Here is a 72,089-nt window from a genome sequence, read left to right on the forward strand (position 1 = left end):
ACTTCGTCTTGTAGGTCCTTGATCATGGACCAGCCTGAAGGCTGACTAGAGTTGGTTCTCAAATGGAATCCCAACTGTTTAGGTGACAAGATAAAGCTATTATTCTCTTGACCCTTTAGAATTAGAATAGCTCGCAGTGTTTGATTCCTACTTTTCTTGAAGGTTCTTCTTTTTGTCTTACTCTGTAATTTTCCCAAGGATTACTAGGGTGACACCAAAAGTGCAGGGCAGACTCTGTGCTACTCCTGGTTTTGGCCAAACAGGGCACCTCTCTCTCACACTGTAGAGAAAAGTGTGTCTGCGGCCGGGAGCAGTGGTTCACGCCTGTAATCCCAGCACTTTGGGAGGCCAAGGTGGGTGGATCACGAGGTCAGGAGTTCAAGACCAGCCTGACCAACATGGTGAAACCCCGTCTCTACAAAAAATGCAAAAAAGGTAGCCAGGTGTGGTGGCAGGTGCCTGTAATCCCAGCTACTCAGGGGGCTGAGGCAGGGGAATTGCTTGAACCAGGGATATGGAGGTTGCAGTGAGCCGAGATTGTGCCACTGCACTCCAGCCTGGGTGACAGAGTGAGACTCCATCATAAAAAAAAAAAAAAAATTGTGTCTGCTTCCCATGAGGTCAAACGGGGGATGCTGATACTTGTTCTACCTACCTCACAGTATTATTGTGACAACCAATGAGGCAGTCCATGAGAGAGCACTAAAGAAGAGCAAATAGCATAAAAAGTATTATCCATTGATGCCTCTCAGCTCCAACACCAGACACTTTACCCAAATCAAAGAATTATAACCTTGCAAATTTGCTCTGCATGGTTCAGCATGGTCCTTTCTCAGAAATACCAGGACCAGATGGATGAGGTGGCCTCCATCCAGCCACTGTCATGGCCGATGATCCTGACAGGTCCTTTGACTTTTCAGTATTTACTCTGAAAGAACTTATGCAAGAAATCATAAATGAGACACTATAATAAAGCATTTGCTTAACTCTCTCCAATGTATAAAACTTTTATATTTACAAACTCACAAGATAATGCATCTTAAAAACAGATTAAAACTTTTTTTAAAAGATAAAGAAGGGGAAATAGAGCAGAGAGAAAAAGCATATCTGTGGCAAGCACTCTTCAAAACAATTTAAAGTCTCAGGGACTAAATTCTTTCCCTACATTATCAGGAACCCCTGGGAAGACAGAATTGATGTGGCCACCTCAATCCATCCCATGTGGGTACTTACATCTGGAGTGAAATAGTGAACAGCTTTTAAAGAGATGAATCCTCATTTCAGGAATGAATATTAAATTTCACATTTCATAAAAGTCTTGAGCCAGATCTACTACATGAAAAGTGACTCTCAGTTATTGTCATCTGCAATGAAAGAGGGGACCCTCCACTTGTTTCTTATTTGCATTGCCTGGATCATATTGGCAAAAAAAAAAAAGCCATTTTCGCCTCATTTTCACCTCAGCTGTCCCTTGTATACTAAAGACACTATAAGGATATTTTAAACTCTGGCAGGGCAAAGAGGTCTCTGAATCTCTCATCTCTCAATATTTATCTAAATCTAACTTTGGTCATCAAGAAATGTATAGAATATGGTCTCCTGAGCTTCTTAAAACTTGTCTACCTAGTAAATGTGGTAAAATAAGACTAACCCTGTTGAATAAAGTGACTTTATGGTGGGGTATGCCTTTTTGTCTATATTTCCTCCCATCCTCAGAATGAATATGGGTTTGCTCAGGAAAACAAAGACCATTCTAGTTAGGTCAAGCAGGAAGGGATTTCATGGAGGGGCCTGGGTGCTTATCACACTATTGGAAGTCTAAAGGAGCAACAATCTAGGGGCCACCATGACATTCAGGTTTGCTGTTAGAGTTAAGAGTTGATGTTGCCTAGAGTGGATGAAACTAGAGACAATTGCTACAGAGTTCACAGACCCTCTGTAGACATGACATAAACAAGATGTCGAGGCTGAGGCTGCTGAATAACTCCTGTCTGGCGAGAGCATGACCATAACTTCCAGAGAAAGAGACAAAACAAGGCTTCTGTCACGCTTCCACTTTCCAAATATCAAGTGAGTTTATCTCATTGATAGGATTAAAGATGTATGCAAAGCACCTGTAGCAAGGGAGAAGGGGAAATGTCGTTTTCAAGCTTCTGGGCTGTGAAGCATAAGAAAAAGCAGAAGGCAATATATTGCCAAAGATAAACCAGACATAACCTTCATCTTAAATATTTCTGGTCTGGTGGCCAGGCGCGGTGGCTCACGCCTGTAATCTCAGCACTTTGGGAGGCCGAGGTGGGAGGATCACGAGGTCAGGAGATCGACACCACGGTGAAACCCTGTCTCTACTAAAAATACAAAAAATTAGCTGGGCGTGGTGGCGGGCACCTGTAGTCCCAGCTACTTGGGAGGCTGAGGCAGGAGAGTGGTGTGAACCTGGAAGGCGGAGCTTGCAGTGAGCCAAGATGGTGCCACTGCACTCCAGCCTGGAAGACAGAGGGAGACTCTGTCTCAAAAAAAAAAAATTCTGGTCTGGTATCTTTCCTTCACCAACCACCCACCTTCCTGTCTCTCTCAGCCACTGTAGGCTTCAGGTTGGTCTTGCCCATTGTTGCTTGTTGTCCAATGCGTTTCCTAGATAAAAGGCAGTGGCCACGTAGTCTTCAGAATAATTTCCCATTCACTTCCGTTTTCTCTCCTTTGGACCTCAACCTTCCCAATCCCTTCTACCTCTACTTTCCCCAAATTTAGAAAAAATGCAGGCCAGGTGTGGTGGCTTACGCTTGTAATCCTAGCAACTTGGGAGGTCAAGGCAGTTGGATCACCTGAGGTCAGGAGTTCGAGACCAGCCTGGCCAACATGGTGAAACCCTGTCTCAACTAAATATACAAAAATTAGCTAGGAAACCCTGTCTCTACTAAAAATACAAAAATTAGCTGGGCGTGGTTGTGGGCACCTGTAATCCCAGGCTGAGGCAGGGGAATCGCTTGAACCCAGGAGGCGGAGGTTGCAGTGAGCCGAGATTGTGCCATTGCACTCCACCCTGGGCAACAGAGTGAGATTCCATCTCAAAAAAATAAAGAAAAAATGCAGGCCAGCCTCGGTGGCTCACGCCTGTAATCCCAGCACTTTGGGAGGCTGAGGTGGGTGGATCACCTGAGGTCAGGAGTTCAAGACCAGCCTGGCAAACATGGCGAAACTCCGTCTCTACTAAAAATACAAAAATTAGTTGGGGATGGTGGCACAGGCCTGTAATCCCAGCTACTTGGGAGGCTGAGGCACCCAGGAGGCGGAGGCTGCAGTGAGCCAAGATCATGCCACTGCACTCCAGCCTAGGTGACAGAGAAAGACTGTCTCTAAAAAAAAGAAAGAAAAAGAAAAGAAAAAAATGCATAAGTAAACATCCTATCAAAGAATGGAAATGCCAATACCTATGAAATTGATTAGATTTAACAAGGAAGATGTTACCATCATGATGAAAGCTGTTGAAAAGCATAGTAGCTAGGTCTAGTTTAAAAGTGCATTAATTCAACGCAACATGTACATTTTCATGCAACAAAAGACCCACAGTGGCATTCTGACATGCTTCCCTCCCCTTGGATCCAATTTGTATGAAAAGTAAAACCATACTAAGAGACCATGAGGATGTCATGGGTGCGGGGGCTGTGACTAGATAGAGTGAGGAAATTTTATAAGGAACTTCTGGCAAAAGAGAGGAAATAAGCTGTGCTATGGTGTGACCTTTAGTGAAATTTTATGTCACATTTGAGCAATAAAAGGAAATGAGTCAACCGACTCCCTTCTCCCGTCTAGGCTGGGAGCCATGTGCTGAGGACCAATACTCCAGTCCCACTCGCTCCCTCTCCCGCCACTGCTAGGCTGGGTCGCAGCCCAGGGGGGTGAGAATGCGGTTCTGTGAGTGTGCCAGGGACTCAACTATTGTCTCAGGGCTCCAAATCCCGTCCGCGCTCTGCCCTCTGAGGGTGGGGTTGAACTGTGAGACACATCCTTGCTGTGCCTCCAGCTTCCTGTCAGGCTGTGCCAGTGGAAGGTGCTAGAAGGAACTGGTAAGGAGGGGAGCAAGTAGGGACTTGATTTTCCTGTCCATTCCCCATTCTTGAGTGTTCACACTCCCTCCCAGCCGTGTCAGTCCCTCACCATAGCAGCAGCTGAATCCAGTTTGCAGTGTTCCTAACACTCACAGAACCAACCTCATCACACACACCCGGAGACCAGCAGCAGCTGAGCAGCTCTGCGGGCCCCTGAGCTTTTAGGTCCTGGTGTCTCCAGCCTCAGGGGTGGCAGCCGCTCCCTGCTGTTACCTCCTCCCTGGCATCCACCATTATCCTTTTGTTTTTTTAGTTCCCCAGCTTCAACCGAATGCATGGTTTACAATTCTTTATTATTACATTGTCTCTCTTCAGATAACTGGTGTGGCTTCTGTTCCCTGGCTGAACGCTGGCTGATACCATAAACAAAATGGAGTTTTTGGAATAGTGGAGGCTTTGCATGAGTATTTGCTGAATGAATGAGTGAGTGAAGGAGTGAGTGAGCCAGTGCTCCCACTGCTGTCTGTAGCTGTCCATGCCCTTTGCACCTCGCAGGAGGAAACCAAGGCGCAGCTTAGAGCCCTCAGCCTCAGACTCAGCCTCCCTCGCCTTGTTGCCGCGACTTTCATCCAGCTTTGGGGCTCCCTCCTGTGGGCTCTGCTGGTCTCAGACAGGGCAGCAGACACAGTCTGGGCACCCCAGGGTAAACATAGCCCCGGCCAGATGCGCCCTTGTGTCTGCACGAGGCCACTTGGAGCTAACGGGGAGGGCCAGTCGAGCTCTGCGTGTAAAACACAGCGTTTCTGTTGTTTCTGCCAGGCCTTCACATACAGCTCCCAAACTCCGGCAAATCTCAAACGTAAATACCCTGCTCTAGGAAAGAAAGTAGCCAGGGGGAGAAGCCTGGTTGACTATTACCCAATTGAAGTCCCACAGTAGGAAGTAAATGAACCTGATTAAAGAAAATGGAGTACATTTCTGGCTTGGCAGAGAAAAAAATATATAAATAAATTTTTATATGGGCCTGAAATTTTCCCTTGTTACTTACTTAGGAGCTGGAATCCTAAAACGAGAGTGCCACCTGCTGACCATCGTCAGACTCCGACCCGAACATCTCGGGTATTTCAAGGCAGGTGCCCTGAGTGGCACAATGGGGCCCAAAGCATTCTATGTGAACACCTCACAAAGGATTCTAGGCGTGACTGCCGTGGCCATGTAGTTTCCACAAGGTGTTTGGCCCTGCCCAGAGTATGTGGACTTGTTACCTGTCCAGCACCAGGCACTCCTCTGTAAAAGTGCCTCTGTGAGGCCGGGCCCGGTGGCTCACGCCTGTAATCCCAGCACTTTGGGAGGCCCAGGCGGGCAGATCACCTGAGATCAGGAGTGGGAGACCAGCCTGGCCAACATGGTGAAACACTGACTCTACTAAAAATACAAAAATTAGCCGGCATCGTGGGGTGCGCCTGTAATCCCAGCTACCCAGGAGGCTGAGGCAGGAGAATCACTGGAATCCGGGAGGCAGAGGCTGCAGTGAGCCAAGATCGCACCACTGCACTCCAGCCAGGGCGACAGAGCAAGACTCTGAAAGAAAAAAAAAAAAAAGGCCAGGCACGATGGCTCACGCCTATAATCCCAGCACTTTGGGAGGCCGAGACGTGTGGATCACGAGGTCAGGAGATCGAGACCATCCTGTCTAAAATGGTGAAACCCCGTCTCTACTAAAAATACAAAAAATTAGCCAGCGTCGTGGCAGGTGCCTGTAATCCCAGCTACCCAGGAGGCTGAGGCAGGAGAATCGCTGGAACCCAGGAGGCAGAGGCTGCAGTGAGCCGAGATCGCACCACTGCACTCCAGCCAGGGCAACAGAGCAAGACTCCGGAAAAAAAAGAAAAAAAAAGTGCCTCCGTGGAACATCTGGAGTATCCCTGCTTTCTGACAAAACTCTTGGCAGATGAAACTGAAACGGCACAGTTCATGTGTGGAAATAAGTGATTATGGCTTTGGATTAGATACAATAAGTAGATGAAAGAACCTGTGCCAGGGAACCATAGTGTGGTAGAGCCAGAAGGAAGCCTTCGAATATTCTTTGTGAGAAAGCCATAGTGAGCCTTATTTTTCAAAATAATTTCAACCTTTATTTTATACGCAAGGGGTACAAGTGCAGGTTTGTTACCTGGGTATATTGTGTGATGCTGAGGTTTGGAGTATGAATGATCCCATTACCCAGGGACTGAGCACAGTGCCCATTAGGTAGTTTCTCAGTCATTACCCCCTTCTGTCCCTCCCCACTCTTGCAGTCCCCAGTGTTGACTGTTCCCTTCTTTATGTCCATGAGTACTCAATGTTTGGCTCCCACTTATTATTTTTCTTTTTTTTTTGAGACTGAGTGTCACTCTGTCACCCAAGCTGGAGTGCAATGGACCCATAGCTCACTGCAACCTCTACCTCCCGATTTTAAGCGATTATCCTGCCTCAGCCTCCTGAGTAGCTGGGACTACAGGCGCCCACCACCACGCCCAGTTAATGTATGTATTTTTAGTAGAGATGGGGTTTCACTGTGTTGGCCAGGCTGATCTCGAACTCCTGACCTCAAGTGATCCACCTGCCTCAGCCTCCCAAAATGCTGGGATTGCAGGCGTGAGCCACCGCGCCTGGCCTTGGCTCCCACTTATAAGTGAGAACATGTGGTATTTGCTTCCCTGTTTCTGCATTAATTTGCTTAGGATAATGGCCTCCAGCTGCATCCATGTTGCTACAAAGGACATGATTTTGTTCTCTTTATGGCTATATAGTATTCCACAGTGTATATGTACACATTCCACATTTTTTTAAATCCTATCCATTGTGAATGACCATCTGGCTTGATTCCATGTCTTTGATATTGTGGATAGTGACCATGAATCTTATGAATGAGGGCAGTGGTTGACAGTTTGTAGTTGCCATTTTAGGGTATTGGAAAGGATGGTCCCATGTAAGAGCTTTGAAACTACTGGTGATGATGAGGATGATGATGATGGTGATAATAAATAGTGCTTGTTAGCCCCCTCCCTGAGGGGAGGTGAGACACATTTCCCAGTCAGTTTCCGAAACCCCCAATAAAAAATGTAGTATTTCTAGACAAAATTAAATGAGGACTAAAATGCAAATATGCCACAGAACAGAAAAAAACATAGACTCATTTGTGTAACTCCAAAGAGCAAAGGGTTTGCAATTAAATGACTTCCTGAAACAAGTTTTGGAGTGGTGCATGTGTGTGAGGACTGTCTGGCCTGGGTGAGCTAGAGATGAAAACCTGAAAAGGAATCGGGGGTGGGGATTTATTCCAAAGGCCAAAGGAAACACAAAAGGCTGGAGCGGCGCTTGACAGAGTCCTCCTGGCCATGACGTGATCACCATGGCTGATCTCAGATACATGCCGTGGGACGCTGGAACATGACTTCGCTTTCCTGCCAACTCAGCTCTTCTGCTGCCTGGCCTGGGAGAGTGTGAGGAGGGGTCTGTGAAAGCCACAGTCTTGCTTACAAACCAATAATACATAGACTCTCCAGGGTAACATAATACCATGGTCTCCAAAGTATAGGATCATTGTCTGTTAAGTTTTCTTTTCAACTTTTTACTGCTTTATATTTATTTCATGTGGAACTTATTCAGTATTGACATTGTTTGGACATTTTTCTTCTCCAGATCTCATGTTGAAATGTTATCTCTAATGTTGGAGGTGGGTCTTGTTGGAGGTGTTTGGCTCATGGGGGGCAGATCCCCAGTGAATGGCTGGTTGCCATCCCCGTGGTGATGAGTGAGTTCTCACTCTATTAGCTCGCGTGACAGCTGGTTGTTAAAGGGATACTGGAACCTCCCTCCCCTCTCTCTGTCTTGCTCCCTCTCTCACTATGTGACACGCCCACTCCCGTCTTCTGCCATGAGTAAAAGCTTCCTGAGGCCTCACCAGAAGCAGAAGCTGGTACCACATTTCTTGTACAGTCTGCAGAAAGAACTGTGAGCCAAATAAACCTCTTTTCTTTATAAATTACCCATCCTTGGGTATTCCTTTATAGCAACACAAAATGGATGAATGCAACAACTTTGTGGTAGGTATGTGATTTACCTGCTGTCCTACCACCAATTAAATTATATATATATATATATATATACCACCAATTAAATATATATATATACATATAGCCCACATGTACTCATGCCATCTCTCTCTATCTACCATAAAATTCATGAGTCTCTATTGATTGACACATAAGCAGAATCAAGTGATATTCACAGCAAGACACCACAGGAGCTTAAGGTGCTTCTGAATAATCAATGATTGGATTACATTCAGTGAAATTTTAGTGTCAAGTCTATTTTCTTGTGTTCTAATATTCTAAAATTGAACATCCACATTGCCAAATGTGACATTTGGTGGCTCACTGTCAGCAAGGATATCAATTGACCAGCATTCCTCTTCAAGTGTGCTTACAGTTCATTGCAAGAGGGGGCAAATCAAATCAAATTAGTTCCTTTGTGGATATAACATTTTCACTTCAACAATAATTGAAGGCTTTCTGGGCAAGAGAAATGTATCTTAAGGTAAAATCTCAAAAAATATTTAAGAATATCAAAGCATGTCAGTCATAATAGATATTTTTGTAACAATGATAACATTTTGACTTAGCAAAATTATATGGAGAGCCTACGGTACCTGACTTTGTGCTCCTCATCAGCAAACTGGGGGAGAAAGAGTGGCTAAGATGTGGTCTTTCCTTCTCTGGGTACATTGTCAAAAACTGCCTCCTTCTGCAATCTCTCCATCCCATATTACTAACTATACCATTCACCCGGATTTATTTCTCCCCATAGCAGTAAATACGATCTGAAGTAATATATGATTGTTTATAAAGCAAAATAATGTAACACACCACTATTATGCATTTCTTCCTTATTGGTTTTCTTTCTCTCCTGGGAGAACACAAGGTCCATGAGAGAAGAGACTTTGTGTCATTTTGTGCTGAGTCCTCAGTGATGGGAAATAAGGTAAGTGTTCAATAATTATTCGTTGATGCCGGAATGATGATTGAACAAATCTATGTCAATACATATTTTAGTTTTTTTATACTGGGTAACTTTTTTATTTCGTATAAACCCAGATGTTTCTGATTTATGCAAAACAATTATTAAAATTTAGTAGGTACTTTAATTGTTGTGCATAACACATTTATAAAAATGAAACATTTTGTAAGCCGTATATATCTTCCTAATTCATTCATTTCCTACCAAATTATGTGTCTCACATTATTAAACACATCCCTTGGGCAACCATCTTTTCCTTTGTAGTCATTGCAGTCATTTCACATTAAGATATATAAACTGCAGAAATATCATTAATTTGAAACAGGTCAGGTCCCGGACATTTATGGTAAGTGATCTACTGTGCAACCATTTACCGAGTGAATACTGTAAGCCAGGCAAGGGCCAGCACTTTGCATATGTTCAATTTTAACTGCATAAAAACTCTAAAAATAAATAATATCTGCATTTTGCAGATAAGAAAATGGAGACTTAGACCAGCTTAGTAATACACCTAAAATTTACCCTTGAATCAATGTTAGATCCTGGGTCAAACTTTTCTGAGTCCCATATCTAAGCTTTTCTATGAATATGATCATCCACATGGACACTTTTTTTATATAAAACAATAACAATAAAAAGTGTTGAAGTCTTTTCTCACATAAAAATAGAACACTGTTGTTTGTATAGACCATTAACATCGGCTTACTCATAAAAATGACATTTTCTGCCCTTGATTAGATATTTAAATAATTCATGACTGAGGCCTTCTTTAATTGGTAATTCAGGCAGGACAGGGCAGAGTAGATCACTATGAGTTCAGGGGTGCTGTGAACTCAGAAGTGTTATGAGTGCAGAGGTGCTATGACATGAGCAGTACAAAGAGATCAGGAATGCTGAATTTAGGGGTATCTTGAGCTCAGGGGTGCTATGTATTCAGGAGTGTTATGAGTTTAGGGGTACAATGAGTTTAGAAGTACCAGCTGAAGGGTGCTATGAGTCTAGGGGTGCTATGATTTTGGACAACTACGAGCTCCGTGATGTTATGAACTTAGGGATACTATGAGTTCAGGGGCACAATGAGTTCAAGGTGTTATGAGCTCATGTGAGGGCCACATTATAGCTTGTATGAACCCTAGGTATTTTTGCCTTTGTGTGACTTTCTCCATAGCAAGTATTAAAAATGATATTGTACAACTGTGTTGGTATAAAGATTAACAAAAAACAAGCTAGATTCACTCTTATATATTCATTATTATCCTATTCATTTCTCTTCCGATATTAAAATAAATTATAATTTAAACATTTTCATGGGCACTTAAAAGTATTGTGGGACCTGGGCCCTGTGCCTGCTGTCGGCCCCGATGCCTGGGGCTAGGCAGTGTGCCCGACACACGTGTATGCTCTCCACTTTCTCAATTTCAACTGCTAGAAAGTTACGCATTCAAATCATATGCCCATTAAGGTAAAATAGCATTAGAAGAATTGACCTTAGGTTAGTATTTTATATGCCATTTAAATTGACAAGAGCAGACATCCGTGTCTGTGTTCTGTGATGAAGGCAGGGATGCTGGGGAACACAGGCTGATCTTGGGGAGGGTCCTGCTGATCCAGCTCTTTGGGGAGACACTGCAGACCCCTCCCCTTCCCACAGTGGTACCTGGGACTTGCCTCGGCGATATCCTGCATTATCTGTCTGCACATCTGGCGCTTCCGCCATCTTCTGTGGTCGTTATGTTGTCTGTTTTCTCTACATATAACAACATACGTTCTTATAAAAAACAGCATATTTTGGCCCACTTCCTTTCATTCTTTTTCCTAGCATCCATGCACACATGCGTGCACATGCGCACGTATTAACATCAGAACCGTGCTGTGCATATGGGTTAAGTTATGCACATTTCCCCTTGTCCTTAACATGTACAGCTTTTATGGCTCTTCCCTAAGTCCGTGTTCTCAGTTTTCTGTTAACACACTAGATTTTACCTGCTTAAATATTTTCCAAAGATTTGGAAGTCATGTCCTATTTTAAGTCTAACAATAAGTTACTTTTTTTTATTTGATATGGAGTCTCGCTCTGTTGCCCAGGCTGGAGTGCAGTGGCACAATCTCAGCTCACTGCAAACTCCGCCTCCCGGGTTCAAGTGATTCTCCTGTCTCAGCCTCCCTAGTAGCTGGGATTAGAGGCATGCACCACCATGCCCGGCTAATTTTTGTATTTTTAGTAGAGATGGAGTTTTGCCATGTTGGCCAGGCTGGCCTTGAACTCCTCAGGTGATCCGCCCCCCTCTGCCTCCCAAAGTGCTGGGAATACAGGCGTGAGCCACCTCGCAGGGCCAATAAGTTACTTTTTTTTTTTTTTTTTAAGACAGAGTCCCATTCGTTGTCCAGGCTGGAGTGCAGTGGTGCAATCTTGGCTCACTGCAGCCTCCAGCTCCCGGGTTCAAGCAATTCTCCTGTCTCAGCCTCCCGAGTAACTGGGACCACAGGTGCACGGGGCCATGCCCAGCTAATTTTTGTATTTTTAGTAGAGACAGGGTTTCACCATGGTGGCCAGGATGGTCTTGATCTCCTGACCTCATGATCTGCCCCCATCGGCTTCCCAAAGTGCTGGGATTACAGGCATGAACCACCTTGCCTGGCCATTAAGTTACTTTTAAGCTATAAGAACACTACCAGACATATGTTTCTCTAAGTACCAGAATAAAATCATGACATGGTAACCACTGTGCACCCCACATAAGATGGGGTTAGCATTGCTTTAATTCAACATCACCTCCCATATCCCAGACTTTATTAATAAAATCTGGAGTTTGAGACCAGTTTGTTCTTACTAAATTACCATTTTTCTATTAAATATAATTCCATATTAAATTTGAGATTGTCAGTACATTTTAAAACTAAATTTATAACAGAATAGGTTTTATGATATATTTAGTAGATTTCATTATTCACTATTAGTCCTTTTACATAAAAATTATCCATTTGTTAACAGTGGTTAATTGCTTAGTTGGCTCTAGGTCATCTAAAACAATTTTTACCAGAATAGCACATTCGTGCCTATTTCTTGAACCTTGCATATTCAAAAATATCTTTCTGTAGCCTTCACATGAAAAATAACTCAACTGGGCATATATTTTGGGCTTGCAACTATTTTCCTTCAAAACAGCAAATGTTCCTTCATCAGATTCTGGTATTTAATGATTCCCTGAGGCCGTCCTAATTTCTGAACTTCTGTAGGTAACCTATTTTTCCTGCCTGAATGCTTGTTGGGTTTTGGGTTTCTTTTCTTTTTTTTTTTTTTTTTTTTTTCTTTTGAGACGGAGTCTCTCTCTGTCCCCCAGGCTGGAGTGCAGTGGCGCGATCTCAGCTCACTGCAAGTTCCACCTCTTGGGTTCAAGCCATTCTCCTGCCTCAGCCTCCCGAGTAGCTGGGACTACAGGCGCCCACCACTACGCCCGGCTAATTTTTTGTATTTTTAGTAGATACGGGGTTTCACCATGTTAGCCAGGATGGTCTCGATCTCCTGACCTCGTGATCCGCCTGCCTTGGCCTCCCAAAGGGCTGGGATTACAGGCGTGAGCCACCGCGCCCAGCCTGGGTCTTGTTTCCTTGATCCTCAGAATTCAAAAATATAACCACTTCTCGTGTCATTGATGTCTCATCCTGGTAACCTCCTTCTAATTGCACTCAGGTCGTTTTTTCAGCCTAGGCTCAGGAAAGGCCCAACCACCCCCATATCCACCTCACCCTCACCCTCCCACCATGATGTCTTTGGTGACCATTCCATCCATCTGTTCTACTTGACTTTCTTCCTGGGGAACAGCCCTAACTTCTTTCTGTCTCTGTTCCTCTTTTTATGCGTGTTCACTGTTCACCAGATGCCATATGTCATGCTGAATTCCCATATATATTTGTTGCTGTCCCAACTGTGGTACTCTGAGGAGATATTGTTATCCCTGTACTGCAGATGGAAGCCTTGCCCAGGTCCGCACATGTTGTAAGTGCTGGGGTTGAGCTTCAAGTCTGCGTGAGACACCGAATCTCATGCCCTTTCACCCCAATGCTGTATTTTCTTTTTTTCTGTCCATCCCACCATTTCCACGTGATTTCCTTTCCTCTCCATTCTCAGAGAGAGTCTCAGGTTTGTCTCCCTCACTAAGGATCAGATTTTCCAAGGTGTCATTTCTGATTTACCATCCCCACATGGATTAATTCAGCATTGAATTTCTCTTTTCCTTTAATACTTTCTTATTTTACTTATCTCGATTTTCTTTATCTGGGCTGCTTCCATATCAGTCTATTCTCCCTTTGACATTTTGTTCCATTTCAAAAAGGCAATTTGATTTTTTATCTAAGGATGATCATTGTTTCCTAAAATGTTTTAGGTTTTTTTTTTTTTTTTTTTAGAAAAACATTGTTTCCAGTGAAATTTTAGCACGAGGCTGACTTTATCAGGCCCATACGATTTTTTCAAAGACTTCTCCTTTTTCTTGTTTCCTTGTCCAAGAAGGCAGAACTCTACCCAGCACAAGAGAACAAGCACACTGTGTGTCCCCACCCCCACCCTTCCCAAGTGGCTGTCCCAGGAAGAGCTGGGGGACACACACAACTTTTCTGTCACTAGGAAGCCTGCTGCTGGAATGTCTTTGCTAATCTATGAAGGGAGCTTTTCCTGTCTTTGCTGTCTGACCTTCTGACCCTTTGTAAAATTTGAGGATCTCAGAAATAACAGCCTTGCAGCTGCCTAGACGCCAAGGCTCTTCCGGACTCTGTCCCCATTCATAGTGCTTTATTTGGGCCACTACACTCCCCAGAATGAGCCTCCTCCAGAGGCTCCAGAATTATCTAGCTCAATGTAACAGCAGAAGTAGTTATATGGGGAGGACGAATCTGACTGTGTCAAAAAGTAGCACCTAGAGAGTCGAGGCATGTCATGTTCTGGTTTTACAGATGATGAGGCTCTGACCCGGTGTGGAGCATGGAGAGTGATGGAAGCCAGTTGACCCATTCCTGAGGCCAGACCTGCATTGTCCACTGAGTGACATTAGCTCTACAGCTTGTGGAAGGTCTTCCCAAACTCTGGTAAGATATTGGCTGTCAGTCCTAGTTTTGACAGTTCCGAATATATTCTTTTCTTATAAATGGGCATTGAGGGAGACTGAATCAGGAGCTGCTAGCCAGGTGACCTTTTAAATTAGAAATCTTAGGCCAGGCGCAGTGGCTCATGTTTGTAATCACAGCACTTTGGAGGCCAAGGAGGGCGGATCACTGGAGGTCAGGAGTTCGAGACCAGCCTGGCCAAAATGGTGAAACCCTATCTCTACTAAAACTATAAAAAAAAATAGGAGGGCATGGTGGCACATGCCTGTAGTCCCAGCTACTTGGGAGGCTGAGACAGGAGAATCTCTTGAACCCAGAGGCAGAGGTTGCAGCAAGCCAAGATTACACCACTGTACTCTAGCCTGGGCAACAGAGCTAGACTCCATCTCAAAAAAAAAGGCTGGGTACCATGGCTCATGCCTGTAGTCCCAGCACTTTGGGAGGCTGAGGCGGGTAGATCATGAGGTCAGGAGTTCGAGACCAGCCTGGCCAACATGGTGAAACCCCGTCTCTACTAAAGATATAAAAAATTAGCTAGGCATGGTGGCACATGCCTGTATTCCCAGCTACTCGGGAGGCTGAGGCAGGTGAATCACTTGAATCCGGGAGGCGGAGGTTGCAGTGAGCCGAGATTACACCATTGCACTCCAGCCTGGGTGACAGGGCAAGACTCCATTTCAAAAACAAAGCAAAACAAAATTAGAAACCTTAGGCCAGGTGCGGTTGCTCATGCCAGTAATCCCAGCACTTTGGTAGGCAGAGGTGGGAGGATTGCTTGACCCCAGAAGTTCGAGACCAGCTTGGGCAATCTGGTGAGACCCCGTCTCTACAAAAAACTTAAAAATTACCTGGGTGTGGTGGCACACACCTTTAGTCCAAGCTACTTGGGAGGCTGAGGCAGGAGGATTGCTTGAGCCCAGGAGTTAGAAGTTACAGTGAGCTATGATCATGCCACCACATTCCATCCTGAGTGACAGAGTGAGACTCTGTCTCTAAATTTAAAAAATAATAATAATAACAAAATAAAATCAAAAATAAATTAGAAACCCTCTGACATTTTCCTTCCTCCAACATAAAATATCACTGAATCACTGGATAACTTCAAGATAACATTGAAAGTTTTAAGTATCTAATCAATAAATGGATAAAAGGGAATGATAATGATGTCCTCAATGTGCCTACTGCACTGTATGACTATTCAGTCTTAGCCTATCCATAGCTGGGACACCCACTTTGTAAAGCAGATCCAGGGACAACCTAATGTTGTGCTTCTTTTGTTCCTGGCCCTTCTCAAGATTCCAGGATGACCCATTCAAAACTCAGAAACCTCTGCTTAACAAGAAGACCCTCATCCTGGCACTACAGCACTAAAATCAAGCACTGTTCCAGAGACCACACCAAGCTCCCCTCTGAGGACCATGTTAAGTCTAGCGGGAACAGGGACCTGAAGATTCCCTATATCCTCCAGTGTAACTGGGTTCATTCAAGATATCTGAGTACTGGGTGGGGAGTGAGGTTATAGGAAGTAGCAGAACTCCTCACTGGATTTTTTATTTGAGTTAAATGCATTATTTCAACAACAATAACACCAAAACTTCTCAACTGCTGAGAGGACCAGTTGTGACAATGAGCTACTACTTAAAAATCTGCAAGGTTTTATTGTCAGTTTCAGCAGCTCTTATCAAACATTCTGGATACTTAAAACCAAATGATGAGGTCTGGCTGGCCTGGGCCTTCACTGCTGCCTGGCCACTGCTCCCCAGCGTGAGGCTGGGGCTTCCCTGTGGTCCCCCATGTCTGCACTGTTGGCGAGTAGAGGACGGTCACCCCAGCTCTTTCATTTCTGTCTGCCAGGTGTGAGATGGCTCCTCTGAGTCACTGTCAGGACAGGCTCCTGCAAACCCTTCTACTGGACTGACCTGAAACCCTTAGGGCAGCCCAGCTCTCACGCATTGTGCCCTGGGGTCAAGGACTTGGATTCTTGACATGTTGGGCCTCAGACAGTTTCTGGGAAGAGCATGGCCTTTGGGAGCAATAAATCCTAGGTTAAAAATCCTAGCTCTGACATTTACTCATAGCTACCAAGTTACATGGTCATTCTCAGCCTCCGATTCCTCATGTATCAATTGGGGGAATGTGACAATTTAGTGAAGAAATAGATGCAAAGTGTGGAATTGCATCCCTCTCCACCTGGCTGTTGACATAACTAGGACTACAAGTCTAGCCAAATGGCCAACTGGGTAGAACTATGATCACCCATATTCTTTCCCCTGCCCTGAAAATTTTCTGGCAGGAAAAAAAAACTATCAAACATGACTTCCAACACCAGCCCCCAATACTTCTTTCCATGTCTTTTATGATTAGGGAGGGTTGGGAGTTAATGAGCTGTTTGTGGGCCTTCAACAGAAATCATTCCCAAATAGCTTGGGAAGCAGGTTCCCGTTGGCATCTGTGAGTAACTCTGGGCGATAAAGAGCTTTTGAGGTGTCATGGGCTATGAACCTGGTACGAGTTCTTTCTGATCAGCCTGTTAGAGCAAAGCAAGTGTGCTTCCCCCCTTCCTGCCTCTCAGCCTCCCCTGCACAGACCAGGACAGAACAGCCACCAGGGAAGAACAGCCGCTGGCCCTGTGCCTGCAGGGAGACATGGCTCCTCTGAACCACTGTCAGGACCATGTCCTCTGGTCCTCTAGGAAATCATCCCCTTGAATCCAGAGATGAATATATTTACTGATATTATAAATATTTATATTTATTTACTGTTTTTTTCTGCTGATAATAGTACTATGTAACTAGATAGAAATATATCAAATTTCTTATTTTCCCTATGAGAATTTTTTCTTAATGGTTTTCTATGTATTTTTGAGATGTGGTTAAGAGAGAGCAAATACCAGAGGCGATATCAAGGGGAAGCCGTTAGAAGGATGAAGAATAGAGAACAAGGTCTCTGGGGATCACAAGGTGGGGTGCAGGGCTGCAGCCAGAGGCAAGCGGTGGGGGCACAGCAGGAGATGAGGAGAAACAGCAGAGAAGGGTCTGCACTGTGGTGAATGCCTTTAACCCCAGCGCTTTGGGAAGCTGAGGCGGGAGGATCGCTTGAAGTCGGGAGTTCAAGGCTGCAATGAGTCTGGGTGACAGAGCGAGAACCCGCCTGAGAGAAATTGAAGCACAGCAGGCAAGGAAACAGCCACTCCCTGTGCTCAGGAGCCCTGTCCTCCACTCCCAGAGGAGCATGTGTCATTCTGGGTGGTTGAACCAGGGGGAAAATGGGCAGTCTACGCATAACATTTCAGAATTCTCCCACAATAAATACATATTACCAAATAACCTTTATTTTGTCTGGACCTTGAAACAAAACAAAACACAGATACACAAACAGAAAACCAGATGTCCAAGGGAATAACTACGTACATATGTACTCATTTTTACAGCTTTCTCAATTCCAGGGTGCCTGGAGGCTCCCAGCAGCCGCGAGGCAGGTGGATAGTTCACCGGCACCTGCCGTTCCAGAGGAGCTCTTTAAAACAGCTGTTTCGGGCACTTCTGTGAAGCAAGGGAATCGAGTTCTTGGCAGCTCCTTGTCCAAACAGTGACATTCCTGTGATACAGCCAGTAAAATCGGAAGCCTTTGACCTCTGGAGGCTGTGACAAAACCCTGCTTTCCTTGCAAATAACAGAGCTGATTATTTTCCAGCCTTTGATAGAGATTTGGCCACTGCCCAAACTTGTATAATTAGCATCCTCTACTTCTATCAACCAGAAACACCACAGACGGAGCTCTGGATCTACTACACAGGGAGAAGTATGCTATCTGGATCTGGCTAATTAGATAATTTTCATACGAAATGCATTGACGGATAACTTGAAAATTTACTTCAAGCTTGAAAGAATTGGGCGATGAACTGTTTGTGCAAGAGCAATCTCTATGGATTCTCTTTTGGCTTCCGGAGTTTCTTTTCTTTCTTTTTAAAAAATAGACAGAAATTTATTTGTTGCTCACAGTACTGGAGGCTAGGAAGTTCACCGTCAAGGTGCTGGCAGATTAGTGTCTGGTGTGGGACTCATAGATGGCACCTTGTTCCTGGGCCAGCACATGGCAGAGACGGGAAGGGAACTCCCTGGAGCCTCTTTTAGGAGGGCGCTAAGGCCATTCTGGAGAATGGAGCCCACTGACTTCATCACTGCCCAAAGGCCTTATCTCTTAATACTGTCACATTGGGTATTAGGTTCCAACATGTGAATTTTGGGAAGACATTCAGACCACAACAATATAAGACCACATCTAAGAAGTAATCATCAATTTCTTTTTTACTTAAAAAATTATAAAATTGATGTTGAATATTATATCAAAGCCCTTAGCATTTAAAGATATGTCTGTGATTTTTTTCTTATGTAATAATAATAAATGTTTTAATACATATCCAGTGAACGTACCATCTTTGTAAAATTTATACGAAAACTTAGACATAGTGTATTTTTTTTGTTGTTTTTTTGAGATGGAGTCTTGCTCTGTCACCCAGGCAGGAGTGCAGTGGCACGATCTCGGCTCACTGCAATCTCCACTTTCTGGGTTCAAGCAATTCTCTGCCTCAGCCTCCCAAGTAGCTGGGATTACAGGCACCCACCAGCATGCCTGGCTAATTTTTTTTTTTTTTTTTTTTTTGTAGTTTTAGTAGAGACAGAGTTTCATCATTTTAGCCAGGCTGGTCTTGAACTCCTGTCCTCGTGATCCACCAGCCTTGGCCTCCCAAAGTGCTGAGATTACAGGCATGAGCCACCATGCCCAGCCGACATGGTGTATTTTAAAAAATTGCTACTAAGTTCTATTGGCTAACATTTGACTTAGGGTTTTTGCATTGATATTTATGGGTGAGATTTTTCTGCATAGTTGGGGTGTTTTATTTTTGTTAGATTTTAAATCAATGTTATACTGACTTCATAAAAGAATGTGAAAGCTCTGCTTCTTTTTTCCATGATCTTTTAACAATTTAAATAATGTTGATGTTATCATTTTAAGGCTAAGAGCAGAAATAAATGATTTGGGAGACAGAAAGTGGTAGAAATAAATCTGAGAGCTGTTTTTTTAAAAAAAAATAATTTTCCAAAATTGTAGCTAACTAGTCAAGAATATTAAAAAAGCACACGTACACATAAAAAATTTTTAATGAGAAAACTGCAGATACAGAGAAACTTTACAGAACCGTGAGACTAGCTTGGTCAACTCTACATAGATAAATTTGTAACTTCGATAAAATAAATAACTTTCAAGGAAAATGTGTTACATAGACTCGTTAACTTTGGATAAAAAAAATTGGCTGGGCACAGTGGCTCATGCCTGTAATCCCAGCAATTGGGAGGCCAAGGTGGGCGGATCACCTGAGGTCAGGAGTTCAAGACCAGCCTGGCCAACATGGCAAAACCCTGCTTCTACTAAAAATACAAAAATTGCCCGGGCGTGGTGGCTTATGCCTGTAATCCCAGCTACCCAGGAGGCTGAGGCAGGAAAATCGCTTGAACCCAGGAAGTGGAGGTTGCAGTGAGCCGAGATCGTGCCACTGCACTTCAGCCTGGGCAACGACAAAAAAAGCGAGACTCTGTCTCAAAAAAAAAAAAAAAATCGAATAAGACAAATTTCCATTTAAAAGATGAAGAAAGCAGCCATACATAAATATATACTCGTTTCCCAGGTAAATTCTTCCAGGTTTTTCTTGGTAACTGAGAGAACTATGTGAGCCATTCAGAGCAGGGGTTGGGGAGGGCAGGGCAGAAGAATCCCATAGAGATTGGCAGTGACAGCAGCAATGTTGGTCCATGTCACACAGTCAGCCTGGTCTGTGGGTGAATTTGCAGTTCTGTGAAAGAGTGAGTGTGCAATTGTACAGCCAGAGAAGGAGACCGCTGGGACACTGTGACAATTGTCTTTGTCCTCGTTGAAGGTGGTGCTGTTTGATTATAGAATGAAAATAATCCAAAAATAGATACCAACTGCTTAATACATAAATTAGTAACCGTGCCATGACTGGATAATGTGAGCAGTTTGGTCTTGAAATAACAGCTCTATTTTGTGTAAGCCTGAGAATTCTGAAGAAAGGCTTTCTATCTCCCTTTTTCTTTTATGCCGTTAAATAGAAACCTGAAAGTTAACAAAGCCTCAGCTGATACCAGTCAGCTTTGTGAACAAGCAAACCAACCACCGGCTGGGAAGCATCTATTGTATGGCTCCTCAATTCACAGTGGAAACCAAATTACAAGGTGAGAGATAAGCAGAGACACCTTTCCCGGATCCTCAACCCAAGAAGGGAGCACATAGGAGGCTCGGGCAGATTCTGTCCGTGGAATGGGGTTGTGGGGGGAGAGAAACAGACAAAGAGAGAGAGAATTTGTATTTTCCTAGGTATCCGTAAATCCATTATTCATTAATTAGAGGAAAACATGCCTTGTTGAGGGGTAAATCCCACCCTCCAGAAGGAGCAGGATAGAGGGACCCCATTCCCTGACCCTCTAAGTCCCACGGTTTAGACAGCAGCCTTCCAGCGTGTTCAGCCATTCAGCTGTCTCATCAGGGAGTGCTTTACATTAACAAATGTGAACATTCTAACATTACTGGAGGGATTATTACATCGCGTTAAATATTTCATTTATCTGACATCACCCTACTGACTCACTGCTATAATTTATTAAATCAGCCTCCAGGTAAAACTATTGGATAGTTTTGCATAGTGAGGCTCGACTTTCAGGTCCTCTTCCCCTATACCTGTAAATGTGCCTCTTCCCTTTCTGCTTCTATCTGGTTCCATTTCCCGTAAGTGACATGGGGAGGTGGTGGGTCCCAGGCCACGTGAGTGGTGTAGGTGGACAGGGTGAGAGGTAATTGGGGAAGAGAGGCAAAGGCAGGTGGGGTTCAGCACAGCTGGTGTCCATGGGCTTCTGGTCAGTCTGGTGGTCATCAGGGCTCAGGCGATCAGCATGGACGTAAGGGGCTGCCCGCATGTCTAGATGCCTGAGGCTGGAGCAGGCAGAGAATGGACAACTTCCAACCTTGGACTAGTTGGAATGCTCCCATCAGAAGTCAGCTCAGGCTGAGAAACAAAGCAAGATCTCATCTCTACAAAAAAAGTTATTAAAAAAAAATTAGCCAGGCATGTTGGGGCACACCTAGAGTCCCAAGCTGTTCTTGAGGCTGAGGCAAGAGGATGAGGCAGGGACATTGCTTGAGCCCAGGAGTTTGAGGTTGCAGTGAGCTGTGAGTGCACCACTGTACTCCAGCCCAGGTGACAGAGAAAGACCCTGTCTCTAAAAATAAAGAAAGAAGAGGAGAGGAGAGGGAAAAGAAAAGAAGAGAAGAGAAGAGAAGAGAAGAGAAAAGAAAAGAAAAGCAGTCATCAACAAGTGTTGTTACATTAAAAGCTTCCTGGTGGGACAGCAACACGCCTTTGCCTCGGTCTTCCCATGCATTGATTCGTGCTATAACTAAGTACTTTATCCTTTCATTTGATGAGTATTTATAGAACAACTACTGTGTGCCAGGTATTTCAGAGGCATTGAGACCAAAGTTGGTCCCAGATATCAGGGACTTACACAGTCAAGTGGAGTAACTGCTATTTACCTTGGGCTGGGTGCATTAGAGAGATCATTTTCAATCCCTCCTGCAACTCTGCCATGATAAGTATTAGAATCACCATGTTATAGAGGAGATGTTAAGTACCTTTCGTGAGTTTGCACTGCCAGGAAGTGACTGGCCTAGCATTTGGATTTACATCTTTGTGACGCCAGAGCCTGTGCTTTTTGTTGTAGAAAGAGATCCTTGGCCAGGCGAGGTGGCTCACGCCTGTAATCCCAGTACTTTGGGAGGCTGAGGCAGGTGGATCAAGAGGTCAGGATATGGAGACCTTCCTGGCCAACATGGTGAAACCCCATCTCTACTGAAAATACAAAAATTAGCTGGGCTTGGGGGCACATGCCTGTAATCCCAGTTACTCGGGAGGCTAAGGCAGGAGAATCACTGGAACCAGGGAGTCGGAGGTTGCGGTGAGCCGAGATCTTGCCACTGCACTCCAGCCTGGCAACAGAACAAGATTCTGTCTCAAAAAAAAGAAGATCCTGCTCACCCTAAATAAAGCTCAGTGACTGTTATCTTTCACCGGGCTCTCCAAAACCAAACAGTAGTGTACAGACATCTAGGACTTCTCACTGAAGGAGTTTAAAAACGACACTTCATCTTTTTGCTCATTGAGGTCTAAGGGGAAGCGCTCAGCTTTTCTCCAGGATTACCGATATCTCTGGCCTTGGGTTATTTCATTGGAATCCTCTTCCACAATGTTCAACAACCACTACGTCTCTGCCCACCTGGAAACTGGGTCTGTTTGTTCTGGGAGGCTCTCTTCCAGGCTTTAATGGACAGATAAGCATGGTTATGGACCAAAATATTTCAGATCAATTGGCCATTTTAGTAACTTGGATGAAAGCCCCCATCTGTGAGAGTTAAGACAGGCATGCCCAGGCATTTGCCTGGGACCTGAGCTGTGTGCACTGTCTGAGACAGGCCTGCAGAGATCTGAGCTCATGTGAAACTTACTGAAGTGCATTTTTTTTTTGAGACGGAGTCTTGCTCTGTCGCCCAGGCTGGTGTGCAGTGGCGCGATCTTGGCTCACTGCAAGCTCCGTCTCCCGGGTTCACGCCATTCTCCTGCTTCAGCCTCCCGAGTAGCTGGGACTACAGGCGCCCGCCACCATGCCCGACTAAGTTTGTTTTTGTATTTTTAGTAGAGACGGGGTTTCACCGTGTTAGCCAGGATGGTCTCGATCTCCTGACCTCGTGATCTGCCTGCCTCGGCCTCCCAAAGTGCTGGGATTACAGGAGTGAGCCACCGCGCCCAGCCATACTGAAGCGTTTTTATTTGTAAAATACAATGATCCTTTCAATCCCAGTCCTGATTTCATCATACTCCCCTTTCTGTTGCATGGAGCTCAGACAGCCTATAGCAGCATTTGAGTGATGGCCATGTCGTTTCTGCGTGGCACTAGTCCATTAAACTTAATCACTTTAGCACCCCTCACTGAGTGGCACTGTTTCTTCAGTTACTACTCCCTGATGGTTTTCAGAGTGGATTCTTTTTAATTAGATCCACCAGGATAGATTATGCTGAGAAAGGTAGTGTATCTTCCAAGTAGTTAACTGATCTTCAATGACCTCAGAATAGAAAGAGAGAGAAATAATGCTATTCTGTGACTCACATCTCAAAAGAAGAATCATAACCTTCTAATTAAATAAATCTATCTGGAGCAATGCTTTCTCAACTATTTAAAAATAGGAAGCATATCCAAATCTGGGCAAAAGTCGGCATAACAAAATATGATTGGTGGCTGCTTCTGGATAGTAGAAATTAGTGGTGATATTAACTTTATTCTTGATACTTTTCCATTTCACTCAGTGTCTGTAATAAGCATGTAATATTATCACAGTCACAACAAACACAGTAAACATTTTGTTAACTCTTAGTTTATAATGTGTTATCCAAAAAAGGCATATTTAAACTGTATTCGTGTTATGCACACATGAAGTCTCTTGAAGCTAGAGATTTAAGTTGACTTCTCAAGAAAGTCTCAATTTTAGGCTTTTGTCTCTATCACCATGGCAAAACCTGAGTGATGATCCTACTTAAAACTACAAATTCTGGGCTGGGCACAGTGGCTCATGCCTGTAATCCCAGCACTTTGGGATGCTAAGGCAGGTGGATCACGAGGTCAGGAGATAGAGGCCATTCTGGCTAACACGGTGAAACCCCGTCTCTACTAAAAATACAAAAACAAAATTAGCCGGGCATGGTGGTGAGAGCCTGTAGTCCCAGCTACTCAGGAGGCTGAGGCCGGAGAATGGCATGAACCCAGGAGGCAGAGCTTGCAGTGAGCCGAGATCACGCCACTGCACTCTAGCCTGGGCAACAGAGCAAGACTCCATAAAAAAAAAAAGCCTAAAAATTCTGGGTCTCTTTTCTTTTCTTTTCTTTTTGGAGACAGAGACTTGCTCTATCACCCAGGCTGGAGTGCAGTGGCATGATCTCCACTCACTGCAGCCTCTGCCTCCTGGGTTCAAGTGATTCTCCTGCCTCCACCTCCTGAGTAGCTGGGGTTACAGGCACCCACTACCACGCCCAGATAATTTTTTCATATTTTTGGTAGAGACAGAGTTTCATCATGTTGTCCAGGATGGTCTCAAACTCCTGACCTCAAGTGATCTGCCCTTCTCGGCTTTCAAAGTGCTGAAATTACAGGCATGAGCCACCGCGCACAGCCCTGGGTATCATTTTTGTTTTTTGTTTTTTTGTTGTTGTTGAGACAGTCTTGCTCTGTCACCCAGGCTGGAGTGCAGTGGCGTGATCTTGGCTCACCACAACCTCTGCTTCCTGGTTCAAGCAATTCTCCTGCCTCAGCCTCCTGAGTAACTGTGATTACTTGCCCAACTAATTTTTGTATTTTTAGCAGAGACGGAGTTTCACCATGTTGGCCAAGCTGGCCTCAAACTCTTGACCTCGGATGATCCATCTGCCTCGGCCTCCCAAAGTGCTGGGATTCCAGGCGTGAGCCACTGTGTCTGGCCAAATATTTTTCAAAATTGTTTTAGATGCAACAGTGACCTGGCAAGTGGCAATTCAGAGGGGGAAGGAAGCAGGCATTTTCCAAAGCAAAGCATTTGCTAACTTAGATGAGCGTGAACTTAGTTTCCATAGCTTTTTAGAGCATGAGGGAAAAGAGACAGAGCCTGAGTCGACCCCAGGTGAGAAGTCTGCCCCCATGCCTTGCAAAGAAAGCTCAACTCCATCCAAATGGCTAATCCTCAGAGTAAGGGGGAACTGGAAACAAACCCACATTCCTACCCCCAAGATAGCTAGAGAAACATCCTGTTTTCAAGACTGGGTATAAGCAAAGAAAAAAAACTCCACCTAGAATTCATAACACCATAGGCCTTAAGCAGGTGTGAGCCCAAATTCACATCACAAGGGTCCTCCAAAGCTGTAATCCTATAAACTAGCTTAAAGAAGTCGCACATAGGTGAGGCCCCCAAGAGCCAACACAGGAAAATGCAAATCCTTTCTGGAGGGAGGAATTCCGTCCCCACTCCAACCTGGGTTTCAAGGGATTCCTTCAGATAAAAGCTCCACAGTCAAAATTCACAAAATTTACAAGGAAACAAGGCCTTCGAGCAAGACTCAACTGAACCAAAAATTAGCAGAACTGGAATAAGATATTACATATTGAAGTTATCAAACAATAAATATTTAAATATTTTAAATAAAATAGATAAAGGATTGAAAATAGTAATGAGGAAAAGATTAGAAAGAGATCTAGCAGATTGGAATAAGAGCCAAGAAGAATTTCTAAAAATTACAAATATAACAATGAAAATAAAAAATTGAATGAATGTTGTTCAACTGATCAAGACTTAGCTGAAGAGAAATTAGTGAACTGGAAGGTAGACCTGATGAAATTTTCCAGAATTTAGCCTACAGCAAAGAAACTGATGAAAAATAAGAAAAAGAGGTTAAGACCTAAGATACAGTAAGAAAAATCTAATAAACACTGAATGGAATTGCAGAGAGTGCAGAATAGGGAGAGGCACTCATGTCACCGCGCCTCTCCCTCTTCTGCAATTTCCCTATTCTGAAATTTCCAGAACTGACCAAAAAAAAAATAAATCCACAGATTCAAGAAGTGAGTGACTCTCAACCAAGCCTGATAAATAAGACACTAACAAACATCATAATGAAAGTGAAGAACACAGCCTGCGCAACGTCGCAAAAGCCCGTCTCTACTAAAAATACAAAAAATTAGCCAGGTGTGGGCCAGGCGCGGTGGCTCACGCCTGTAATCCCTGCAATTTGGGAGGCCAAGGTGGGCGGATCACGAGGTCAGGAGATTGAGACCATCCTGGCCAACATGGTGAAACCCTGTCTCTACTAAAAATACCAAAATTAGCCGGGTGTGTTGGCACATGCCTGTAATCCAAGCTACTCGGGAGGCTGAGGCAGGAGAATCAGTTAAACCCGGGAGCTGGAGGTTGCAGTGAGCCGAGATTGAGCCATGGCACTCCAGCCTAGGTGACAGAGCAAGACTCCGTCTCAAAAAAAAAAAAAAAAAAAGAAAAAAGAAATTAGCCGGGTGTGGTGGTGTGTGCCTGTAATCTCAGCTATTCAGAAAGCTGAGAGGTATGAGAATCGCTTGAACCCAGGAGGCGGAGGCTGCAGTGAGCAGAGATCGTGCCATTGCACTCCAGCCTAGGAGACAGAATGAGACTCTGTCTCAAAAGAAAAGAAAGAAAAGAAAAGAAAAAAACAAAAAAGAAAGTGAAGAACAACATGGACAAGGGGAAAAAGTCATGAAGTCGGTCACAGGTAAATGATACCTAAAAGAACTGCAATTAACTGGCAGGGGACCTTTCAAAAACAGCAATGGCAGACATCATACAGTAGGCACAGATTTTAATGTGCTGAATGAAAATAATAATCAGCCTATACCTGATTAAAATATCATTCAATAAGAACAAAACAAAGATATCTTTAGATAAATCAAAACTAGTAGTATTTTCCAATAACCACTAACATACTTCAAACCAACAAAATTCAAAAGGAAGCATAGCAGTTAAAGAAGAAATATGGGCCGGGCGCGGTGGCTCACGCCTGTAATCCCAACACTTTGGGAGGCTGAGGAGGGCGGATCACGAGGTCAGGAGATCGAGACCATCCTGGCTAACACGGTGAAACCCCGTCTCTACTAAAAATATAAAAAATTAGCCGGGCGTAGTGGCGGGCACCTGTAGTCCCAGCTACTCAGGAGGCTGAGGCAGGAGAATGGCGTGAACCCGGGAGGCGAAGCTTGCAGTGAGCCAAGATTGCGCCACTGCACTCCAGCCTGGGCGACAGAGCGAGACTCCGTCTCAAAAAAAAAAAAAAAAAAAAAAGAACACATCTCAGAATCAGTGATAGAGTCCAAGAGTTGGCACACTTTTTCTGAGAAGAGCCAGAAGGTGAATATTTTAGGTGCTGCAGGCCACTGAGGTCTCTGTTGCAACCTCTCAGCTTTGTTGTGGTGTGAAAGCAGCCAACACAAACTGTGAATGAGTGGGTGAGTGGCTGTGTTCCAATAAAACTTTATTTACACTGGGCAGTGAGCTGGATTGAATCTGCAGGCTGTTGGTTTCTGGCCCTGATAAGAGTTTAAAAGACACAATAAGAGGAGTTGCTTCACCTCTCACCTAACAATATTAATTCCAGCTTTTAAATAGACGTGGAAAATCCCTCTTGCAATGTGGTCTCTGTGGCAACTGACCCTGCGGACCATGTGTGAGGAGCTATTTCAGGCAGCAGTGGAGCTGAGCCAGGCAATTCACACATCACCACATGACATCCAGGACACTACAAAGCCACTGTCACCGAAAGGCATGAAAGGATCTGGCCACTCAATTAGGCGCCATTTTTTGACAAGCATTCCTTAGTCACATCCCTACAACTGGGCTTGGGAGATGCTGGAATGTCAGTCCCCAAGACCATAGAAAGCCCACTGGGTAATGTCCCAGTACAGTAGAGGGATTAGCCTTGTCTAAATATATTAATAAACACAGTAGAGAGCAGACAGGTGGCTCTACCTCATGACTCTTTAAACTGGAGACACAGAAAGAGCAGAAGAGGAGAGTGACATTAAGCCCCAGTAGCCAGTTAACGAGGAATGCCAGAGTTTGCAGCTTGCAGAGATGCCTGTTCCCAGAACCTCATCTCAGAAAGGGCTGAGGGGACCCCATGGAGAGCCCTAGAGTCCGAGAGGGAAGGGGTTGACATGGACCTCTCCAGGAAATGTGTCACGCAGAAGAGTGAAATAACTTCAGGGGAATCTGAATGGCAGCCAGAGTGAGAAATAGAAACAGGGAGATGCTGCGGTGGGATGAAGAAACCCTAACAAACACAGGAGACTTACAGGAAAAGTGATGAATACCAGGCCTGGAGGAAAAGGGCCTTGGGCTTGAGAGGATGCTGCTGATGAATGAGACTGTTCGGAGCTGGTAGAGCTCTTGGACTTCTCCTGTGTCCCTGCTATTTCCAGTGAGGGGCAAATGGGAATAGAGTGCATGGATTCACGCCTCTTACAGGATTTCCTGAGGCATGGAAGTCTCTATAGGATGAGATAAACTTTGCCCTACATTAATTTTTTTTTCCTTTTCATTTAGAATACATGATGCAAAAAGCATTCTCCATGTCAGCAGCCAAAACAACTCATCTGGGACTTGCAAGTGCCAGCTGCCACGCTCGGCGTTTTGATCCAGTGTTCCGGCTAAAGCTTGAAATGACAGAGCTGCTGCCATATGTGAAATCTGCCTTCGCTCTGTTTGCTGTTTCATTTCATCCTTGATTTGATGTCACTTTTAGGGGTATTGAACACATTATTGAAGGGCTAAGTGGATGCCTGCAACAGTCCTTAAACTGTCTTCGATTTTCACAGCCAGATATTTGAATAGAGTTGCTGCAACTGAAACCAGGGTGTAAAAACATTTATATTTGTTTATTGGAGAAAATAATCAGTAGAATATGACTACACTGTTTAAAGACCTGTTTGAATCAGAGATTACAGACACTGTACCGGGACGGGTTGGCGTGTCTAAGCGCTGAGCAATGGAGATGCTGTGGAGCCTGGACCACGCTGCTGTGGGGATTGCGGTCCTGAAGCAGGTCGGAGCAGCCCTGCACAAGGGGATGGCTTCCAGCCTCAGCCAAGAGTCAGCCAGAAGATGGCCAAGGGAGAGAGGGAAACAAGGAGACGACAGGCCATCTGGACAACGGTAGACATCTTTCTGCCAGCAGGCACCTGAGGAAGAATTTCTTTCCCAGCAAACACACCAAGGAAGTCTGGGAGGGCGCCAACACTTGCAGCCTAGAGCAGGAGCCGAGGGAGTCTGCAGGCCTGAGGTGGGAAGTGCACATCAGAGTCCACCTGACGCCAGTGTGGTGAGTTTGGGCACTAGACACCAGGAACCCAAACAGCCACCTCCTCGGGAGACATAGGACCGCGCGGCTGTGCTCTGTGCAGCTGCAGTGAAAAGTCTGTGCTTAGAGGATTTAACTTCAGGCTGTCTGGGCACAAAAGACTAATGCTCTCCTAGAGGAGTATGTTTGTTTTGTTCCAGGAAAGGACGATTCTCAGCGTAACAGCAGGAATGGTGCAGAGGAAAAGGGAGGAAGCAAAGCAGAATATCAATGGAAGAGGCCTTCCCAGAACCAGGACGGAGATAATGCTCCCTTGACTCCTGGCCAGGCAGGCAGGGAGACGGGACTGCTGGGCAGGGATCTGCCTGCCTAACCCCCTCCTTCAGAGGGATTTGACCACTCATGGAAGCCTGTGCTGGAAGCTTGTGGGATTCAGCCAGCTCCGGTCCCACCCATTCCTGCTCAGCCGCCGTCTCCCATTTTCTCCAGCTTTGGTTCCACACTGATTTGCGACTCTCCGCACATGGGTCAGTTCCCTTTGGCAGCATTCACCTGAGCCACAGGGAGAGGTGTGCCCCATGCTGCCTGCTGGATGCCCTTTCCCGGACAGGTGACGGTGGGCACACTCTTGGTGCCACTTCCCTCATGGATGAAAATGATGACCAATTAACAGGGTTGTCATGAAGATGAATTAAAAGATATAGATCACTATATAGTTCCTCAGGACAGGTTGAGTATTCCATATCTGAAATGCAGGGGACCAGAAGTATTTCAGGTTTCAGATTTTTTTGGATTTTGGAAATTTGCATAATTCATAATGAGATATATTGGGCATGGGACCCAAATCTAAACATGAAATCATTTATATGTCATGTACACCTTATACACATAGCCACAAAGTAATTTTATACAATATTCTTTTTTTTTTTTTTTTTTTTTGAGACTGAGTCTATCTCTGTGGCCCAGGCTGGACTGCAGTGGTGCGATATCTGCTCACTGCAAGCTCTGCCTCCCAGGTTCACGCCATTCTCCTGCCTCAGCCTTCCGAGTAGCTGGGACTACAGGCGCCCGCCACCATGCCCTGCTAAGTTTTGTATTTTTAGTAGAGACGGGGTTTCACCGTGTTAGCCAGGTTGGTCTTGATCTCCTGACCTCGTGATCCGCCTGCCTTGGCCTCCCAAAGTGTTGGGATTACAGGTGTGAGCCACCGCACCCAGCCAATTTTATACAATATTCTTAATAACTTCATGCAAGAAACAAAGTTTTGACTGCATTTTGTCTGCAACTCATCACATGAGGTCAGGTGTGGAATTTTCCGTTTATGGCGTCATGTTGGTAAGCAAAGTATTTCCAGTTTTGGAGGGTTTCAGATTTCAGATTTTTGGATTAGGGATGACCAACCTGTAAGAATAACTATGTACGCTGGGCTCGGTGGCTCATGCCTGTAATCCCAGCACTTTGGGAGGCTGAGGTGGGCGAATCATGAAGTCAGGAGATTGAGACCATCCTGGCTAACATGGTGAAACCCCATCTCTACTAAAAATACAAAAAAAAAAAATTGCCAGGCGTGGTGGCAGGCGCCTGTAGTCCCAGCTACTCCGGAGGCTGAGGCAGGAGAATGGCATGAACCCGGGAGGCGGAGCTTGCAGTGAGCCAAGATCATGCTACTGCACTCCAGCCTGGGCGACAGAGCAAGACTCAGTCTCAAAAAAAAAAAAAGAGTACGTAATGGAGATCTAGTAAGATTTAAATGGACCTGACTCATGGTAAGTACTCAACAAATTTTACTTATACTTACATAATTGTCATTATTTAATCATTATTGTTATTATTTCTTCCACAAACCACTAACTCAGACATACATGTAGCTAAACTGCAACTAGATGATGATGTCCTCTACCACACAGTAATGAGATGATACTGCCAATGGTGGCCGTGCTGTCCTCAAGCTAATCACTTATTTATTGAACTCATGACTGGAGGTTTAATTATGCATGCACCCTTAGTGTTAAAGTTAGGTGATGAGTGCTTCATATGTTTATTCTTTGGTTCTCAGTACAGTACTTTTTAATGTAACATAACTTTGCACTAAAGGCACTCCTTAATCAGGTGTACACACCTGGCATTCGATTGATAAAATGAATTTCAACTAAGGAACAAATTAGAAATTAATGATTCTTAATAATTAGATATGAATATATTCAATAGAATGTATTAAGTGCCTAATGTATGCTAGGAAGATTATATGCTGGGTAATGCAGCAGTGAGATAGGGTAGGTATGTTGCCTGTTGTCATGAGATACACATTACACAAGGTACACATCTATCTGTGTGTGTGTTTGTACACACATTTATATAATGAATTCAATTACAGTTGATGGTACACACATACATATAGACACACATATATGTGTCATTTCAATTGTGGTTAAGTACTATGAAGGAAAAGTAAAAGGTTTTCTGAGAAGGTCTATTTCAGCTAAAACCTGAAGGGTGAGTGGGCTTTGGCCAGGCAGATCATTGCATGGAGAGGGAACCGTGTGTTTGAAGGTCCTGAGCTAGGCCAGTGGCCCATGGCCTCAGGAGCTAGAAGGCCAGTGTGTGTGTACATTCCTGAGAGAACAAAATGTTGCGCAGCAAATGAAGAAGTAGTTGGATGGAGCCAGGGTCTGCAAGGGCTGGTAGATCAAATGTAAGGATTTTTCTTGTATTGCAAGCACATATTAAAAGACTTTAAGCACTGGTGGAACATGATCCAATGTGCATTTTTAAATACCTCTCAGCTCCTGTGTGGGGGATAGATTTAAAAGGGAGGCCCAGGGAAGAAAGTAGGGAGACCAGATTGAGGAGGCATGGTAGTGGCTTGGCCAAGGAGCAGCAGAAGAGACGGAGAAGAGGATTTTGGGGGTAGAGCCTCAGGATTGGGTGATAGGTAAGCTGAGCAGATTGAGTGAGGCAGATGGCTGGAATGAGTCTCACGGTTCAGGCTAGATGTAAGTGCTTTTCACTGAGATGGAGAACAAGGGAGAAGGATCATGTTTGAGGGGGAAAGATGAAGAAATCAATGGGCTGGTTATTGGCACCAGGTGAGCCTCTTGTTTCTGAAAGTGAGCACAAATGTTTTAAAAAGATATGTATAACAAAAAAGACAAATTTTAAGATTTGTTTGTTCTAGGTCTAGAGTCTGCAACTATTGGATGGGTATTAGCCTGGTAATATTAAGAGAAGAAAGAAATATAAATGTTTGGCCATCCTTTGACCTATGGAATTGTGCATGATGTGCAATTTTTTTTTTTTTTTTTTTTTTGAGATAGTCTCGCTCTGTCACCCAGGCTGAAGTGCAGTGGCGTGATCTTGGCTCACTGCAACCTCCGCCTCCCAGGTTCAAGCAATTCTCCTGCCTCAGCCTCCCAAGTAGCTGGGACTACAGACGTGCACCACCATGCCCGGCTAATTTTTGTATTTTTAGTAGAGACAGGGTTTCACCATGTTGGCCAGGATGGTCTCGAACTCCTGACCTCATTATCCACCATCCTCGGCCTCCCAAAGTGCTGAGATTACAGGAATGAGCCACTACGCCCAGCCCCAATGTGCAATTTTTTATTTCCTTTGGTATCAAACTAACACTTTTCTGCATTATACAGTATCATTACATTACATAAAATTTTGAGTTTTAAAGACTTCAAGTAGTGTGATATTAACTAAGTCTCGATTTTGCAAAAAATTCAGAATAATGTCAATCCTCTAAGTTTAAAAATATTAAAAATTATAGTTTCAAAGCTGATAAACCCTGTGAATTCTGAATTGTGTTTATGCTACTTTCTTATGGCTGTGTCATTTTAACTAGTAAACAGAAACACCCATCATTGTTTTCTAGAATAGTGATGAACTATGACAATTTTGAATTATGTGAGATATAGAAGAATACATTTTTGCTTACAATGGTACTTCCTATCTGCAGAATTATAAAATTTTAGCTTAGAAATGGCCTTAACCAAGCCCCATATATGTAACTTTATGCAATGTTATGCACCCAGGAGAATTAGTGAATCACATCCTTCCAAATATTTCACATATATTATCAAATGTATTATTTTAAGAGTCTTCCTTTTCTTCCTTTTTGCCTCTTGTTTTCCCAAAGTGTAGTTTTAAAAGTAAATTGTTGGCACGTTTGTAGGTAGTTTTTAAACTGCAGTGGTACGTGAGTAGAACGGCAAATATCAAATCAGAAATTATTCCTTACATTTCTATTCCCCCAAGGAAGAACAGCCGCAAGATGGAAAAAGGCCTGTCATCATCAAAACACATATGGAGAAAATAGTTTCCCAGTGAGAAGGTAAAATTCTGTGGCTGTCTCTGCAGTTTAAATTACGAGTGCAAGATTTGTTCAAAAGACCTCGTACGCATTAGCAAGATGTAAACAGCAACCAGATTATTTGATCAATATGTGAAAAAAGTAAGCACACATACATGCCAGTGGAACTTTTTCTTTGGTTTTCAAAATTATTTATCATTTTGTGTAACGGAAACAATGAATATCACACCCTACCATTGATCTCAGGAAGGAATTCCCCATCTCCTGGTGACTTGTGAGAAAACAAGTCACAGGTTATAGGATGGTTTCTCTGCCCCTTACCAAGAGTAAGAATCTACAGGGCCATCATTCCTCAGTATGCGTAACTTTATGGCGTTTCCGTGCCTGTGGAGAGAATGCAAGATGAGGCCAAAATAAAAGACGATTTTTAGCTAGAGTTCCAAAAGAAGGCTATTGCCCTCTGCTTAACTTAGAGAGATCTTAGTAATTCAGACAAGAAGTCCAATAGAATACACACACAACATATAGAGAAGCCTTTTAGGCTGCCTGACAGCAAGACACCCTGCGTTGGAGCAAGTATCAGTAGTGTGTAGGTAGGAGAATGTGCAGGGCTAACTCTGAAATTCTGTTGATCAAATTTCACACTCTGAAATGTATTCATTAAATGACAGACTCAAGGAAAATTTTCCTTTCCACAGTGCTAAGAGGTAATCTAACACGAATGTTGGTTTTGCTATCCTTTGCTCCAGTTTTAAACATGCAGCTTGAAAACGTAATGATGTGCCCCAAGATAGAAACAAATTAAAACACGTGGAGAAGGAAAAAGAGGGGAAAGGAGATGAATTGAGACTTGTCCAATTATATTTCGGTGAGTCTTGTCCCATTATATTTCGGTGAGTCTTGTCCCATACTGTTACGGATCTGTACTTGATGACTGACTAAAATTGCTGCCAGTTAGGAGAGCAGGCAGAGGGTAGGCTGCCTGTTAAATTGCTGCCAGTTAGGAGAGCAAAAGGCAGAAGTGCGTAAGTGTCCACTTGGAACACTTGGCCCTGCTCGCTGGAATTTCTGTGTGATTAGAGAAAACTTCTTTTCATCAACCAATAATTTCAAGGGTTTTCACAAATACAGATGTGAAATATAGAATAGTAATAGCCCCTTTATCTAGCATCTGGAAAAAGTAAGCATTACTGCATATGGGAATTTTTGAGATGGCTGAGCATAGCACTTTGAGTATCACAACTTCAAGAAAAAGAATCACCAGTTTTGATTGAAACCCTTCACAGTAGAGTCGATTTTTTCCTAACTTCTTCCTGTTTGTTTTGCTAGTGATTCCCAAATTTTATCTCCAATCCAGATCTCTTCCCTGAACCCTAGATGGCTTTCTCACTTCACTCAGAGCAAAAGCCAAAGCTCTTCCAATGGCCTAAAGCCTTCCATTAGCCAATCCCACCATCCAGGTGACTTCGTTACTCTCCTTGCACTCACTCCATTCAGCCACGCTGGCCTTCTTGTTTTTCCATGAACATGTCAGGCACACTTCTAACTTTCCATGGCTTTCTTTTCTGTCTAAAATATCTTCCCCTGAAATATCTGCATGACTGTCTCCTTCACTGCCTACAAGTCTCTGCTTTTTTTTTTTTTTTTTTTTTTTTTTGAGACCGAATTTCTCTCTTGTTGCCCAGGCTGGAGTGCAGTGGTGCCATCTCGGTTCACCACAACATCTGCCTCCCAGGATCAAGCAATTCTCCTGCCTCAACCTTCCTGAGTAGCTGGGATTATAGGCATGCACCACCATGCCTGGCTAATTTTGTATTTTTAGTAGAGATGGGTTTCTCCATGTTGGTTGGGCTGGTCTCAAACTCCCAACCTCAGATGATCCACACTCCTCGGCCTCCCAAAGTGCTGGGATTACAGGCGTGAGCCACCATGCCCGACCAAGTCTCTGTTTAAACATGATATTCTCAGCAACCTTCCTGACCATCCTATAGCAAATCCCCCTCCAGCCCTATTCTCCCTCCCTGTCTTATTTTTCTCCATATGCTTATTATTAATTGGCATAATATGTATGTATGTATGTATTCATTCATTCATTATCTTATGACTTGAAGGTCTCACCTATTAATACATGAATAAAATATTTGACATTAACTCTGGTATCTCAGACAGGCTTAGAATAACTGAGACTGACTTATAAATGACCTCCTAATAGAGTAGCACTGTATCATTCAGAAGGAAACTGTGATATGTCTAACATGTAGTCAAAGCGTTGTTTACAGTGCACAAAAATAATGTGGGAGTTCACTCTGGGCTGCCTATATAATGAGCTTGTGGGACCAGAGTTTCACTGTTTTTTCCAGAAGAGTAAATGAAACTCCAGATTGTCTTCTCTGGGACTAATGATGCCCAAGATCTCTCAGTGCAGAGTAGCTGGCTTTCTTTGGCAATTCCTAACACAAAAACCAGCCAAGAAGCCACCAAAGGGATTGATACAGTTTGGCTGTGTCCCCTTCCAAATATCATCTTGAATTCCCACATATTGTGGGAGGGACCTGGTGGGAGGTAATTGAATCATTGGGGCAGGTATTTCCCATGCTGTTCTCATGATAGTGAGTAAGTCTCACAAGATCTGATGGTTATATAAAGATGAGAGTTTCCCTGCACAAGCCCTTCTCTTGTCTGCTGCCATGTGAGATGTGCCTTTGACCTTCCACCATGATTGTGAGGCTTCCCCAGCCACATGGAACTGTAAGTCCAATAAACCTCTTTCTTTTGTAAGTTGCCCAGTCTCAGGTACATCTTTATCAGCAGCGTGAAAATGGACTAATACAGGGATCTAATTAGTGTGCTCATGATTTCTGTATAAAAAGGGAGAACTACCAGAGAAGTGAGTTCTCCTCTAGACAGACACACCTCCCATGCATGGCCAGCCAAATACCTTGTCCCTGGCTTCCTTTGACCCTCTCTGCATCAAGAGGAAATCTGGGAACCTGTGGCTTCTCCTCCTTGGTGACTCTTGGCTTGTAAGTTTCTGCTTTCTTAATAAAGTTTATTCTTTAATTCATGGTTTTGGGGAGTTCCCAAGACCATCATCCAGTATGACAATTTGCTAGAAGGACTCACGGATCTCAGGAAATCTGTTTATTCAGGGGTATGGTTTATTACTACAAAATGATATAAATCAAAATCAGCAAAATAAAAGGAGCATATGGCAGAATCAAGGAAAGCCCAGGCACAAGTTTCAGCCGTCCTCTTCTAATGGAGTTGTAGAGATGGTGCTTAATTCTTACAGCAAGGATGTATGACAGCACGTATAAAGTGCCACCCACCAGGGAAGCCCCCCTGAGCCTTGCTGTCCAGGGGTTTTATTGGGAGTCACTCATCATGGAGTGCCCATGTGGCTGACCTCTGTACTTCAGACTCCAGCTTCTCCAGAGGTCAGATGGTTAACATGTTGCCCAAGGCCCACACCATAAATGACACTGATAGGACAGACTATCTGATGTGGCTCAAGGCCCCAGGAAAGTGCACCCTTTTATCAGGCAGGATGTTCCAAGGGCTTAGAGGTTATCTCCCAGGAACCATTCAAAACCCAAGCCTTTCTTTAGAATGTGCAGGATCTGAGCAACCGCTGAGCGTTCAGACCTGCTGGGCCAACATTTTGATGCACACATACTGTGTGATTTTGTCAAATTCATCCTCAGCCTTTGCACAATAGGTGATGACTGTTAAGGAACCAAGATCACCTGATATAAAGATAAATCTGCTTATTCTTTTTTTTTTTAAGACGGGTCTCACCCTGTCACCCAGACTGGAGTGTAGTGGCACAATCTCGGCTCACTGCAACCTCTGCCTCCCAGGCTAAAGCAATTCTCGTGCCTCAGCTTCCCAAGTAGCTGGGATTACAGGTGCCTCCCACCATGCCCAGCTAATTTTTGTGTTTTTTGCAGAGATGGGGTTTCACCATGTTGGCCAGGCTCAATCTGACTATCAGAAATGGAGCTAGTTTCCTTCTCCAGCTGTAGAAGAAAGCTGGCTCAAGTGACATTTGTTGTGGCAAATTAATCAACAAGAGCATGATAAGTTCATTCACAAACTGAGCAAACTCAGTTTTCTATAATCAACATATTATATAGTCAAATGAACAATAAAAAATTTCTGGGCCAGGCGCGGTGGCTCACGCCTGTAATCCCAGCACTTTGGGAGGCCGAGGCAGGCGGATCACAGGGTCAGGAGATCGAGATCATACCTGCTAACATGGTGAAACCCTGTCTCTACTAAAAAAATACAAAAAATTAGCCGGGTATCATGGTGGGCGCCTGTAGTCCCAGCTACTCGGGAGGCTGAGGCAGGAGAATGGCGTGAACCCGGGAGGCGGAGCTTGCAGTGAGCCGAGATGGCGCCACTGCACTCCAGCCTGGGCGACAGAACAAGACTCCGTCTCAAAAAAAAAAAAGAAAGAAAAAAAAAGATTTCTGTAGAAAACATGTCATATATATTTCTGGAAAATCAAACAAATTATTTAAATCATTTATAGTAGAAGTTTATGAAAACAAGAGAGCATAAACATTAAACATACGGAAGACTTTTATCTTTCTTGGATAAATTCTTTGTTTATACTATTCCTGTGACTTCCAGAAAGGAAATCCTTAACTTTCTCATATATTGTGGCTGAAGAGGATAATACCAGAACTAGACTTTGAATTCTCAAAGTATATGGCAACAATATGACAGCAATATTATTTAAGAATTGTTATCATGCGCAATTGTAACCTACCCTTTCATAACTAAGGTTAATGAAAACCAAATTAAGTCCTTAATTTCTGATTTCCACAGTGTAAATAACATCAATTTGTAGCTTTGACTAAAACAGTGGAGGTGGAGAGAGGAACAACATTATTAAGAATCAAAGATACCAAAGAGTTATTTTGCAGCTTCATATGTGTTGATTTGCAGAAGTTACTTTTGAAAATTTATAACAAAAATCAAATTTGACTCACATGTGCAGGTAGATAAGGAAGGGCTATGTAAGAGGTATGAATTTTATTATTGTATTTCCTCAACTCACACTTTGGAATACACTATGCTTTTTCAAAAAAGAGGAAAGATTTCAGCTCTAAGTGCCCAAATCATTTAATTAAATCAAACCCAGAAGTGCTTTTGTTTGTTTGCTTGTTTTTAAGGGAAAGCATAACTAGGAATTTCATCTCGTCCAGAAACATGAATCAGAGAAGTTGTTAATCAGTCAATTTAAAAAGCGAAACAGAGGCTTTTCCCTCTGAGCTTCCAATCCAATAAAAAATTAGAGATGGAATCCAGGCAGTTTGGAGGTCTATAAACCCCTAGATTCACCCACAATACTGCCCTCTCTTTTTATATTTTTGAACATCAACCAGAATTAAAATTACCTTTTCTGGTGTGCTGGAAGGGATATCAAAGCACTCATACTGATCTCGACCCATCTCCACAGTGATTTTTGCTTTTCTTGAGTAATCACAGTAATCATAAGCCCAATATCTATTTACCAAGGCATTAAATCAGAGAGAGACAAAGTAAAAAAAAAAATGCAGTCATAGAATTTCAAAGCTGAAAGGAGTGTAAAGCAAGATCACCCCACCCTCTCTGAGGCCCAGAGAGGTGGGGTGGAGAGGTGGGTGATCTTGCATGCTCTTTCACTTTCTCATTTGTCCATTTGATACATTATTCTTATCTCCCCTATGCTGGGTGCAAAGATAACAGCCATCAAGGCGTGCAGTCTCCAGTGGCAGAGAGAGCCAGGAGCAGCTGAATCTGGAGACCAGAGCTTTCATTTTCCAGTGGGCACACGTTCTGCGAGACCAAGTATTCTCCTGTTTGTGTTATGATAGGAGACACCTAGAGTGTTTGTTAGGCCCACACATGCCAGGCCCTACCCTGGCTCACTAATCTGAAAGCATGCCAAAGGAGCTTGGGCTCTACCCTTTTAACAAATGCACAGATGAGTCTAATCACCAGGCACCAGCAGGGCCCCTGTCTGCTGACCAGGGCCAGAGACCCGCTTCTTTCACTGGCCTCTTTCAATGGCCAGGCTCACAGCCCCATTGGCTTCATGGTCCTATATCTGACTGTTTAGGTAATAGCCGGCATCAGCATTTCACAACCCAGAGTGAGCCACAGAATTACCTACTTTGCTTTAAGCAAAGTAAGAAGCCCAGGTCTACCCCAGACCAACTATATTAAAATCTTTCAAATCTTTTTTTTGAAATACCAGGAGGTATTCTGATGAACAGCCAACATTGAGAACCACTGCCAGCCCAGGGTCCTTTCTGAAACCTCAGGAAGGATCCTGGCCCATAATGTGGTAACGGAGAGGCTTGGGAACGCTTTTCGAAGCCAGGACACACAGTGTCTCCAGGTATCATGACTCCTTCCATGTGCTTGCCTATCCTCTTAGATTTTGGTAAAGAAAAAAGAAAAATGAAAAGGGCAGATGTCACAAAGGTGTTATAAAGCAGCCTGCTCTGAGACTGTGGGATTCACAAATTTCCCTTCAAGACAAAGCAAAACAAAGGAAGCATCATGTCTGTAACTGTCATGCTGGACTGTGCATTCCCCACACCATTGCAGTAATGCCACATCTCTGCCATCCCATAATTTCACCTAAACGCCTTTGCACTTGTCTACACATCTCTTCAGGCAGGGCTGTCACAGGATTGCATCGTGTTTAGCTGAGCCTCACTCCTTTGCCCCCGTCCCATCATCCTGTCCCGATGTCACCTGCTCAGGCTCAGGACACATATGCACAGTAAGCGCCATGTGATCCATGTGCCTGCTCTCAGCTCAGAGCTTTCCCACCACCCCACAGAGCCTCTTCTTAATCTTCTTGATTAATCTGCCACAACAAATATCATTTGAGCCACCACCCCCGGGCATACATAGGGTGGTGGGCATGATCTTTAGGAGACGGGAAGATAACAGAGACTTCCCCACAGTGCCATGTCCGGGCACACTGACTTCTGAGGAACCCAAGTCACTCAAGACCAAAGAACATGGGTGAGTAAGTGATGTCCCGTCAGCAGCTACAGCTCACACCCTCAAAGCTTGTATCGCCTTATAGTTTTCATAATCTATGTTTCTCTTAAGAGTTTCACCGGGCACGGTGGTTCATGCCTATAATCCCAGCACTTTGGGAGGCTGAGGCAGACGGATCACCTGAGGTCAGGAGTTCAAGACCAGTCTGGCCAACATGGCAAAACTCCGTGTCTACTAAAAATACAAAAATTAGCCAGGCATGGTGGTGGGTGCCTGTAATCCCAGCTACTCAGAAGGCTGGGGCAGGATAATCGCTTGAACCTGGGAGATGGAGATTGTGTTGAGCCGAGATCATGCCACTGCACTCCAGGCTGGGTGACAGAGTGAGACTCCATCTCCAAAAAAAAAAAAAAAAAAAAAAAGAGTTTCAAGAAATACCCTGATGGTACTCCAGTTTGCCTTTTATTTTCTGTCCTGTGCTGAAATAAGGAGTGAGTCTAGAGGCATATAGGAAATCAGCTCTCTCCTTGCAAGCAGATTCCTATGGCACTACTAAAAAAATCTGCATAGCAAGGTTCATGTTAATGGCTTTCGGTTATGCTTGCCTAATGATGCCCAAGCTCTTACAAATTCATTATGAGCCCTCCCTCCATCCTCTTTTTATTACTGTGCTGTTCTTTTTAAAAAAAAATCAGTAATGCTTTGGATTCAACATGTAACTAGACAGGAAACTTAAAAGAAACACTTGTAGAAAGTTCTCTTCTCAACAAGGTCAAGACTGTTCCCATTATTGTTTACAATAACTTTCATGTTCCTCTTAATTTTATTTTGTTTTCTTGAAATATAGGAAGGGGTTGCATTTTGGTATTCTTGGATTAGTTACAACTAAGACATTACCTCAAGGGTACTGGTACTTCATTGCACACTAGCTGGGTATTTTGTGTTTCTCAAATATATCTTACAGAGTACTGAAAATAATTCTTTTGTGGAATGAGAAAATCAAGAGCATTTGGATACTTCAGTAGTAGATCATAATGCCATAATTTAGTATTTAGAATCTTCATAGTGGCTTAATTTAGCAGCTTTAATTTTTTTAGACCACTTCCTGAATTCATCTTCTCTTTTTCACCATTTGTACCAGAATCTCAGGGACGCCATCTAGACAGGGGACTCCCCCTAGCATATGAGAAATACACTCCAGTCCAGCCTCTGGGCCTCCGTCTCCCCAATAATCTCAGGTGTCAATACCTGAATGTGCGTTCCGGTAGCTGAGCCCACATTCCTTTAATCTTCCTCTGTTTTTAATGAATGGCCCTCAAAATGCATATTCAGTATATGCTTTGAGCCATATGAAATACACTTTCAAAATGCAATATTCATTGCCAAAAGAAAAAGGTTGAGTTTAATGCGTCTGTACAAATAGTGACAGCATTCCCTCTTTTATCTCTTTCCAGCACAAGCATGACTTTCTGTGAAATCCAGGTGCAGTCATGAAGTCGTTCTCTTTCCTTACTCCAGAAAGGCAGTCTATTAACTAAAGCCCAAGAATGGAGTGCATTTCTCTGTTAACCATTTATTAAGTCAGCAAGCTAAGTAATGACTACATTTTTCTTTCTCATGTGCCTGCAGTATTATGCATTTAGCAATATTATTCCTTGAACAGATGTGTCTTTTCACAGTCGTCTTCCTTTCCTATGAACATAGGATTTCTTCTTAATTGTATGCCTGTAAGCTGCAACTGTTTCGAAAGGTGCTTCTGAACACACACTGAGATCCCTCCATACTGAGAGCCAAGTGACATGAAAACCAAAACATCATCAAGAATAGGAGCAGCCAGCTCCCCACATCAAGCACCCAATTAGCTCGTATTCTTTGGCTAAGTATACTCCGCAGCTAATCCAGTCACCTCAGTGCTTTGATTTCAGAAGCTTTAGAAATACCTGGAGTTACTTGAATGTGGCAGTATTCAAAATACAACAGATAAGGAAGAAGCATTTCACAATCAGTCAGCAAACTATAGGATTTGACAGTGAAGACACTGAAGGTTATATCAAATTCTTTCCACGTTCACATTTTGAATAACTAAGCACATTAACCAGTTTTGTGCTCAGCACTTCCCTTTATCAATAAAAAGGAGTATTCACAAAGAATCAATATCTAAAGCACATCGGGCAACTACTCCACTTTTATGATTTCCTCAATGCTGAGTGTTAACAAAGAAAACCTTGCTACTATACTTTTGAAAGACACCAATGGAAGCTGACAACCAAATTGATATCATTTTTTTTCTTATAAAAAGTATAATGAGCTCTTGGGTCACCTTCAAAATATGGTCACATTCTTTCCCTGGAGTAGAGTTACTGTGGGATCAAGTGACTGAAAAGGCTAGGAGAGGAAATAAAATGATTGCTCAGCAGGACAAGTGCGGTGCTGCTGTCCTCGCCTGCGTCTCTGCCCACAGCAAGGTCATGGAAATTCAGCGTGAGCCCAAGTGGTTCTTCAGCAGCAGACACTCATGGGCATGATCCTGGCACTTGCTAGTGTTTGTCTGACAGCTGCGTGTGCTTCAGCCAAGGCTGCAGTAAGTGACCTACCAGGTTCTGCGGAGGAAGCCTGGCCCTACCATTCCCCACTGAGTCAGGAGGTCAAGTGAGAATTCCACTGATGTCTTTAAATAGTCTTGCCTGCAACAAGCTAACATGGGGGAGGATTCTGGAGTGTGCCTGGATGTGCCTGGCAGGGATAGGCAGGTCTCCAGTTGCTGCTAGAGGGGGAATTTGGAGGAGACTTCCTTAGCTGCCTCCAAATGATACCAGTAAGGTCTGTGTGCAATGGTTCAACAGAAGACCTCATGCACAAATGTGCTAATGGAACTATGGTATCTGGTGATAATAGCAGAAATTGGCTTCCTTCTTTTACGGGTGGGAAAATTGAATTGGGGTCTGTTGGGAAAAAATCACTTGCTCTATGAATAAGCTATACGGACCCCCTTTGAACAGCTTTTAGAAAAAGCAAGTATTTTTCACAGTAAAATTGCCTAAGCTCAGAACCTGAGCATGAGCTAGCCACTGCCTCAACACTCCGCTGCTCTTTCCAAATCAGGCGAGTGCAGAGGTGGGGAGGAATTAGGGTTTGATGGCTGCAGGGAATGAAGGGGTTGACTGATTTATCCCAGCTGTGCTATTTGCTTACTGTTCTCTGGTTACTGAGACTTTGGAGCTCAGTCTAGTCTACACCCTATAGTGTGTTATTCTTGCCTCAGCCCATTGTTTGTATCCTTCTTGAGCAGGGATCACATCTTGCTGCACGTTGTAGAAACCACGTGGGTCTGTCTCCTTCTCCAACCTGGGAGCTCTGTGGTAGGAGGAGCAGGTGTTGTTCTTGTCAGGTTTCCCGCCCAGTGTCCGGACTGGAAAAGGTGCTAATAAATATAAGTTAAATTGAATTAAACTAGGAATACTGAGAAGTTATACAAGTCTTGGCAGCAACCCCAAATGCTAAGTCTTGGTATCGTTTGCTATAATTTTGCAGACAAATGTGCCAAGAAATCAGAACAATTGGCTCTTTGTAGACCTGAAGGTACTTGATTTTCTTCAGTGTCATCTTTTCATTCTGATTCTTTAGCTCTAAACCAATATTAATGCCGTGTGGCTCTTGGCTGCTGCCAGAGCACTGAGGTCCAGTGACCTTTGGTGCAGGAACTCTGTCACTGCTTGCCCTGGTGTCTGTATTTCACTAACAGCTGTGTACTCTTAAAATAAAAAACAAGCTTCGTGTTTTTATAGAGACTTTTTTCCAAGGAGCTTTTAAATGTCACTAAACTCATTTTTTTTTTTAACGTTAACATGGGAAAGTCAATATTACCCTCCTCCAAATTGTAAAAGGGTGATTACTTTTTTGCATGACTTGTCTATGTCTTTCCCCTCTTTTCTGCCTTTTGGTCATTGTTGGCCAAATTATCCCATTTAGTAGTTTATCTCTGAGAGGGCAGATGTAGTCATGGAGAAGTGAAATTAAAATGGGATCATTTGATGATTGCCTAGTGTCTAGCAAAGAAGTTCAAGGACATGACAATGAGTGGGAGAGGACTGGGAAGGAAGGTTGAAATACACATTAGATCAGTTCATATTTAATATCTGAAAGCCATCCTTCTACCCATTTACTCACCACCAGACATAAGCATGAGTGGCTTGGTTATTCCTCTGTAGCCGCATGAAAGAAAAATTTCCTATGATTGTCCCCCAGAACTCAAGGCGAAAGCTCTGCCTCTTTTGGTCACTGGGGACAGAGCCCACTGTGGTTTGCCTTTTGGTCCCAAGTAATGTTTCACGGAGGCTGATGGAGGAACGTGTCTTGCCGTTGCCACCTGGCCACAGGTTGCTGATTCAAGGGCAGAAACTATCTGAAACCAGGTTTCAGCACCTCATACTGTACTTGGCACACAGTGCTTAGCAAATATTTGCCTTTTGAATTACATTGAATTCAGACCTGTTAGGTGTCCACTCTCCCAAGGGCTGAATCTCACTGCTCCTCAGAAGAATCAGAACTGTTAGTTCTCTTTGGGGAAAACCAACCCCCTGTTTCAATTTATGTTTAGGATGAGATGAACGTGATATTCCAGAGGTTATTAAGAACATACAGAGTTAAAAACAAACACCTCCTTAACGTGGATGTTCAACAGCGACTTAGCAAATATTAACAAAAGTATTGTCAGACACTAAGGATGAGAGTAGAAAACTGAGACGAGAGAAGTACCCCGGTTGACAGAGTCCAGATGAGCTGCCTCCCATCCAGGCCTCCGGGACCCAGGTCAGGTGTGTTTTTTGTCCTTCAGGTAGCCGAAGAGCATCTCCAGGCCCCCCTCCACCAGCTCCGGCAGAGGCTTGGATAAAGGGTTGTGGGAAATGTGGAGCCCTTTGTCCATGGGATTCCAGGCGATCCTCACCAGTCTACACAGCAGGTGGAGTTCGCTCGGGAGGATCTGAATGTCATTGTTGTTGAGGTTCAGCAGCTCCAGGCTGGTGACCAGGCAAAGCGACCTCGGGAAGGAGTGGATGTTGTTGCCCTCTGCGATGAAGATCTGCAGGCTGGCCAGGTGCTGGATGCTCTCAGCGATGTTTTCCAGGCGATTCGAGCCCACGTGCAAGAAAATCAGTTCCTTCAGGGAAAACACACACATGGGGATGTGCGCGAAGAAGTTGTTGCTGAGGTTTAGCTTCCTCAGTCTAGAGAGGTCAGCGAAGCATGCAGGGAGCTGGGACAGGCAGTTGTGCGACAAGCTCAGGACCTCCAGCTTTCGGCACAAGCTCAGCTCGGCCGGCACCTCGGTCAGGCAGTTCATGTTGACAAACAGGACCTTGAGGCACTGTAGGAGGCTCACTTCTCTGGGCAGGCTCTTCAGGCGGTTCCCGCACAAGTTCAGGACCACGATCCGGGTCAGTTTCCCCACCTCGGGAGGGAGAACCCGGAGCTGGTTGTGAGACAGATTGAGTTTCTGGACCTCGGACAAGCCCCACAGAAAGTCGGGGATGTCTGTCATTCCTCTGGTGACCAGGCTGAAGCTGACGTGGTGCATGCCCCGCTTCAGCAGGGACCGCGGGTCCCTTCCCGAGAGCAGGGCATCGTCCCACGGAGAAAACTTCTGTCTCCTCCCCGTGAACAGCATCCTCTTGGGGCCCTTATCCTTGGAGCTGGCCCTTGACTGCCTGGCCCCCATTGTACCTTCCCTTCTAGTCACTCTCCTCTGCCACCTCCCAGGCAGGGACCGTGTCCTCTCAGCTGCTAAAAGCCAGGCTGTTGCAGGCAGGGAGTGTGCGTCAGGGTGAGAACCAACTTGTGACTAGGAGGTCCTAGTGTGGAGAAAGCTGCCAGGAGAGTCTTGATCAGGCCTTGCAGGTATCCGAGACAGGTCCCTGGGTGGCTGCAGAAGCTGTGCCTGTTCCCCAGGGTTTAGGTGTTTTCTTTCTTAGCAGCTGGGCTGTAATGATATACTTGTCCAGGAGGCTGCTAAACTGCTCAATTCCCTCTGAATGCCACAAGGCAGCTGTCACTGTCACTCTGCCTGAGTTTTATTGACTGGGTACATGCAAACAGGTCACAGGAAGGCTGCATATAACTTTACTCTCTCAGCTTTTCTTGGGTATCACAGTTGAGCAGGGTGATTAACAAGCCCATCTCTAAAAAGAAGTAAAATGGAAAAACAGAGCAGGCCACACAAGCACCGGCTGTTGGCAGGATTGCGGGAGCTCAGCCAGACAACTTTACAGTGAAACTGGGCTGGGTGCTAGTGACAGTTATGTCTCCAAAGCTAAAGATCATCAGATGATATCATAGGTCCCTGTTCCAAACCTTGATGAACTGTGCGTTTGTGAAAAGATAACAAAAGCAGCCCGGACACCTGGAATTTCCAGGTCAAAGGTCTTTATCCTGTGCTTGTCAGAGGTGATTTAGTGAGAAGGGAGTTGTTGGGGGATCTCAACCCCTCACTCCTATTTCATCCAGAGAAGCTCTGGGCTCATGTGTCTTACAGAGACCTTCTGTATTTAGTAGGATGCACTTTAAGTGTTTGAACAGTCACTTGAGTGGCCACCTTAGTATGGTAAACACGGGCCACCTATTGTCCTGGAAGCATATGATGAGGCCCCCCTCGCTACACACCGTTCTCTTTCTCTCCCTCTCTCTTCTCCTCCCTGTCTTTTTAATTATTTTTATTTATTTATTTATTTATTTATTTATTTATTTTTCTTTTATTTTTGATGGAGTTTTTGCTCTTGTCGTCCAAGCTGGAGTGCAGTGGCACGATCTCGGCTCACTGGAACCTCTGCCTCCCGGGTTCAAGTGATTCTCCTGCTTCAGCCTCCCAAGCAGCTGGGATTACAGGCACCCACCACCATATCCAGCTAATTTTTGTATTTTTAGTAGAGACGGGGTTTCACCATGTTTGCCAGGATGGTCTTGACCTCCTGATCGAGGCGGGTGGACCTGCCTCGGCCTCCCTGTCTTTTTCTTGAATTAAAAAAATTAACTTACATCTTAAATTTGCAGAGTTAATTGTTGGTGTTATGGGCTGAACTGTGTCCCCTCACCCTGCCCTCAAATTTCGTATGCTGAAATTGTAACCCCCAGTATCTCAGAAGGCGCTGGGTTTGGCAATCAGGCCAAGTGAAGACACAGGGAGAAGGCAGCCACCTGCGAGCCAAGGAGAGAGGCCTCAGAAGAAACCAACACCTTGATCTCAGGCTTCCAGTCTCCAGAATTGTGAGAAAAATACATTTCTGTTGGTTAAGCCACCCAGTTTCTTAGAGCAGGTCTGGCAAACTAATATAGTTGGGGAGGAGGCGGACACACATCTGCATAGGTGAAAAATCCTAAAAATAGGTAGTGATTAAGGGGACAAGGGATATCAAGGAGCTGACCTAGGTTCTGAGCAAAGGGCTTGTGGCCCGTGGCAAGGGCTGGTTTGGCCTAGAAGGGTGAGATTTTTGCTGCTATATATCCTGGAGACCCCTGCTGCTCCTGGGATCCTGACCTCACAGGGCTGTTGCTACCAACCCAAGAGTTGTCACTGGGTCCTAGCTGGGTGCTGCCTGGGGAGCCTGGAAGTCCATCCGCATCCAGGGCGCAGGATCTGGGCAGGAGGAGCAGCGGAGTTAAAAACAAGGGGAGGCCACTTCTCTCTCCGCACGCCATTGGAAAGAGATCTGACCCCTTTGACTGAGTCAGCCCCAGGGATTCTAGACAAAGGTGGAGACTTTGCACGTGCTTTTTATGGGGCCCTTGAGTGTTCTAGTTATCAATTGTGGTGGCCGGCGTGGGAGCAATGTGGCTAAATTTAGACTGTAAGTTTTTGGAGCAGGCCATGCCGTATATATGTAAATTTCATATGGTTCTGCTGAAAAAAAAAAAAAAGAAAAAGCTAGCTGTGCTTCCTCCTTCCTTCCATGAGCCTGAGAAATTATGCTAGAGTACTTGAAATGTGGGGAATTGCAGGACCTGGGATGGTTTGAGAAAAATATCGACAACTTTCTTCTTGTGGCAATTCTCTCTCTTCCCCTTAATACACTTTTTCTAATAAATATTTCTTGAGCACTTATCAATAGCCAATATTCATCAGATGTTCACTTATGTAAAAGTCACTGTACGCCTCACTTTCTATGCAGAATGGGTATTAAAATTATCTCCATGTTACAGATGAGGAAAGGAAGATAGACAAAGGTAAAGTTACTTATGCAAAATCAACTCACTTCCCCAAAATCAAGTAACTAGTCAATGGTAGAACCAGGATTCAATCCCAGTTGGTCTGCACAGAGCTCAGGCTGGGAACCACAAGAAGACGCTGGTCTTATCTCTGTAGAGAAGCAAAGCAACTCTGGCTAGGACACAGCCCCTTGCTTTCAAGTGCCAGGGTGTAGGACTGAGGAAGCACAGGTCAAAAAATGACTACATTACTCCATGCATAGAAATAACTACACAGGGCTGGGGGCGGTGACTCATGCTTGTAATACCAGCACTGGGAGGCTGAGGCGGGTGGATCGCCTGAGGTCAGGAGTCCGAGACCAGCCTGGCCAACATGGTGAAACCTTGTCTCTACTAAAAATACAAAAAATTAGCTGGGCATGGTGGCAGACAGCTGTAATCTCAGCTAGTCAGGAGGCTGAGGCAGGAGAATTGCTTGAACCCAGGAGGTGGAGGTTGCAATGAGCCAAGATTGTCCCACCGCACTCCAGCCTGGGCAACAGAGCTAGACTCTGTCTCAAAAAAAAAAAAGAAAGAAAGAAAGAAAGAAATAACTACAGAGCTCGATACCAACCCTGCTTACTCTATGCCAGCATAACCAGGAAGAGCAAAAGTTAAACTATCATTCCAGAAAACTTCAGAGTGATGGATTTATCGCCTCCAAAAACAGTTCAGGTCTTCTCCAGAGAGTTTCTCATATATCAAATGGATGAGCTGAGTCACTAGCTGACTTGGTTTCTTCTAATTTTTTGAAATGTAAAGGCTGCCCACTCAGTGACTGTCAGTTATCCGGTCAGCACGTAGTTCTCTGAGAGGACGTTCCTTGTCTCTGGTCTCAGTCTTCTCCTCTATGAAATGGGCCATTTGGAGGGGATAATGGCCGAGAGCCCCTTCCCACTCTCCCAGTCTGATTCTCACTACAGATGAGGCCACTTGTGAGAAAGTGAAAGTCACATTTAACCCCCTTTCTGGTGAAAGTATGCAAAATCCAAGACAGCCTTCATTTTTGTAACTTTAATGTTCGTCCTGGGGAATAAACAGTAACAAGGAAATGTTGGCTTTAGGGTTCTCTATACTGTATAGACCACACATTTGACCTTTACCAAAAGAGACTTTTCAGGGCTCTCTGAATGGAATGCAGCTTGAAATAACTCTCAGAACACTGTTGGACAATTTTTTGAAATTCCAGGGCATTGTAAGTAATGTGATTATCTTTAAAACCTAAGGAGCCTGCAGAATAATTGAAATGCATTTAATATGCCTGACGTGTTTACTGCATTGCTGTATGTTCCAACTGATTGCTCCAACATATGAAAATCAATATGGATTATTTTTTTAAACCTAAGTAATATAAAACTGAAATAATGAGAGTATAAAATAGTAGGTTATGAAAACATCTGAAGCCACTCCTGAATTCACCCTAATGGAATATCTACAGGAAAGAATACTTTTTATTCTCACTATGACTTTTCAGCTTATGTCTGTACATCACATCTGTTAATTTCAGAAGAAAGAAATGTGTACCTCTAAATAGTTTATCAAAATAAACTTTCTACTGTTCAAAAATTTTAAAATAGGCCAGTTGCAGTGGCTCACACCTGTAATCACTTTGGGAGGCTGAGGCAGGCAGATCACGTGAACCCAGGAGTTCAAGACCAGCCTGGGCAACATGGTGAAACCCCATTTCTATAAGAAATACACAAATTAGCTGGGCGTGGTGGTGCATGCCTGTAGTCCCAGCTACTAGGGAGGCTGAGGTGGGGAGAACATTTGAGCCCTGGAGGGCGAGGCTGCAGTGAGCCATGATCGCACACTGCACTGGATCCAGCCCAGGCAACAGAGCGAGACACTATCTCAATAATAATAATTAAAATAGGAAATATAGAAAAGTATGAAAAGAGATAACCCAGTTAACATTTTGCATATATAAAGCTAGATCTTTTACCTATGCATATTGGCTTCTGTTTTCCTTTACCAAAAAAAAATTTTTTTTTTCAAAATCTGCCTTAGCCTAGGTTTCCGCAAAAGCAGAGCTTGAGGCAAAAGCTTATGGGGCTAATATTTTATTAAGGAGCACAATTGTGGGTAAGCAAGAATGAGGGAGACATTGGGAGGAGCATCAGGAGGGGGAGCAAATACGAGTGATGTGTTCTGAGCTGCCACATCTTTACATCAAACACAGCCTGTTGCTAGGTTTTGCAGAGATCTGCAGAGAAGCTATATTAAACAATTGTAGCTCAGAATGGTCCATGGTTAAGCATCTATGAAATGCATGCAATAGTAAAACCCAAAGCACATTTTAAAAAGTCCCTAAATCATGGTTATTGATGACATATGGCCCATAGTATAGTACTAGGACAGAGTAAGAACTCAATCAATGATAGTATATGGTAGCCATTACACACATACACACACACATGCCCCTGGAGTCGTTCAGAGAACATTCTCCATGTGTTTGATTTTGATTTTGTCCTTCTTTATGAACTTTACACTTTCTTTAAGCCCAATCAAACCTGTAACTCTGAAGCATCCCTCATTTATCTCCCATTCATCTTCCATGCAAAACCTTAGTTAGCGCTAGGAGCTGTTTGAGACACTTTCATACATTCTATCTGACACAAATAATACTTGGGAGATTGATATTATTAACCTCATATTAACTATGAGGAAGTTGAGCCTCACTGAAGTTAAATGACTCTCCAGGTTGCAAAGTCAATTACTACCAGCATCAGAATCAACACTCAGGTCTTCTGATTCTGACTGTGGTTCTCTTTCTACTACATGGAAACCTGTCTTCCTCTGCACAATTTTTTCTTAGTAAGGTGGCCAATTATTTTTCCAGTTAGAGCACCCCACAGCCTTCTAGCACACAGACACGGCAGCAAGAGGCAGCATAATCTAGTGGTTAATGTCATAAGCTCTGGTTGCCTGACCATCTTGGGTTTCAATCCTGGAAATTTCAGTCAAAGGCTGTGTGACCTTGGGCAAGCTACTTAGCTTGTCCGTGCTGTTTCCTCATATATAAAGTGGAGATAATAATACTACCCATTCATAGGACGGGCGTGGTGGCTACACTTGTAATCCCAGCACTTTGGGAGGCCGAGTCAGGCGGATCACAAGGTCAAGAGATCAAGACCATCCTGGTCAACATGGTGAAACCCCCTCTCTACTAAAAATTAGCCAGGCATGGTGGCATGTACCTGTAGTCCCAGCTACTCGGGAGGCTGAGGCAGGAGAATTGCTTAAACCCAGGAGGCGGAGGTTGCAGTGAGCCGAGATTGTGCCACTGCCCTCCAGCCTGGCAACAAGAGTAAGACTCCATCTCAAAATAGTAATAATAATAATAATACCCATCATGTAAGGTTGCTGTGGGAATTAAATGACTCTGTACAGAGAACACATAGTGCATGGTTTCATACATAGCAAGAATACCTGAAGATCCCAAGGAAATGTCAATTCCACGGCCACCTCTGGGTGCTCAAGGGCTGAGCACCTTCACCAGCAGGGCAAGCCTGGTCCTTTTCCTCTCCTATAACCTTCCTCTTGACCACACTACACCTCAATCAGCTATTCCAAGGGGCAAACATGCTTCTCTAGAGTGCAAGATGCTTAGAGGCAGGTTCTTAGAGAGAGATCTGAATTGAAATGCTTCTCTCTGAAAGTCAAGATCCTCTTCGGAAATCATTTGTCCTCAGTTTGTTTACTATCTCACTCTGTTCATTCGGCTCACATTTGCTGTCAGGCCAATTCTATTTCAAACCCCTTGTCTCCCTCAGAGCCCTGGAATAATCCCGAGGACACAGTAGGCACTCGATCAATGTTCATTGAAATGAACAAACATTTGGGCCCTGATGGAAGTTTCAGGTGAGAAAAGAACAATGAAGAGGGCCTTGAATATCCTGCTTGTTTTTAATTGCTTCTGTGTTACTCTATTTGTATACTTATCTGCTTACAAGTCCCTCCAGAGGACTCTTCCTACATCCTGTTCACGGCTGACCACAGGATCCCTGGTTTGACCTCCATCACAGCAGCTCACTGAAAAAAGTTTTGTCAGACAAGCCAAGGCTCTTTTATCTTTAAGAGAAGACCTCAGCACCTTCTCCAGGGGTTGCAGTGAGCTGAGATCGCACCACTGCACTCTAGCCTGGCGACACAGCAAGACTCCATCTCAAGGCAAAAGAAAAAAAGAAAAAAAGAAGACCTCAGCACCTGCACCTTCTCAGGGAACCTGCTCGGCCCTGCTATGCCCTCCTCTGTAAGTGGGGATAATTGTGCCTCCTTTGTATAGGCCTATTGTGAGGATTAAATGGAATGACACAGGTAAAGCAAGTAGCTCAGCACAAAAGGGTCCTGATGCCATGTTACCAGCCACAGTAATCCATCCTTCCCATTGTGGCCAGAATGTTCTAGAAGACTGTTCCCATCAACCCACTGCTTATGGACCATCCACTGACACACCTGTGCCCACAGGCTGTCCATGCAGACCATAGTTACATGCATGTTTGCATCACAACCTCATGCCTTACCGTTCACCTCTAACACACCTACTTGATATCCCAGCAGTACTGAGGTAGCAGCTGGCTCCCCTACACACGCCTTGGCATTTCATAATGCCACTCCTTTGTTCATGCTGATCCTTTGCTCCACATGGCTCACACCCTTCATGTTTCCACATAAGAACAGTGCCCCCTCCTCAAGGAAGCCTTGCCTGACCTCCCACCTTCCTCTAGGGCCATGTGGGCATCCTTCCTTACTTCCCAGAGCATCCTAGACTTACCTTTGTCACAACACTACCACCCCAGATCTCAACTGGACCAATTTTGCCCCTCATGGGATGTGGGACAATATCTGGAGATATGTTTGGTCATCAACTGTGCCGGTGGTACTACCGATGTCTAGTGAGTAGAGGCCAGTGATGCTGCAAACGTCTTACAGATCAGGACAGCCTCCACAACAAAGAATTATCCAGCTACAATCTCAATAGTGCAGGGCTTAATAAACACTACCATATGCCAGGAGTGGTGGCTCACGCCTATAATCCCAGCACTTTGGGAGACGAGGCGGGCAGATCACCTAAGGTCAGGAATTCGAGACAAGCCTGACCAACATGGTGAAACCCTGTCTCTTCTAAAAATACAAAATTAACTGGGCGTGGTGGTGCATGCCTATAATCCCAGCTACTCTGGAGGCTGAGGCAAGAGAAGCTCTTGAACCTGGGAGGCGGAGGTTGTAGTGAGCCAAGATCGAGCCATTGCACTCCAGCCTGGGCAACAAACGAAACTCCATCTCAAGGAAAAAAAAAAAACATATAGAAATCATCAGCTTTTGTGCCAGTCTCCTCCATTAGAGTATAAATACATTTCTTAAGGCTGGAGCTAAATCTTATTCATCATCATTTGTTCTCCTTGAGCCAAGGATGTTGCCTCATATGTGGTACCTATTCAATGAGCCCTGGTTTCTCCCCACTGTATCCTCTTATTTATGAATCAAACCTACTCTATTTTGAGAGGCTTACTGACTCTCTATCCTACTATGTGACCCATATGACCAGAAACATAAATAAAATTGCCTTGCTTGTCAACTGGTATCAGACTTCTATTTATCCAGAATTACACTGCTGACATTATTCATTCACGGAAAGAGAACCTACAAGCAAGGCCATTTCATCTCTTTGAAATGCGAATGTCAATAGCTCTTGCCTGTCACCGAACAAGATACAGAAATTACAGGACTGGTGCAACTCTAAGAAAGCACTGAGTCTACTTTTGCTGGCCAGCTGCATTTTATTAAATCATCTCAGCAAATTCAAATTTAGCTTTTTAAAAGGCTACTTCTAGAAAGACAGTCATTTTGTTATTTTGCATATTTTCCTCTCAGGAAATCCATTTACTGGGCTAACCCTAGCCTTCAGGTATCAGTTTTCCTTGCATCTTCTTGTTTGTCTTCAATGGAGCTGGGTAACCAGTGAAGGCTTTTATAGTCCTGTTCATTCAGTCCTAATCCATCAAAGTACACTTCATGCTTTACAGCACTAAAGGAAAGGCGAAATAAAGAGATGCTTTGATTAAAAGTCGAGAGAGTAATTAAATACCAACTCAGCCTTCTGCATATTAAGTTTATATCAGAAAGCAAGGTCATGAATTTAAGAGCAATGAGATTCTATATAATATCCGCATAACAAAGTAGCAGAGCTTTATTAAAGATCAAGTCTCTTTTTAAGAAGTTTTAAATTATTGTGACATTTCAGGATAATAAATTGATAAATGGCTAAAAAAAAAAAAAGCAAGAAGAGACACTAAGTTCAGTCAAGTGAAATATCTGAGATCTAGGCCTCTCTGATAAAAAGTTTAAAATATGCATAGTGTGTATATAACTTATCTGTTTAATAAATTATAAATTTGAATCTTATTTAAAACTCCCCAAACTACTTACTACTGTTTTAATTTCAGATTTGGTCTAGACTATCTTAACAAAAATAAATTTTTCCTCTTCATTGAATTGGTGAGGAAAAGTTAAAAAGAGTTGAGCCCTAGAGTAAGAGGAATTCCAAATTCAGTTTAAAATCCTTGGTTAAGAGTTGGACTTTGTCCACATACATCTGAGCCACTGGGGCATGTTTTCCAGCTTCTTTCTCACAGTGGATTCTGAGGGAGCCCAGTCTTGGCTACATCCCCTCTCACTGGGAACTCCCCTGTGCATGCGGAAAAATGGTAGCATACATATCTGTGCCACTGGGGCAGGCTTGCCCACCAGTCTCCAACAGCAAACTCTGAGGGGGCCCATTCTCAACTCCAGCCCCTGTCACGGCAGTCAGGGAATGGTTCCACCTATCCAGGGATATGCCAGGAAGTTTGCTCCTGTCTGGGCCAATGGGACAGGCTTCTATACTTGTTCCCTGGCCAGCCTTCCCACAAAGGCTGATTACCCTCTTTAAGTCTTCCCCAGGTCCATCCAAACCAGGACACTGCAACAACCAACCTTGGAGTCTTTGTGAGACTTGTAGTAGGCCTGGGCTTATGGCTCCCTCTAGTGCTTAAATGGCTGCAGGTGTCACAGGCTCTGACAACAGTCAATCCACTTAGGTTTCTAGACAGGCTCACTGAAGAAGGATGGGCACAAATAAAGCCAGACTGCAAAGACCTGAATAAATACCTAACTCTTGAATGCACAGACATCAACGTACATCTACAATTATCAAGAACAGTCAGGAAATTATGACCTTAACTAATGGACTAAGCAAGGCACAGTGATAGAATGTAAAGAGATGGAGATGTTTAATCTGACAGACAAGAAATTCAAAATAGCCATGTTAAAGAACTCACTAACTTCAAGAAAACACAGAAAAACAATTCAGAAATTCATCAGATCAATTTAACAGATACATTAAATAATAAAAAAACAGAAACTCTGGAGCTGAAAAACTACAATGAATGAAGGGAAAAAAGCCAACCAAAGGAACAAAAGCAGAAGTGATAAAGTAGAAGAAAGAATCAATGAGCTTGAAGACAGGCTATTTAAAAATATACAGTCATAAGAGAAAGAAGAAAAATAAATGAAAAAGAAAAACTCAAACTTATACAATCTGTGGAATCACATCAAAAAAGCAAATATTTAGGTTATTGGAGTTCAAGAGGAAGGAGAGAAAGACAAAAGGGTAGGAAGCTTATTCAAAGAAATAATTAAAAAAAAAAAGGGGGGCTGGGCACAGTGGCTTATGCCTGTAATTCTAGCACTTTGGGAGGCCAAGGCAGACAGATCACGAGGTCAGGAGATCGAGACCATCCTGGCTAACACGGTGAAACCCCGTCTCTACTAAAAATACAAAAAAATTAGCCAGGCATGGTGGTAGGCGCCTATAGTCCCAGCTACTTGGGAGGTTGAGGCAGGAGAATGGCATGAACCCAGGAGGCGGAGCTTGCAGTGAGCTGAGATTGCACCACTGCACTCCAGCCTGGATGACAGAGCGAGACTCCTTCTCGGAAAAAAAAAAAAAAAAAAAAAAAAACGGCTTGGTGCAGTGGCTCACACCTGTAATCCCAGCACTTTGGGAGGCCTAGATGGGTGAATCACAAGGTCAAGAGATTGAGACCTTCCTGGCCAACATGGTGAAACTCCGTCTCTACTAAAAATACAAAAATTAGCTGGGCATGGTGGCACACGACTGGAGTCCCAGCTACTCGGGAGGCTGAGGCAGGAAAATCACTTGAACCCAGGAGGTGGAGGTTGCATTGAGCCAAGATTGCGCCATTGCACTCCAGCTTGGTGACAGAGCGAGACTCCGTAAAAAACAAACAACCAAAAAAGAAAAAAAAAAAAAAACTTTTCAAACCTGAAGAAAGATATAAATATCCATGCAGAAAAGTCACCAATCAGGCCGGGCGTGGTGGCTCACGCCTGTTATCCCAACAATTTGGGATGCCAAGGCATGTGGATCACCTGAGGTCAGGAGTTTGAGATCAGCCTGGCCAACATGGTGAAACCCTGTCTCTACCAAAAATACAAAATATTAGCTGGGTGTGGTGATGGGTGCTTGTAATCCCCACTACTTAGGAGGCTGAGGCAGGAGAATCACTTGAACCCAGGAGGAGGAGGTTGCAGTGAGCCAAGATTGCACCATTTCACTCCAGCCTGGGCAACAGAGTGAAATTCCATCTCAAAAAAAAGAAAAAGAAAAAAATCACCAGTCAAATTCAACCCAAGACATAGCATCAAACACTCAAAAGGTCAAAAAGAGAGGATTCTGAAAGCAGCAAGAGAAAATAAGAAAATAGTATATAAGGTAATTCCAATATGCCTGGCAGTAGACTTCCCCGCAGACACCTTGCAGGCCAGAAGGGAGCAGGAAAATATAGAGTGCTGAAGGGAAAACAAAAACAAAAACAAAAACAAAAACATTTAAGCAAGAATACTGTAGCCACCAAGGCTATCCTTCAGAATTGAAGGAGAAATAAAGGCCTATTCAGACAAACAAAAAGCTGAGGAAATTCATCACTACCAGACCTGTCTTGCAAGAAATGCTGTAGGAAGTTCTTCAAACTGGAAAAAAAGGATGCTAATGTGTAACAAGAATAAATCTGGACATATAAAACTCACTGTTAGAAGTAAATATGCAGACAAATTCAGAATACTCCAATATTGTAATCATGGTGTATAAATCACCTATCTCTTTAGTATGAGGACTAAAAGACAAAATGGTTAAAAATCATAATAACTATAATAAATTGTTAAAAGATAGACAAAACAAAAAGATATAAACTGTGACAGCAAAATTCAAAGTGCAGAGGGAAATGAAGTTGCCATACATGGTTTGCTTTTTATTTATTTTCTTTGAGATCACAGTTAAATTTTTATCAGTTTAAAATAATGTTTATAACTATAGGATGTTTACTGTAAAGCTCATGATAACCACAAAGGAAAAACCTATAATCGATAGGCTAAAAATTAAAAGCAAGAATCAAAACACACTACTAGAGAAAATCATTTAACCACAAAGGAAGACGGTGAGAAGAAGAAACAATGAAATGACAAGGATACATACAAAAAAGAAACTGCAAGCCAACATCCTTGAAGAACATAGATGCAAACATCCTCAACAAAATACTAGGAAACAAAAATCAACAACACATTAAAAATATTCTTTGTTATGATCTAGTGGGATTTATCTCAGGGATGCAAGGAAGTGGGATTTATCTCAGGGATGCAAGGATGATTCTACAGGCGCAAGTCGACAAATATGATACACGACATTAACCAAATGAAGAAAACCATATGATTCTCTCAACAATCACAAAAATTTTTTTGGAAAACATTCAACATGTCTTCATGATAAAACCTTCAACAAATTAGGTATGGAAGGAATGTACCTCAACACAACAAATGCCATACATGATAAACCACAGCTAACATCGTACCTAACCTGAAAAAGTTGAAAGCCTTTCCTCTAAGATCTGGAACTCTACAAGGATGCTCACTGTCACCATTTCTATTCAATATTATGCGGGAATTCTTAGCCAGAACAAGCAGTCAAGAGAAAGAAATAAAAGGCATTCAAATTGGAAATGAGAAAGTCAAATCCCTGTTTGCAGATGACATGATCTTATAAATAGAAAACCCCCTAGAGACTCCACCAAAAAAACTAATAGGACTAATGAACAAATTCAGTAAAGTTGCTGGATACAAAACCCATACCCAAAAATCAGTAGTGTTTCTATGTATCAACAGCAAACTCTCTGAAAAAGAAATCAAGAAAACAATCCCATTTACAATAGCTACAAAAAAAAATAAAATTCCTAGCAATAAATTTGACCAAAGATGTGAAAGAGCTTTATAATGAAAACTATAAAACGTTAATGAAAGAAATTGAAGAGGGTACAAATAAATTGAATGACAGCCTGTGTTTGTGGATTAGAAAAATGAATATTGTTAAAACATTCATACTACCCAAAGAAATTTACAAACTCAATGTAATCCCTAGCAAAACACCAATGACATTCTTCAGAGTAATTTTTTTTTTTTTTTGGGACAGAGTCTTGCTCTGTCTCCCAGGCTGGAGTGCAGTGGTGCGATCTTGGCTCACTGCAACTTCCACCTCCTGGGTTCAAGCATTTCTCCCGCCTCAGCCTCCTGAGTAGCTGTGATTACAGGCATGTGCCACCACGCCCGGCTAATTTTTATATTTTTTAGGAGAGATGAGGTTTCACCATGTTGGCCAGGCTGGTCTCGAACTCCTGACCTCATGATCCGCAGGCCTCGGCATCCCAAAGTGCTGGGATTACAGGTGTAAGCCACCATGCCCGGCCCCTCGCAGTAATTTTTTAAAAGGCAATTCTAAAATTTATATGTAATCACAAAAGATCCCATGTAGCCAAAGTGATCTTGAGCAAACAACAAAGCTGGAGGCATCATATTGCCTGACTTCAAAATGTGCTACACAGTTATAGTGATCAAAATAGCAGGTACTGGCATAAAAACAGACAAGTCGACCAATGGAACAAAATAGAAAAATCAGAACTAAATCTCACACATCTATAGCCAACTGATTTCTGACAAAAGTGCCAAGAACACTAATGGGGAAAGAATATTCTCCTCAATAAATGGTAAAATTTAATATCCACATGCAGAAGAACAAAACTAGACCCCCATCTCTCACCATATAAAAAATTAATTCAAAATGGATAGAGACTTAAATGTAAGACCCAAAACTATTAACCACTAGAAGAAAACAGGGGAAATGTTTCATGACCTTGGTCTAGGTGAGGAATTTTTGGCTAGGACCTCAAAAGCACAGGCAACAAAAGCAAACTAAAAAGTTACATCTAACTAAAAAGCTCCTGCATGGCAAAGGAAACACTCAACAGAGCAAAGAGACAACCTACAGAATGGAAGAAAATATCTGCAAACTATGCTTCTGACAAAGGGTTAATATCCAGAATACACACGGAACTCAGACAAATCAGTATAAAAAAAAAAATGTGATTTAAAATGTGCAAAAGACCTGGATAGACATTTCTCAAAAGACACACAAATGGCCAACAGGCATATTTAAAAATGTGCAATATTACTTATCATCAGAGAATGCAAATCAGAACTGCAATACGTTTGGGAGGCCGAGGCAGGCAGATCACCAGAGGTCAGGAGTTCGAGACTAGCCTGGCCAACATGGCGAAACCCCATCTCCACTAAAAATACAAAAATTAGCTGGGCATGGTGGTGCACACCTGTAATCCCAGCTACTCGGAAGGCTGAGACAGGAGAATCGCTTGTACCCAGAGCAAGACTCCGTCTCAAAAAAAGAAGAAAAAACTGCAATAAGATGTTACCTCACTCCAATTGGAATTACTATTATAAAAAAGACAAAAAGTAACAATTTCTAGAGAGAATATGGAGAAAGGGGAACTCACATACTATTGATTAGTACAACCATTAAAGAAAACAGTATGGAAGTTCCTCAAAAAATTAAAAATAGAACTACCATATGATCCAGCAATCCCACTTCTGGATATGTATCCAAAGGAAATGAAATTGGTATGTTAAAGAGATTATCTGCACCCCCAAGTATATTGCAGTACAATTCACAATAGCCAAGATATGGAATTGACTTGCGTATCCTTCAAGAAATGAATGGACAAAAAAAGTGTGGTGCATATACACAAGGGAATACTATCCAGCCATAAAAAAAAGAAGGAAATTGTGTCATTTGTGACAATGTGGATGAACCTAGAGGACCATTGTTAAGTGAAATAAACCAAGTACAGAATACCACATGATCTGACTGATATATGGAATCTTAAAAAGCTGATTTCATAGAAGTAGAGAGTAGAATAGTGGTTACCAGAGGCTGGAGAAGGTAGTTAGAAGGAATGGGGAGAGGTTGGTGAACATGTTCAAATTTCCAGTTGGGCAGGAGAAATAAGTTCTGGTGTTTATTGCACAGTAGGGTCACTATAGTTAACATGATGTATTGTATATTTCAAAATAGCTAGATAAGAGTCTTTAATATCCTCATCACGGCTGGGCATGGTGGCTCTCGCCTGTAATCCCAACACTTTGGGAGGCCGAGGCAGGTGGATCACGAGGTCAGGAGTTTGAGACCATCCTAACCAACATTCTGAAACCCCGTCTCTACTAAAAACACAAAAAAAATTAGCCGGGAGTGGTGACGTGCACCTGTAATCCCAGCTACTCAGGAGGCTGAGGCAGGAGAATTCCTTTAACCTGGGAGGTGGAGGTTGCAGTGAGCAGAGATCAAACCACTGCACTCCAGCCTGCGCGACAGAGGGAGATTCCATCTAAAAAAAAAAAAATATCCTCATCACAAAGAGATAAGTGTTTGAGGTGATGGATGTGCCAATTTCCCTGGTTTGATCATTACACAATATATACATGTATCAAAACATCACATCATAAATATATACAATTATGATTTGTCAATTAAAAACAAAATTAAAAAAAAGTTGGGCTTATCGATCCTAGCTCTGCCAAGCAGTGCAATCTTGGGCCAATTACTTATCCTCTCTACACCTCAGTTTTCTCCTCTGGGAGATGCTTTGAGGTTTAAATGAGACGAAGCAGGTCAACTGCTCAGCATGGATCCTGGCACATAGTAAAGTAATAGGTAAGTATTAATGATGTGATTACTATTAATATTACTATTGTTATCCTACTAGTTTTGAGACTCTAAGCAAGTTTTCAGGCTTGCTGAGCCTTAGTTTGTTCTGGGGGACGTGGAGGGGGAACTCCATAAGTAATAGTTATCATCATCATCATCTTCATTACCATGGACACCAGCATCTTGGTGGTTTCTGGACTTTTAAGTGATTGCATTTTAGCTGAAAGAAAGGGAGTTAAGATGCTTCTATGCTTAAAAGCATCCACGTAAATGTATATACAAATTATATATGTATACAGGCAAGGACTGAAAGAAAACAGGGAAGAATAGAAATTGATTTGTTTGGGTGTTCAGCATGTGGATAAAGTTTTAAACTTTTCTTTGATTTCTACTAATATTATAACTGTATGTAATAATAGTGCTTTAAATAGGTTGATTATATACAAAGTATAATGAATCATCATACACCTATCATCTATCTTCCCTATGAACAATTTATTTTATAATCATGATGGAAAATTCAAGTCAGCACTGTGGCCAAATATAGTAACTTTCATGAATAAATGAGGCGATAAAAATGACCTAGGATAAGCAGGTGAGGAGTAGGAAACAGGAAATAAAAAGAATTAAAGGATTGGCTCAACTGGAAATGTCCAGCTGGCTCAAAGTAATCACAAGCAAACCCAGCGTGTTCATGCCACATCATTCCGTCTATCCATTCAACAAGCATTTATAAAGCCCTTGTTGTGCACGAGGCCAGGCATGAGGTCCTGTGCAAAACAAGAAAGCTACTGGGGAAATAAAGGAAAATGAAGACCAAGACCGTGTTCTCAATGATCTCCTACTCTAAATCTAAGCAAAGTATTTTAGTGTGGGGTTATATTAAATACATGCCGTAACAGAAGCACGTCCAAGTTGTGATAGGAACAGACCAAAGAAGGTAGACGCTCTGCTAGGGATGGGAACAGCACAAGATTCAGAGGAGGCAGCTGGGCACGGTGGCTCATGCCTGTAATCCCAGCACTTTGGGAGGCCGAGGCAGAGGGATCATCTGAGGTCAGGAGTTTGAGACCAGCCCGGCCAACATGGTTAAACCCCATCTTTACTAAAAATACAAAAATTAGCCAGGCGTGGTAGCGGGTGCCTGTAATCTCAGCTATTTGGGAGGCTGAGGCAGGAGAATCGCTTGAACCCAGGAGGCAGAGGTTGCAGTGAGCCGAGTTTTCGCCAGCCCAGGCAACAAGAATGAAACTCTGTCTCAAAAAATAAATAAATAAATAAATAAATAAATAAATAAATAAAGATTCAGAGGTGGCGTAAGTTGGGGTTAGAAGGCCAAGGAGAAGCAGAGGGCTGAGCCTGGCAAGCCGAGTGTCCAGGAAGGGCGGAGATGATGGAGAGAGCACTGGAGACTGCAAGCGCCTGGGGAAGCCTGGAGGGCGGGATGCAAACAGGTGAGAGGAGAGGCAGCAGAGCAGGCAGGAAGGGTGGAGAGGCTGAATATCACAGAAGAGAAATGAAACACGCACTCCATCCGTGTCGCTGTTCTCAGAATAATCTTGAAAGAGTTCTTCGATTTGAGTTAGTTAATGACTTGGCTTCATGTAATGGTGATTCTGCTCAACTTAAGTTTCAAGAGGATTTTATTGTTCTGGTTTCATACTTTTAGAAAATACATGGCTTTGCTTACAGGCCCCTGGGGTTTAATGACTATGCATTTAGGTGTTTGCAAGATTTAATGGTTTATTCATTTATTTATTTATTTATTTATTTATTTATTGAGGTGCTGTCCTTTTTTAAGAGTGTATTTGTTCCTCTTTTTTCTTTTTTTTTTTAATTATACTTTAAGTTTTAGGGTACATGTGCACATTGTGCAGGTTGGTTACATATGTATACATGTGCCATGCTGGTGCGCTGCACCCACTAACTCGTCATCTAGCATTAGGTATATCTCCCAATGCTATCCCTCCCCCCTCCCCCCACCCCACCACAGTCCCCAGAGTGTGATATTCCCCTTCCTGTGTCCATGTGATCTCATTGTTCAATTCCCACCTATGAGTGACAATATGCGGTGTTTGGTTTTTTGTTCTTGCGATAGTTTACTGAGAATGATGGTTTCCAGTTTCATCCATGTCCCTACAAAGGACATGAACTCATCATTTTTTATGGCTGCATAGTATTCCATGGTGTATATGTGCCACATTTTCTTAATCCAGTCTATCATTTAATGGTTTAATACTGCAATAGATTTTAAATATCTCCTAAAAATAATTAAAAGGGGATAAAAAGAAGTCATGATTAAGTACTGAAAATGCTTTAAAATTTTTGCAGTTAGGTATTATGTCTAATTAAATAAACTCTATTTCCACATTAACACATTGTTTGTAGCACTATGGTGTCATTCTCAGGCACATCAGACTGGCCCCTGTATCAGAGCCATATTCTGCTGCTTGGATCACTCATTTTTGAAAGTCCCAGAGAGATGGCCAGGTGTGGTGGCTCACAGCTGTAATCCTAGCACTTAGAGAGGATGAAGTGGGAGGATGACTTGAGGCCAGGAGTTTGAGACCAGCCTTGGCAACACAGCAAGATCCTGTCTCTACAAAATTTTTTTGAAAAATTATCTAGATGTGGTGGCACGTGCCTGTAGTCACAGCAATTCAGGAAGTTGAGGGAGGAAGATCACTTGAGCCTACGAGTTTGAGGCTGCAGTGAGCTATGATCATGCCATTGTACTCTAGCCCGGGACACAGAAGGATACTCCGTCTCAAATAATAATAATAAATAACAAATAAAGAGGTCCCAGAGAAAGGAGTCTGTGCACTCCTGCTTGCTGGCCCAACTAAGTTCCTGAGAGTGGGACTTGCATGGGGAGTTGAGAATTGATGGGACCTCAACCACCCAGTTTGGAGGCTGAAAGCACAGGAATGCTTTGCCCAACGTCCTATCTGGATACCCCATAAAGTGTAAGCCCAGCAGAGAGAACAGAGAGCTCAGAGCTAACCAAGGAGTGGGGAGAGAAAAAATTTTGAATTCAATTGAGTTGAAACCAAAAATTACTGCAAAATCACTGAATTTAACTACACTTTTATGGATGTTTTTGTGTACTTGTTTAGTTATCAGGCAGCTGTGAGGGCTTGAGATGGATTTAGGTTTAGTTGTAAGAAAACAAGATACTTTTTCATAACTCAAATAAATAACAATTTTTTGACTGAAAATCATGCAAGCTATATCTACAGAGCTTTTCAAAATTCAAAAACACAGTTAATGAAAACATTATGAGAAAGAAAGCAAAACATATTTTTTTGAAAGGGAAAGAAAATCAACCTTTGCCATGGTTCCTGGCGCTACAAAAATTTGTATATTTGGATTCAATTTGTCCTGGGTTCAGTAACTTGGAACGGTTCATGTGGGCTTTGGTTCCGTTCACATCCCTGTAAGTATATTTGCCCTTCAAGAAGCAAATATGCCCCCACAAGAGGAAGTTTAGAAAGGTATCTTATGCCCCACAAAATCTCTTCTCTCTGTTTGTAGGCATCTGGAATACCCAGGCGTAGTTATATTTTCTTTCAGAGGCTTCTGTTTTCTGTGTACACGGACACAGAAGAACCCAAACTTCATTCTCACCCTGAGGCGTTCTGATGAATTTCCATTCCAGGCAGAGGTGGATTTACTGTGAAGCTAACACAGCTTAAACTTCAGCATCCCTCACATGCCTGGGACGCTCCCAGGGCACTACGTGAGGCCACAGTCTATGTTCACATTGGAAACAAACTATGTAAAAGTTAGGCATTTTAGCTACAATCCACTTGGCATTCTGTCACACTTCCCCTCAGTTTAGGTGGCACGAGAGTGGCCAAGCATTTTTGGGGTGTAGCCGAAGGGAACTTGGATAAGAAATGCATCTTTTTTGGGTTAGGTAGGATGTATTTATGTGATTTGTGGTCACCTTCATGGATAATGAAGTTATTCTTGGCCATTCTGGTGTCAGAATATATTCCAGGGCAATTATCACCACCCACCATGTATCTCAGTTGGTGTCATAACATGAAGGTTCAAAACCAGAGGACATGGTGAGATACAAATGAGTCCTACGGCTCCTAGCACCAGAAGCTAACTTGTGAAAAATTCTTCCTCTTGGCAGATGTTGTGGTGCATTGTTTGCAAAGTTGGCTGCAAAAACTACTTCCATACTGCACTGTCATTTGTTTGCAAAGTCTTTGCGGTGTCTTCCATAAAGTGCCCCCTCTATTTCACCACACCTCAAATCTAGGCTAGAATTTGGGCTTGACTTGACCAACAGAACCTTGTGGAAGTGGTAGATTCAATTTTCTCCAGGTGAGTAATTTGCCTAGGGCATAAGAGGCCACGTAGCTTTTTTTTGTTCCTTATGGAAATAGGATCTTGCTCTGTCACCCAGGCTGGAATGCAGTGGCACCATCAGGCTCACTGTAACCTCGAACTCCAGGGCTGAAACAATCCTCCTGCCTCAGCCTCCCAAGTAGCTGGGACTAAAATGTGTGCCACCATGCCCCGGTAATTTTTTATTTTTTATTTGTAGAGATGGGATCTTTTGTGTTTTTTGTTTGTTTGTTTTTTGAAATGGAGTCTCGCCCTGTCGCCCAGGCTGGAGTGCAGTGGCACAGTGGTGCGATCTTGGCTCACGGCAACCTCCACTTCCCGGGTTCAAGCGATTCCCCTGCCTCAGCCTCCCGAGTAGCTGGGATTACAGGCATGTGCCACCACGCCCGGTTAATTTTTTTTTTGTACTTTTAGTAGAGATGGGGTTTCACCGTATTAGCCAGGATGGTCTCCATCTCCTGACCTCGTGATCCACTTGCCTCGGCCTCCCAAAATGCCGGGATTACGGGATTACAGGCATGAGCTACTGCGCCCGGCTTTTTTTTTTTTTTTTTTTAGATGGAGTCTCGCTCTGTCCCCAGGCTGGAGTGCAGTGGCACAATCTCCGTTCACTGCAACCTCCTTCTCCCAGGTTCAAGCGATTCTCCTGCCTCAGCCTCCCAAGTAGCTGGGACTACAGGCGCACACCACCACCCCCAGGTAATTTTTGTATTTTTAATAGAGATGGGGTTTTACCATGTTGGCCAGGGTGGTCTCGATCTCTCGACCTTGTGATCTGTCTGCCTTGGCCTCCCAAAGTGCTGGGATTACAGGTGTGAGCCACTGTGCCAGGCTGAGATGGGATCTTGCTATGTTGCCTGGCCTCAAGTTATCCTCTCACCTCAGCCTCCCAAAAAGATGGGATTATAGGTATGCGCCACTGTGCCTGACCATCAACAGGTAGCTTTTACACCCACCCTATTTCTGCCATGTGAAGAAGTCCAGGCTAGCTTCCTCAAGGATGAGAGGCCATAAGGAAAGGGATGCCCAGCTGACAGCCCACACCAACCACCAGATATGTAAATGAGCCCATGTGAGCTCATTCAGCCCCACTTGAGCCACCAGATGGCTGCAGCTTCGTGAGTAATCACACATGAGACCAGCAGAACCACCCAGCGGAGACCAGCCCAACTTGCTGATCCATAGAATCATGACAAAATAAAATTGCTGTTGTTTAAAGCCACTAAATTTGGGAGTCATTGTTACACAGTAATAGATAACTGACACAAACATGAAAAGTTGGAAGCAGTGGATTTGGTTCTCACCACACCTAGTCAAATAGAAGTTCTCTTCTGTCAGGAGTGCAATAATGCAGTGTATCCAATTGTAAACGAATCCTACATTTTCCTTTATTGCCTGGCTTGCTTCGTCTCTTTTTTTCTCCCCAGGCAATGACATATTTTTGATAAAACTCAAATAAGCCTTTTTTTTTTTTTTTTTTTTTTTTGAGACAGGGTTTCACTCTTGTTGCCCAGGCTGGAGTGCAGTGGCACAATATTGGCTCACTGCAACCTCCGCCTCCCGGGTTCAAGCAATTCTCTTGCCTCAGCCTCCCGAGTAGCTGGGACTACAGGCGTGCACTACCACACCTGGCTAATTTTTGTATTTTTAGTGAAAACGGGGTTTCACCATGTTGGCCAGGCTAATCTTGAACTTGTGATCTGCCCGTCTCGGCCTCCCAAAGTGCTAGGATTACAGGCGTGAGCCACCGTGCCCCATCTTAAATAAGCCTTTTAAAGTGCAATTTGGAAAGATGCTTTGAAAAGTTTCAGTATAAGTGAAAGTTACAAGTTTCAATAGAAGTAAGAAGTTGGACATTCCTGATTTGAATTCGTAGGAGTACCTTCTTTTGCCATCCTTGACTTTATTTGTTCAAGTTCATTTAAGTAAAAAAAATGACTGAAGGATTTTCTAGAGAAAAGGAGCCTAAAAAGAAATTACAATTAAATGCAATGTAATTGTATTGAATTACATTCAATACATCCCTGATTGAATCTTAGACCAGAAAAAAAATTATTATTTTTATTTTACTATAAGGACATTAGTGAGATAATTCTGAAATGTATATAATATGTGTGGATTAGTAATAGTACTGCATCAATGTTAATTTTATACTTTGAAGACTGTGCTATGGTTATACAAGAGAAAAATTATTTTTTAAAAAAGAGGAAATACACATTGAATCATTTAGGGGCAAAGGGGCATTATATCTTAGTCTCAAGTGCATAAATACATATTTGCTTTTTGTTGTCTTTGTTGGTTTTTGGTTGTTTTTTTTTTTTTTTTTTTTTTTTTTGAGACAGAGTCTCACTCTGTCACCCAGGCTGGAGTGCAGTGGTGCTATCTCAGCTCACTGCAACCTCCACCTCCCGGGTTCAAGTGATTCTCCTACCTCAGCCTCCCAAGTAGCCGGGATTACAGGCGTGCACCACCATCCCTGGCTAATTTTTGTATTTTTAGTAGAGATGGGGTTTCATCATATTGGCCCGGCTGCTCTGGAACTCCTGAACTCAGGTGATCCTCCCTCCTCGGCCTCCCAAAGTGCAGGGATTACAGGCATGAGCCATTGTGCCCAGCCACATATTTGTTAAATATCATATATATAACAGAATAGTAAAGCAAATGAGGAATGAGGGAAAATGTTATCATTTGGAAACACTAAGTCAAGAATATATGGAACTCAACCCTTTTGCAGCTTTTCTCAAAGTCAAAAATTATTTCAAATAAAGTATTAATTTAAAAAATATTCTTGAGGCCAGGGGCAGTGGCTTATGCCTGTAATCCCAGCACTTTGGGAGGCTGAGGCGGGCAGATTACAAGGTCAGGAGTTCAAGACCAGCCTGGCCAACATAGTGAAACCCCATCTGTACTAAAAATACAAAAAATTAGCCGGGCGCGGTGGCCAGCAATTGTAATCGCAGCTACTCAGGAGGCTGAGGCAGGAAAATCACTTGAACCTGGGAGGCAGAGGTTGCAGTGAGCCAAGATCGCACCACTGCACTCCAGCCCAGGTGACAATGTGAGACTCTGTCTCAAAAAAAAAAAAAAAAAAAAAATCTTTTTGAAACAGTGAAATGTGAAACAAAAGTGATAAAAACGAACAATTAAATAAGTTGAAATTATTCTGTCAATAAGAAGCAGATTGTAAGACTCAGAGATGAGGAGGCAAGAGGATAAGACACTGAAGTTTTAAATTGGAATGGACATTTTTTAATCTTAAAATGAATAAAAGCGCTATGTGTTGCAACAGCAGGAAGCGAAGAGAGTAGTTGAGCAGAGCAGTCAGAAAGAATGAAACCTCTCGGCCTCTGCTAGAACATGCTGGGTTTGCCTTTACTCACCAGTCTTGAACGAAAGGCCCCAGGAGAGGAGAATTTTAGTGTTGGCAGAAGGACTCTGAGGGCCATCTCCGCTAAGCCCTCCGTTTTATAGCTGAGGGGCCTGGAGATTCCAGGAATTAGGTAAATCACTCAAGGTCAAACAGGCCATGACAGGCAAAGCCAGGTCAAGTCTCTGGCTCCTCATCCAGTACGTTCTGCGCACCTGATCTTCAGGCTCTCAGAAGTGCTACCTGTCCGTCCCTGCGTGTGGGATTGGGGGAGGCTCGAAGGCAGTGTATGGAGGCGAGGGGAGGCCCATGGGGCAGAACCTGTCACCAAAGGTGAATTCAAGTCAAGCACTCAGGGTAAAAAGAAACTATGAATTTGTTTCCTGTGTTTTTATCATTCTCTTTAAACAGCACAATGCTGTTGCTTTAAAATGTAGTATTAAAAAAAAGTGGGGAAGGGGAGGAAATATAAGAAAACCTAGAAAAAAAATATTTGCAAGTGACTCAGCAGAGCCCAGGGAAAAGAAGAGGAGGAGGAGAGGAGAAGAGGAGGCTGTTTCATGTTGGCATCAAAATCTGGGCCACATTTTTCCTCTGTAACTTGGAGTGGCTACTTTGCTTAGTAGGGGAATTGTATTGTTAAGCAGAAAAGTTTACTGGTAAAATCTCAGAAAGGCTGGAAAGTTTAGCAGCAGAGCCAGAGCCCACAATTGGCCTCATGGGAGGGCTGCCTGTTAGAACCGCAGGGGTTTTGTTTCCTGGGACAACTGGAAACAAAAGTCATGTCCCAGATGCATTCCCACATGTGCTCACGTGAAACAATGTGGAGGCAGAGGCCTCTGTCACCAACAGTGGCTCAGGGCAGTGTGAGCTTCTCCTTCCTCATCTACCATCTCCCTCTCACGATGTTTGTCCTCAAAGGACTTGTACTGACTTTTAGTAAAAAGGCTGCAGGAGAGGTGGAAATGGGAGAGTTAAGGTTGAGATGTGGGAGAATGTATTTTACATATAAATGGGGAAAGTTTTCTTTTAAAAGATTATCAGCCGGACGCGGTGGCTCACCCCAGTAATCCCAGCACTTTGGGAGGCCGAGGCAGGCGGATCATGAGGTCAAGAGTTCGAGACCAGTCTGGCCAATATGGTGAAACCCCATCTCTATTATAAAATATTCAAAAATTAGTCGGGTCTGGTGGTGCGTGCTTGCAGTCCCAGCTATTAAGGAGGCTGAGGCAGGAGAATTACTTGAACCTGGGAGGTGGAGGTTGCAGTGAGCCGAGATCGCGCCACTGCCCTCCAGCCTGGGTGACAGAGTGAGACTCCATCTCAAAAAAAAAAAAAGTGGCGGTGGGGGGTGCCGGGCGCAGTGGCTTAAGCCTGTAATCCCAGCACTTTGGGAGGCAAAGGTAGGTGGATCAAGAGGTCAGGAGATCGAGACCATCCTGGCTAATACAGTGAAACCCCGTCTCTACTAAAAATACAAAAAATTAGCTGGGTGTGGTGGTAGGTGCCTGTAATCCCAGCTACTTGGGAGGCTGAGGCAGGGGAATCACTTGAACCTAGGAGGTGGAGGTTGCAGTGAGCCGAGATCATGCCACTGCACTCCAGCTTGGGCGACAGAGCAAGACTCCTTCTCAAAAAAAAACAAAAACAAATACAAACAAACAAAAATAAAACAAAAGAATATCTTAGACATCACATTTCTCTTTCTTTTACTCCTCTTAAAAAAATGCATACAAGTGCTCATATGTCCTGGCCTCCCCTTTGAGAATTATTTCTGTATAAATTGATTCCTAATTCAAGGAAACTGCCGTTTTCAAGCACAATGGGAGAGAAGAGGCTTAGCCAGGAAGGAGCTGGTCCTCCATTCCTGGAGCCTTGGTTTGCTCTCTGCAAATGGGAGGATGGTAAGGGTTCTGCGTGACTTTAGCATTGAGTCTGGCACATAAGACGCACCCAAAACACGAAAGCTGCCATCATGTTCATTGTCTTTCTTCCCCCTTTCCATACAAAAATATACAGGTACGTATCACCTCTTTTTTATCTAATTAAATGAAATCAGGGCAAGCACTATGGAAATCAAGAAGCCCATTAAAAAAATTAGACAGTCAGTGTCACAGGAGTTGAATCTGCTTTGCGTTATCTTACTCTCCCCTTCTGATCTGTTTGTGAGCTAAATGCCTGCTGTTTCTATTTCTCTCTCATTCAATCTGTCACGACTGCTATGGGGGGAGATGCCAAGTTCTGAGCTCTGCCCCCAAGCAGCAGCCAGGAGGAAGGTGGGAGATGCGGTGCGGTAGGTGGAAAATTGAGGATGCAATTTGAATTTAGGAGGGCAGAGTAGACTTTCTGCTGTGTAGTGATTTTTATTAACTGATTGCAAGGCTTAGCATAATCCCAGGAATGACATTTTGCAGGTTTAATGCTTTCAGCAGTTTTATCAGCTAGTTAGATTACCCCCAATGACACAATAAAACTCTTTTATTTACTGAAAGTTTATATGACATTGAGCCCTG

The 72,089-nt window shown here is 43.5% G+C and overlaps 1 protein-coding gene across 2 annotated transcripts; it reads right to left on the reverse strand.

Moving 5' to 3' along the window:
* Nucleotides 1–18,938: 18,938 nt before the first annotated feature.
* LRRC30 (leucine rich repeat containing 30) lies at nt 18,939–46,470 on the reverse strand. Of its 2 annotated transcripts, none has more exons than XM_063795529.1 (2): nt 44,672–46,470; nt 18,939–21,314 (listed from the first exon to the last, which is right to left on the reverse strand). In XM_063795529.1, exon 1 carries the CDS (start codon nt 46,218–46,220, stop codon nt 45,315–45,317), a length of 906 nt encoding a protein of 301 aa, XP_063651599.1. In that variant the 5' UTR covers nt 46,221–46,470; the 3' UTR covers nt 18,939–21,314; nt 44,672–45,314. The 2 variants fall into 2 exon arrangements, with proteins under 2 accessions (XP_063651599.1, XP_016788821.1); XM_016933332.3 differs by lacking the exon at nt 18,939–21,314 and adding an exon at nt 30,760–43,925.
* Between the last annotated feature and the right edge of the window lie 25,619 nt (nt 46,471–72,089).

This window comes from Pan troglodytes, chromosome 17, assembly GCF_028858775.2.
Source record: "Pan troglodytes isolate AG18354 chromosome 17, NHGRI_mPanTro3-v2.0_pri, whole genome shotgun sequence".
Lineage (NCBI taxonomy): Eukaryota > Metazoa > Chordata > Mammalia > Primates > Hominidae > Pan > Pan troglodytes.

What these genes read in the sequence shown, in the direction of transcription:
- LRRC30 (XM_063795529.1), bottom strand. Translation starts at nt 46,220, where the DNA reads ATGGGGGCCAGGCAGTCAAGGGCCAGCTCCAAGGATAAGGGCCCCAAG.